Source organism: Tenebrio molitor, chromosome 1 (genome assembly GCF_963966145.1).
Source record: "Tenebrio molitor chromosome 1, icTenMoli1.1, whole genome shotgun sequence".
Taxonomy (NCBI): Eukaryota; Metazoa; Arthropoda; class Insecta; order Coleoptera; family Tenebrionidae; genus Tenebrio; species Tenebrio molitor.
The window spans coordinates 18,152,567-18,213,975 of record NC_091046.1 but is presented as its reverse complement, the minus strand read 5'-3'; the positions used below and the strand labels follow the sequence as shown (position 1 = coordinate 18,213,975).

The following is a 61,409-nucleotide window of genomic DNA, read 5'->3' as shown; positions in this document are numbered from 1 at the left end:
CAGTTACCTTTTGAAACAATTGATGATTAATTGCCAAGCAAAATTTTGTACACCCTTTAAAGTCTGTCAAAATTGGGCGCGCTTTATTAGAAACGTCAAATTGTGAAAATTTATTGAAAATATTCTAAAAATAGACTACAGCGGCAGAAATTTCAATATTGTTGAAAAAGGAAAAAAAATTTGCCTATGGAGAGTGTCGTAAGAACTTCAATGACACAGTTCGTTTTCTCGTGGAACACTATCCAAATGTAGGCTTTACAAAATTTAAGGTTAAGAGAGTCGTCAATTTATTTGAAGACACAGGAAGCGTACGTGAACTAAATTCCCTTGCTAAAATATCCCGATCGTGTTTTAGTCCTTTATGGAAGAAGCATCCAGTATAATAAATAACTGAGTTATTAGGCTCGAAAGTCTTAGCTGAGCTACGGCTTGCGGCGTTTTTTAGCAAACAGCCTGTATAAATGCTTTTTAAAGAAAAATTAAAATTAAAAAATAACGGTAAAGTGATATTATTTATCCAATTGAGAATTTTTAAGTAATATCAATTTTTTATTTGGTTTTATTATATTAATAATATATTCTAACTTTGTAATAAATAAATAAAATTATACAATATAAAATTGTATAATAAATATCATATTTCAACAAATTCATTTAATAAAAATAGACCTTTTAAATTTGTCTATCTATCGTTCAGTTTAAAGATGTATAATATAACTAAAATACTTATTTAAAGTTGACAGATCTTCCTGTGGATTTTAAAATTACCAATGAAAATAGAAAAATTTTGATAAAAATCTATGTAAACGGAAATATACAGGGTGATTCTGAAATAAGTTTGGAAAAAAATGTGGAGTATCCTTGACACAAAAGAATTCTGCGTAAATGACTTTTGGAGGTGAAATCAAAAGGATGGAAATTACCCTATATCCTTGTACCGAGCGATCATTTAAAAAATAAATCGAGTTTGCTTTGGAGCCTATGCTATAGCATGGGTTGCCATAGGTAACACGCCGACTCGATTTATTTTTTAATTGATCGCACCGTATTTTCAACGCCTATGAATAAGGAAAATTTGGCCGAATTTGTTCATTTCATTAGTAACAATGGTTCCGGCAACTCCACAATAAAGTCGTAGGTGCAAGCACACTGCTTTATAAATGTTTCTATGGAAATGATTGGGAGGAGTAAGGTTACGTTTGTGACTGACGGGCACCTTTGAGTATTATTGTTGCTAAACTACCAAGATAATCAGGTAATCACCTTTAACTCTGCAGCGTACCTACTAGGAATTTTGACCAAATTTTCAATCATTTGTATCTCGAAAACGAACAAACTTTTATAAGAAAATTTGTTTGTCTATGACTTCTTCTCATCATCACCAATTACCGTTTTTTTTTTCCAAACTTATTTTAGAATCACCCTGTATGTATGTATAAAGTGATAATTTAAGATAATAATTTGAGGAACTTAATAGCTACATTTTTTGGTATGAAGATTTTTTTGGGTATATATCTATCCCCAGTAATTAAAATACGCTAACCAAAAGTACATTTTCATTGTGTCGTGGCTCTTCCTGTATATCCAGATTCTGAAAAATGTCTACTTTCTCTAACTAGCTGATCAATATTTTTGTTAGAATTAACTGTTCCTACTAACGCCGAATGGAGTCTCGATGCCAACCAGCACATGATAAATGCAGATAAAAATAGTAAACATCCCAAAATGGCGGCAATAACTAGGAACGTGCTACAAGAACTTTCCATAGCAGCAGTTCGATGATAAAATTCACCAGGCATTAATACAGTATATTCTAAATTTTCTTTAATTTTGGTGTACTGCGTTGTATTATTATATTTTTTTAGAGAAGCTGGATGTTCTGGAGCTTCAACAATTTCAATTGCTTCCGTATTACGACGTCTTCTACCATGTCCTGATGGCTCAAATAAATCCAAACAGAAATCTGGTTGACAATCAGCTGCGTCCATACAAGCTTTAATTTGTGAATGGATCCATAGTGTTGATCTTTCCTTCATCGTACTTAAAAGAAAAGCTTCGAAATCTAGAAAGACTTCGTTGTGTCGCTCTCGATACCGTGCCGGTTGGTGTGGAATGATGGACGCAAAATCACGATTTCTGCACCTGAAATACAGTAAATAAATATCGCTTTAAAGAATGGACCATAACGGTATAGCGTAATTTTGGTTTTACAAAACTACAATTTTGAGGAAATACCCGGTGACTATAAATGAATGTGCCTTTTTTTCATAGGTTGATAATAGGTAGGTACTATTATTGGTTATTCTATCTTTTTTAATGTGATAACACTGGTAACTGACATAAACATAGGCGTACTTGTCTATTTGACACAATTTGTTAATACATAAAATGTCAAAATGACGTTTTGTACGCCAATGTGTTAAAATAGTATATAACGGTATTAGGCCGATATGGGTTATGTAACAGACGAGGTTGAGATATTGTAAAATCGAGGCAGAGCCGAGATTTTATAATCAACCTCGTCTGTTATATCCATATCGGCCGTATGTTGTTTTATAGTTTTCTTTATATCAATAATACTTAACATTTAACGATGATTTATTTGTAAGACTGACATTCCTCTTTACTTCAAAAATTAAATTTAGTTGTCATCTGTGCCGTAACCGTAGCAACGGTAGCAAAAATAACGGCCTCGGTCTGATAATTTTGAATAACGGCCTAGTCTGTTATGGGTATCATATCAATCAAGCATTGAGTACTGATAAATCCTAATAACAGTATGGTATAAAGAAAAGTATTTTTTATTAATGTAAAGTAGCGCTTTTTAAAATTTATAGGATTTGGAACGGGAAAAATGCGAAATGTATGAAAATATCTTAATTAAATAAATTTTTAAATTACAAACCCATCTTTAACCAGTGCTACACTTCCTGACATATGCGGGTCATCAGGGTCAGGACTAACAGTGACCTCCATCAATTTGACATACTTCCAAGCAGATTCAGGGCTAATGCGGGCCCTTAGTTGGAGTTTAGTGCCAATTGGTACTGCTTGATCTACTGGCAGTTCGCTGTTTGTCATATTACTAATTCTAGCAGCCGGTGCTTCTTTATATAAGGCTACTTCATATTCTAAGCGCCCTGGTGTTTCTTCAACCACTCCTGATACACGTGCTCCATGTGGACTATAAAAAACTTTGTATGTAAACTCTAAATATGAGAAATTCTGAAAGCTAACGAACAATCAAAATGATTTGAATATATCTTCAGGAAAACCTATTTCAAAGTGTTTTAAAAAATTTGTTGGTGTGAGCCTATGCGATTTGGTGTTGTCAAATAATAATAAGACAATAATTATTATTGTCGTGTTGCAGTGTTATTAAAGAAATACAAATTGTAAAAATGTGTTTACAATTGACAACAATAAAAAGAGAAAAATAATAATGTTTAACCACCACCCGGCGGCACGACAATTTTGCCGGAGTACCTACATACACTATTACGTATTACATAGTACTATTACGGATATTACTGTCAAGCAGTGACGTGGGAAATAGAATAGACGGAGCATCACCATGTAAAGCGTTGATTCATATATGCAACGTTCTAAGTAAGGGCAAGTTATGCAGCAATAATAGCAAATCTGTTCTGTATTTGCCTAACATTTATGTGTCAGTTGCGCGCGAGGTTGCGCGGGTTGCAGAGGTATCGTATCTGTTGTTTTTATATTAACAAAAAGGACCTATTTGTTTGCTTTCATATAATTATAAAACTCATACTTTTTGAAGATGACTAGCACGTGTTATGTTAAAAATTGCAAAAAAGAACAATAACCCTTCTATAGATAATGTCATTACAAGGATCTGTAATGTTGTTTTTGCTACTTTACCCTCTAACTTATTTTCTCCTATAGATATATTTTAGATTTTGAATTTTTTTCGGAAAATCATAATTTTATATTAATCAAACAAATAATTGTTAATTATACCAAAATTAGACTTCATTACTTTAACAAACAATTCAACAAAAATTTAAAAGGTAAGTCTGTAAGACAGCTTTTTTGTTCGACACTGTCAGAATTTGAGAATTCTCTCCTGCGTGAACGGATTTTGATAAATGCCACAACTTGTCGAAACGAAACGTCAAGGTAGTTTTAAAGATTTTAAGCGATGTGGATCCTTTAAGGGGCTCGTCGAACAAAAAGCGTTGTATTCAACTCGTTCGTGTGTAAATTGGGATTTTTTTGGCATGAGTGGGCCAGTTTAAAACGCGAGTGAAACGAGCATTTTAAAGGCCCCCTCATGCCAAAAAAAAATCCCAACTTACACACAAACTCGTTAAATAAACTACTATTTAACAAAGGTTGTACTTTTTAAACATCGATAAATTAATTTGGCTTTTGTCCGTTTTTATTTAATGTATCTTTTTATTGTATTTTGTTATCCCCATCATTATAAAACTTTCGCAACAGCAACCAGCAATACAATCGGTGGCCATCTTGGTAAGGGCAAAAATGTACAGGTGGGAATCAAAGCGGTGTATCTTACGCTCCGTCTATTCATTTCCCACGTCACTGTTGTCAAGTAATAGTGCAGTGCTAATCAACATAATTTCCGTCGTCTCGCTTCCACATTTTGACTTTGTTGTGTTTTTATATTATGTTCTGTGTTAATGTTAAGTAGAGTAAACTTTTTTCATTGACGTCTGAATTTTTTTTTTTTTGCTCAAGATTCATTTAATTTCTGTTTTTAGACAACTGTGAATATACTGTGGCCTAGTTTACAAGAGTTGGCTTACTCGTACAACGCTTAAATAAAAATCTCGTTTTGCTTCGCTGAATCTTAGTATTTACATTTTATTCTTATTACACTCTAGTAGACCGTAATAAGAAAAATTAAGGTACTTACAAGCTACCAGCAAAACCAGCTGCCTTGTTTTCAATAACCGTTGGTTCCGGCGGCTTACACATAATAATCAATTCTTGATCTGACTGCATCACAACACCTGGAAATTGTGGAAACCACACTCTGACATGAACAAATCCCTGTAACAATGTTATTTATAAAAGCATTGAGATAGATATTCCTTTATCCTTACGTTACGTTTCAAAACGCCACACCTGCTAAAATCGGAAATTTTGAGATTATACTTCAAACCAGTTGGATCAGAGAGATCCGGTCTAACTTGGCAGACATGATCTGTTTCCGGGTCCACTCCTCGGTCGTCTGCGAATAAAGGATTTCCTTTAAAACCATCTGGTTTTCTTAATTTTGCTAGGATAGAATCTCGACTGCCTATACTATTGCCGTTAGCAAACGTGCACTGGATTTCGGTCACTGTAACATTAGTTTTAATGAGTAGTGTTAAGTCTAAAACAAAAAAGGTTGTACGTTTATGCTAATTTAAATGTCACTTTGCGGAGTAATACGCATTTGTTTCATTTAACTGTTTTAAAAGAGAGTTGTTATTTTTTAAGTGCAAACTAGAAAATCTTAAAATATTCATATTGACAGTTTTTACTTAAAACGAATCAAAAACACTGAATTATTATATACAGAGTGGCTACGAAAATTGGAGTCACGTTTCTTCATATTACTAAGAGATGTCGCTGTTTTTACAATAAATCCAAGGCCATCTGAATCAAAAAGCTACGCTTATATAGGCCCATACACAATGGCGTTAACGTTACGTCGATGTTAAAACGTTAATGTTAACGTTAGATCTAGAAATTCAAAATTACATGTATTTCATTGTGGACCATTCACAATGACGTTATGATGAAAATTAATGTTGCATGATATTGTTAGCGTTAACGTTAGTTCTAGAAATGTTCTGGATTCTTAACGTTACATTCTAACATTAGCCAACGGAAATAATTTATAAAAAGTACTGAAATACATGTAGTTAGATCTAATGTTAACATTAACGTTTTAACATCGACGTAACGTTAACGCCATTGTGAAAGGGCTGTAAGGCCGTTTCAATTTTCGATTTTTCCATATAAACTTTGTTTCTGTGACATTTCGGGCGGCAGAACCTTTTTGCGCTCCATCTACCGATTTCGAACGCAATCGATTGAGACTTTTTACTTTGAGGTTAAGTGCTTAAAACGTCAATTAAAACATGAATGCAATAAAATATCCAAGATCCGAGCTTATTTTGGATACATTCTGGACTAGCAAAATACCAATAAATTAGAATTGCAAAAAAACATGAAATCATAACACAAGGTAGGTTAAAACAATTTATAACTTTAATATTTTTCTGCAAAGGAGTTTGTTCTGGGTAATTATTAAGGTTCGGATTTTATGTAAAAAACATCTTTTTTGTTATTAGGAATATCAAGCCTATATTTTGAATATATCCATTCTACACTGAAATAATGAGATTAACAATTAAAAAAAATTACATATTTTGCATAAAATATGGTTTTAGTACATATTTTTAGTTTTTGTGGATAAAGTGAATATTTTCTTCTTTTCCGACATAAAATGGTATATTTTTGACAAATTGTTAAGTTTATTACGGTCGCCGACAGTGTTCACTGGAATTTTTCCCACTGACAAGATAAGAAATGCAACTTATTTTAGTTTCTATGAATTCTGTTGATTTACAAGAAGAATTATATTTTACAAGCCGATGGTCCATTGTAGGTAAACGAGCTGCTCTTTAATTTTGTTAAGTTGTTATGTCAAAACCCGTAACCTTTAGCTGAACAGAATCTCCATACTGTACACGTTCAGACTGATATATATGAAATACTATTTACTTGAATTGATTTGGATGTGATAGGAATGGTTGGAATGACGAAAGACTCTACAGGATTTTGGGGTATAGGAATTTCAAGCGGAGTTTCAGTGGGAAAAATGTAAAAAACAAAAACATTAATAAGATGACAGTAATTAATAACTGGAGGTTCCTGATTATGACTGTGAAAACTACTAAGTAATTGATCGAAAAATCAGAAGAGGAAGCTCATTTTATTTTCTCATATTTCGTGGTTGACTTCGCTTCTATGTAGACATATTTCATGTATCAATAAACACCACAAGTCTGTTTTAATTATAGATACTTACAAAAATAGAAGGAACAGCATCTTTACATAAGCGTCGTCTTTTGGAGGTTGTAATTATGAAGTCTTGTTGAAAATGCCGCTCACAAATTTCTGAGTAATCCGTAATTTTTGTAGTGTCTTATATTACAAATACAAATAAAAAGGCTGTCCTTATCATTGTCTGCATAAATTTGCTTACCGCAAAACGTTTCAAAAGCTTCGAACCATTTTTGTCTTTGTTCCATATTGTTCGGAATTTCAAATAAGCGAACATCTTTTGCCCCACAAATGAAACACGCTTTTACCATTTTATGTAAAATAAACATTTTAAATTGCCGCCAATATTGTAGCTTTAATTCGTTGATCGGCCACCGAGGGCGCGCAATAAGGTTCTGTCTTCTTTTGTTTTATGGCCACTCTGCAGAAACAATTATCATGGACAATGAAACGGCCTTATAAGCGTAGCTTTTTGATTCAGACGGCCTTGAATAAATCAAGGCCATCTGAATCAAAAAGCTACGCTTATAAGGCCGTTTCAATTTTCGATTTTTCCCAATTTTTCCATATAAACTTTGTTTCTGTGACATTTCGGGCGGCAGAACCAAGGTTGGTAGAACTGACTAATTTGTATAATAGGTTGCCTCGTTTCCATTTAAAGCAATAGTCTGAATTTTTTCCCCCCGCAAAAGTTACTCGTGACGTCACAGTGTACTAAACTTTTACTACAGAGTCTGTCGATCATGCATTAGGTGTTCCTTCGCTAGAATAAATTCCAAAAAGCCACCCAATAAACTCCACGGAGCTTATAAACCTTAGGTTCTATTCGAACACCCAAAATTTCTGGGTTGATTTTACGTCACGAGTTACTTTCCCCCCCGCCCCGCAATTTTCAACGAGGCAACCTATTATACAAATTAGTCAGTTCTACCAACCTTGGGCAGAACCTTTTTGCGCTCCATCTACCGATTTCGAACGCAGTCGATTGAGACTTTCTCCACTTTTTACTTTGAGGTTAAGTGCTTAAAACATCAATTAAAACATGAATGCTATAAAATATCCAAGATCCGAGCTTATTTTGGATACATACTGGACTAACAAAATACTAATAAATTAGAATTGCAAAAAAACATGAAATCGTAACACAAGGTAGGTTAGAACAATTTATAACTTTAATATTTTTCTGCAAAGTGCTTTGTTCTGGATTGCACATTTCTTCTTTAATAAATATGTTTTTTCTTGACAAATATGTATTATCTAAAACTGGTTTCAGCGTTGCAATTATTATCAGCTCGCAGATCTGATTTTTATGTACCAGACAAAATGAAAGTATTGGATTTTCTAGCAAATGAGGGCCGATTATCTCAACCATTTGGTGGCATATACTCCGCAGAAATACTATTTACTTGAATTGATTTGGATGTGATTGGAACGGTTGGAATGACGAAAGATTCTACAGGATTTTGGGGCACAGGAATTTCAACCGGAGTTTCAGTGGGAAAAGTCTAAAAAACAAAAACATGACAGTAATTAAGAACTGGAGCCACTGGAGGTCCCTGACTATGACTGTGAAAACTAATAAGCAATTGATCGAAAAATGAGAAGAGGAAGCTCATTTTGTTTTCTCATATTTCGTGGTTGACTTCGCTTCTATGTATCAATGTATCCATAAACACCACAAGTCTGTTTTAATTATAGATACTTACAAAAATAGAAGGACAAGGAACAGCATCTTTACATAAGCGTCGTCTTTTGGGGGTTGTAATTATAAAGTCTTGTTGAAAATGCCGCTCACAAATTTCTGAGTAATCCGTAATTTTTGTAGTCTTTTATATTACAAATACAAATTAAAAGGTTGTCCTTAGTGTCTGCATAAATTTGCTTACCGCAAAACGTTTCAAAAGCTTCGAACCATTTTTGTCTTTGTTTCATAATGCTAGGAATTTCAAATAAGCGAATATCTTTTGCCCCACAAATGAAACACGCTTGTACCATTTTATGTAAAATAGAAAGGTAATATTTTAAATTGCCGCCAATATTGTAGCTTTGATTCGTTAATCAGCCACCGAGGGCGCGCAATAAGGTTCTGTCTTCTTTTGTTTTATGGCCACTCTGCAGAAACATTTATCGTGGGCATTGAAACGGCCTTATAAGAGTAGCTTTTTGATTCAGATGGCCTTGAATAAATATGAGGATCAAAAAAATATATTTAATTAAATGGCAACATAGAATTCAATATTTCGTACAATTGTCAATGTCACTGTCAGCGAATAAGTATCATAAAATGGTATTATCCTGCTAAAGAAGGTCGATCTGGTAGAACAGCAGCTGTAATAGTGCGGGATCATTATCGTGCAACATATCCTAATCGGCTACCACCAACATTTGGCTACATTTTTGAAAGCATAGTTACGTAAAAAAAAAAACAATGTTGCCAGCAATTCCTCTTAAATTTTTTTTTGTGGTTCCATCTTTTGGGCAAATGTGGAAAAGTGACTCCAATTTTCGTAGCCAGGCTGTATACATATAAAAGTAGAATTACAAAATTTAATTTCCTGATCACCCAATTTATAGAAAAAAATAAACCATTGTTATAGTAATAAAATATTGGTGCCGTGCCTTCAAATAAATTCGGAATTAGAGTTGGCTGTGATTTTATTATGAAGTTGGTAACACGCAATTTTTAAAGGCACAGCAATGACCTTGGACAGCACAGTACACGTGTTAAACGTCTATTACCAACCGTTACTAGATAAAATACAAAATACAAATAAATCACAGCCTACTGTAATTCCGAATTTATTTGAAGGCACGGTACAAAATTTAATAAAACCGTAGAATTTTCTAAACGCTCATGCAGTTTCATTTTGTTAGTTGGCGACTGGCAACTAGCACGCGTAGTTGTATAACTACAGTTTTAATGTGCGAGACGCGTGGTATTTTTTTGCTTCTTAAGTTTGTCTTATTTCTTTGTGAAAATTACGTTGTTTTTCGTATAACGGTCCAAGATAGATAATAACACAATGGTATAAACTAAATGACATTGTTTAACTTTTACTTGTCACATATTTATGCCTTTAGTTTCACTGAGTCTCAGTTAAAGTAAATGTACAATGTGTTCATAAAGTTCGGAGTAAATTCTATAAAAAAGCCTCGAAGAGGTCATCTTTGTTTTTAAATAGTGCATATTCTTCAGTACTTCACTTTTGTTGATAGCTCTTCATTTCCTAATAATGACGTCATCCACTTTTTTCTTCACTTTCTAATAGAGATTCGTACTAAAGTCGGGCCAACCAACAGATATAGTAATAAAACCGCCCCCTAGTGCCCGCTTATTTTAAAGAGCAGCTTCCAATTGGCTTATTTAAAACATGCGCAGATTTTTGAAAGCCTGATATACATCCACAAAAATTTTTCTCAGTCTATCAACTACAGTGAGCGGCAAAAGTATGGAATAAATTCATTAAAAATGAAACAAAATTTTTTTCAAAAAAATCTTTGGACAAGTAAATTTTAGTGTATAAAAATACCTATTTTAATACAAAATAAAATTCCAAGCAGTCATTTGTTTTCGAGTTATGATGTCATCGATAGTTTTTTTAAATGGAAACCCCATATTTTTTTTCTTGATTCTGATAGCCCTTTTAATTGTCTAAACGCCAGTATAAAAATTTTGTTACCTTACATAAGGAAATTTAAAAAAAAAAAAATGTTGGAAAAAATAAATTTTATAACGAACAAAAACAAGTCAAAAACTGTGTTAGTAAGTACTTAAAATTATGGAATTAAATGTTCGAATTGCCATCCCCCAGCTTGTTGACAATAAGCAAGTTTATGAAGAAATTCCTCCTGTTTTAGTTTTAACTAGTTTTTTCCCCGCACCCAATCAAAATTAAAATTTCTGTACGTTGTGTTTCTGTTAAATGAATCATTTTCGAAAACGTTTTGTAAAACAAATAACACATACGAATGAAATTGACAGTAACATTTGACTGTTTTACCTACTTGATTTTTTGACTTGTTTTTGTTCGTTATAAAATTTATTTTTTTCTTAAAAATTTTCTTATGTAAGATAATAAAATTTTTATATTTTCATTTAGACAATTAAAAGGGCTATCAGAATCAAGAAAAAAAATAGGGGGTTTCTATTTAAAAAAAAGTATCGATGACGTCATCACTCGAAAACAAATGGCTGCTTGGAATTTTCTTTGGTATTTTTATAAACTATAACTGACCTGTCCAAAGATTTTTTTTTAAATTTTGTTTAATTTTTAAGGAATTTATTCCACACTTTTGCCGCTCACTATCACATTCTTATAACAATGACAAAAATGGTAAAGAACCTGCTTCATTGTGAAACAGGCTTCGGCGTATACCGTTCTGCGCAACTAGGCCACATCCCCTTTAGCTTAACGATGAAAGAAAAACATTTGTATTCTACCTTACGACAAATTTTACTTCAAAAATTTAATTTAATTTTTAATGTAAAAATTTTAATTGACTCAAACAAAAACAAACATCTAAGGTTAATAATAAAATTTAATGCAAATGTTGAAGTTGCCTCCCGCCAACCATTTGGTATAGTGCATTCATTTTAAATGTTGGGTTTTGTAATAAAACTTGCCTGATTTGACACTTTTCCGAAACTCAGTGAATCTAAAACTGTGTTCAATATATTCGGGTCCAAAATTAAAGAATGGTGGGATCGGGATCAACTTTTAGAAGACCAAGTGAAACCATTAACATTTGTTGCCAATACTGGTGAATCATCTAGTAAATTTGATTCAGATGACGATTAATTTTTTATTTGTTTACGTATTTTATTATTTATTTTTCACTTACTTTAAAAGATACATGTAATGGATACTTTACTTATTACTCTTAATTCTTTATTAAGTAATCTTATTTGTCAAATACATTATTTAAAATCAACAATCTCTTTACATTTTTTTGGTCACTGATCACAAAATGTGTTTTAATTTTTTTTTACTTGTGGATATTTTAACGTCTCTTTCTTTTGCTCGTCGATAAGATGGTGAAAGTACGACGTGGTACCAGTTTTATATGAACAGAGGGATTCCTACTTTACGGTACCGATACAATGAAAATTTGCCGCTTTCGTAATTTATGGTGTTTTGAGTTTACAACTTTACCCAACGTTTAAAATGAATACCCTATACTCACTGACACATTGTACACTGCGCCCGATATTGTCAGTGCTTATTTTTTGTTCCATTGCAGCGCGAATTCTTGCCGCAAATCTTCTAAATTGTTTGGTCTATTAAAATAAGCCTTCGATTTTAACTAACTATTCTATTGGGAGAAAAAAAATACATCAAAAATTAAATTAAATTTTTGAAATAAAATTCATTTTCTAAAAAAAAACAATTTTTTTTCATTCATTGTTTAGCTAGTACGAAGATCTATCAGAAAGAGAAGAAAAAAGTGGGGGTGGCTTTTAAAAAAATAATTGATGACGTCATTACTAAGAGATAAAAAAACCTGTCAACATAAGTAATGTACAGTTAATTTCAAAATTATAGAGTACACCTAATTTTCTACAGTGTGAATTTCACTTACATTTTTTGTCAAAGATCAATGTCAATTTTGACAAACAAAATGCCTAATCTAACCGAAAACGCGAAAGTGCTCATTCTTTCCAAATTAGAAGAAGGGTCGTCGATCCAGATCGTAGCCCAGTATTATAACATCGCGAAGAGCACCGTGCAGAGGATAAAACAGACAATATTATGGTGTTCTAAAATATCAGCGACGTTTTATGTTGTCAAACTTACCTAACCTATATAAAAATATGACGTTCAAATTTCAAAAAGATATCTTTACATGTGGAAAAATTTGTAATAAATCGACTTCTTGATTTTTGAGGTGTACTCTATAATTTTGAAATTAACTGTACTGAATAATATGCACTTTTTAAAAACAAACTTGACCTTTTCGAGGATTTTTCTCAGAAATTAATACTTACAGTTTTATCGAATTTATTCTGAACTTTATAAAATACGAGTTGGTATCTATATCGGGTGTGTCAAAAAGGTCGGATAAACTTTTTAGCACGTACCTACTATTCATAGATACCGAAAAAAATAATAAAAAAAACCGGTACTATCTTTTTTTAATGGTATATGACCTCTTTAACAGTTACAGAAAAAAAATTCCATTGTTAGATCACTTAAGTATGGTATTAGTTGTATGGTTTACATTGTCATAAAAGTGTTTTATTGAATTTTTGTGTTCTCTCTAAAAGAATAGTTTGGTTTTAATCAAGTTAAAGTTAGTGAATAAAACAAACTATCTATTTCTGGTTTCCAAGGAAACATTTGTACTTGATACTAATTTCGACTATCGCTATTGAGGTAACATAGCGCAATGGTGCCGGTTTGGTCATTAGTTTTTAAAGAAATACTGACTACACGATGTCTGCACAAAAAAATTTCCTTCAAATTAGTGATCTCTGAAATACCCCCCAGCTATGCTTAAAAGTTTATCCGACCTTTTTGACACACCCGATATACAGGGCCTCTCAGAACTGGCGGACCAAAATAATACGGTGAAATCATCATCTTCGGGGAATAATAGGAAAAATATTTTAAAAAATCCATGCTCATTGAATTTTAAAATAAGAAAAAAGTACCTTAAAAAATTATACATATTAGTAACTATCGAAACAAATTTGATTGTTGCAAAGACATAATAATTGAATATTATGTCAAAATAAATTATTTTTGACAATTACAAAAGTCATTAAAAACGCTTAATGTTTACTTCTTCAGAATATTTTGATATGCTTGTCTTATATGGACAGTGTGATGAGAATGCCACAGTTGCTGCTAAGGAGTACGCAGTTCGTTTTCTCAACAGGGAACATCCTAGCAGAAATGCTATAACCTGAAAAATACTATAACCTAAAAACGCCCGTCATTGCACAAACAATGCAGATACCCAACAATGCATATTATGCATCATTTGAAATGCATCCATAGTTACAAATAAAGCAGGAAAACTAATTTATAGGTAACTTAACATCGACAACAGGATTCGTCAGTTTAAATTGCTTCTTTCCTAATTACTATTTAAGATAGATTTTTTTCCTATTATTTCCAGAAGAATATAGCCTAAGGGAGTCCGTTTCGGCTCAGGGACGCGAGGGTCGCGGGTTCGATTCCGACCCAGGGCGAAAAAAAAAAGGCTATATTCTATCTCGTGATTCGGAAGTCACGTTAAGCCATTGGTCCCGGTCTATTGAGTTGGTCATCACGCCCCTCATAGATTTGTAAACCAGTCCTAGACTGTGTAACAACATTTTAAGGCAGAATATAGCCTAAGGGAGTCCGTTTCGGCTCAGGGACGCGAGGGTCGCGGGTTCGATTCCGACCCAGGGCGAAATTTAAAAAAAAAAATGAAAAAAAAAAAGGCTATATTCTGTCTCGGAAGTCACGTTAAGCCATTGGTCCCGGTCTACTGAGTTGGTCAACATGCCCCTCATAGATTTGTAAAGCAGTCCTAGACTGTGTAACAATTTTTTTTTTTTTATAGCTTTTATTAACCCAAGAACAAAACTGTCCACAAAGGGTAACAAATAATAAGTAATGTATAGAAATATAATATTCATAGGCATATACATAAATAACAATAAAAGAGAAAAGAAAAGGTAAAAAAAACAACCTAGAAAATAATATAATAGAGAAAAATTAAATAAAGAAAAATTAAATAAATCCCCAACATAATCAGCAAATACACCAACCACATCTAATTCAACAAAGACAATGCTTCAGATATTCGACGACGGAATGTACCAGCATGATATTCAAATATATCAGCAAATAGCTGCAACTGGTTATACAACGTACACATAGCAATAATTGGTGAATTTTGGTGGTGATTAGTGCTTGAAAGTTGATTGCAGAATGTAGCATGTAGTGACCCAGTTTAAAATTTAAATTTAAATTTCCGGTACCGAACAGACCTTGCGAAGAGCGATCCAATATTCCAAAAATCTGTAAGTTACATCTGAACCGATTACACTACCGTTCTGAGTAGATATTTTGTGTCCCCGTGAAGAATCCGGCAGTTTCTTTTTTTATCCACACGGGTAATTATTTATCTGACGTTCGTTGTCCGTTGTTTTGTATTTGGGACCAGGACCACGTGGTAAGGGTATGTTGTAGATTTCATTTTGTTGCATGCTGTTGCTTTAAGAAGCGCCCATTTGTTAATTTTAAGCGTTATCTTTCCCCCGGGAGGTTCATTATTTTCGCAATCTGGTAATTTCGAAAATTAGGAGGCGTCGTCCGAACCGCGTGCGTCCATTTTGTTTTTTTTCCTTTCACTAAATTTTCTAACGGCACTCGACCCGCCATTTTCTTTTTTGTTTAACATTACCAGCGATTATTGTATTCGTGATTTATGTTGTTTACTGATATTTGTGCCTTTTAAGGTGGTTCTATTTTATCGTTATTTAACTTCACGTTTTGTTCTCTTTTATTTCCTCATTGTTTAATGTTGCGGTTTGTTTTTGCTTATGTTATCCTTGTTTAATGTTGCGTTTTGTTTTGTTTATTTGATCATTGTTTAATGTTGCGCTTTGTTTTGTTGAATTTTCGCATCGTTTAATGTTACGCGTTGTTCGATTGAATTAAACTCGGGTTTTCTTTATGTTGTTGTTAAGCACCGCTAGATTTCGCAAGAGTTAAAGTAAAATGTTGTAAGTGCGCCACTATGGGAGTTAGGTTTCAATCAGGAAGTCGTGGGGTTGTCTAGTAAATTTCTGGGGAGGGCCCGGTTAAGTTACGGCCGTTAGCGGAGGCGGACCTAAGCCCTGCTCGATGCGGCTCTGGGATGCTGACGTGAAACCTCCGTCGCGGTTCTAGAGATCTTAGGTTCTTGTCGGTAAACGGTTGGTTGGGGAAGGTGGAGCAAGCTCTGCTCGAAGCGGCTTGGGAAGCTCATCGTACAACCCCGAGGCGCTCTGTCACTCTTTCTTGGTCGGTGAAATAGCCCGACTTTCATTACTAACCCGAGTATCTTGAAACGTCGCTGGTCTCAAGCCGATTCAGATTATTCTTCTGAGTCCCCTCGCGGCCGAGAGTTTGTTACCTCCAGCTCTAAGCTCCCGTCGGCGTACCTTGACCGCGTAGTTCCAAATGAAACATTGTTTTGTCATTAATCGAATTGTAAAATATGAGTAATACCTGGGATACGGTTTTTGAAGAGGGTTTTTCATCCGTCCCTGTCTGTAATAACTGCACCATAATTGGTTTACTTATTTTGCAAGCTTTAACTGTCATTTTGTCTGTCATGTGCCCGTTTTTCTGTTATTTTAAATATTGTTGCATTCATCTTGTTTATCTTTGTGATGTACTCAACTAGTAATTTCTTGTACTTGGTTAAACTTAATTGCTGTCCTTTGTATTCGTTTCCATTTCTTTTTCATCCAAGTTATTACAGGCATTTTTAATAAAAGGTATTTTGCGTCCCTCACATGTGTGTTTTATTTGCGGCACTCTTCCAACTGGAACCCTCATCGTTTGCATCCCGAACCTTTTCCGCCAAAAGAAAATCACAACGTAGGGCTCCTCCGATTCGATGACGATCACGACCACATTTGTTACCGTTTTGCGCAGGTTCAAATATTTGGCGGAAAAAGTAATGTATTCAAATCATTACAAGCACTATAACGAATTCCCAATTTTGGGATTCTAAACTTTAACATTTCAACTAGTTCCGAACAATCAATCTTGCAATGCACGATTCTGTGTAAGTACAAAACAGATGCAATCTGACGCCTGACATACAAGGGTTCCAGCTGAAATTCATTGATTAAACATGTGTAGGCATAACCCCTAACTGGATAAGCACCAAATTTAACAAGGTACAAATACTTTAAAAATTTCCTTTGTATGGACTCAATGGAAGAAACATGAGTTTGATATCTAGGGTTCCATACCACACAAGCATATTCAAGGTGAGAGCGAATGAAAGTATAGAATAATAGTTTAAGGCAATCAATACTTTTAAAACTCTTAGTGTTCCTAAGATGATGAATTCACCGTATTATTTTGGTCCGCCAGTTCTGATAGACCCTGTATGTACTGTGGCGGAGTGCTTTTAACGTCGCAAGTGCTTAACAGCCCTTTCACAATGACGTTAACGTTAACGTTAGATCTAATTACATGTATTTTAGTATTTTTTTTAAATTATTTCCTTTGGCTAATGTTAGAATGTAACGTTAAGAATCCAGAATATTTCTGGGTCTAACGTTAACGCTAACAATATCATGCAACATTAACTTTCATCATAAGGCCATTGTGAACGGTCCAATTTACACACGAACTCGTTAAATAAACTACTATAAAATAAAATAAAAACACCTAAATGAAGCAGCATTTAAAATCCGCCAAAAATTAGAGAAAACCAAACCTATGGCACTAAAGAATGTCGCAATTCGATTATTTCATTACTCATCTGATTGAGAATATCAAAATTTTGTACTTGTGCTCACAATACAATGTGTATTAAAAAAAAAATGTTGTAGCACAGTCTAGGACTGGTTTACAAATCTATGAGGGGCATGATGACCAACTCAATAGACCTCATCTCGAAATCGTAGCCCTATACTAAACCAATGTAAACGCAATTTACTCCTAAAAACTTCAAATTTGAAGTTGAAAAGTTGCTCGACGGTTCTATCGATTCCTTTTGACTTAATTAAATGAGGAGAAATAATGAATTTTCGATTAAGGCAATAAATTGGTCGTTACGATTAAACAAACAGAATTTGATATTTACTCGTAGCGGTCTCATTTTTAACTTGTTTGAGTTCTAAAGTAGCTCATTGTAATCATGAATGAATAATCTAGTGAGGAGAAATCTTAGTTTTTCTTGAAATCGGTTAAATTCTGACTTACGAGGCAAAATAAAAAACGAAACTCATTGCACGAAAGTGTGATGATGGCAACCAACAATATCAGCAGCCCATGATTTACAGCACCCATTAGTTGAGCTGGGACTAGGCGCGTTTTTTTAACGTGGTTTCCCCGATAGGTATAATCCACAATGCTGTAAAAAAATGTTGAACTTTATACACGACGATAAAATTTAATTGTCAGATGATTTAGTAAGAAGAATCGTAGCAGTATGTGAACAAATACCACCAGAATTTTTATTGAACGCCGCAATGGGCGTCAGTGGAAGGTGTGGAATATGCCTTAGAGAGAATGGAGGTAATTTCGAACATTTGCTACAGTAAAGTTACATGGTTACTTGATTTTTGTAAATTCTATTTTTTTTATTAAAAACAAATTTTTGATTTTTGATTTTAATGTTTGTGTATTCAGAAGATAAACATCTATCAGAATAAAAATAAAAAAATGTACCGCGCAACTTAAAAAAACAAAGTTAGCTGCGGTCTGTCAAAGAATATAATGTCAAAAAAATCATAGCATGTCGGGCTATAGTGTTTCTAAAGCGATTTTGTTTGACGTATCATTTATTAAAATCGGATAAAAAATAAGGAAGTTATAGCACCAAAGATTTTTCATAATACACCCGGTATAAAATATAAAATACTAAAAATTACAGAGGTTTTAGGGCCAGTAACTAAACACGTGATCAGATTCAACCAATCGAAGTCTCGGTTTCATGGGTTAATTGCGAATTAAAATTTAATTCGAATTAAATATTTAATTCTTTTTCTATAAACTGGCCTTTAATTTAATTAATGCTGAATACGCGTAATTTAGTAATAGTTGCATGTTATTAATGATTGCTATTATAGGTCTTTTTTAATATGCATCTAACAGCCCTATTTTGGTACGCCTGAGATCAATTATTATTTCAGGTAACAAAGCGCCCAGATAAAATTTTTCTAATTGTTGTGTACCATATATTTGTCCAAAAGTCATCATATTTTTAGACTATCCCATTCTTCAAATCTTTTTGTGTAGACGACAAAATAACACTGTTTCCGTTTTGTAATACGTAACTGGCCTTCCACTTGATACATATAAACATGATTGTGTAGATTTCAATATACAATGTAATTCTTTTATCACTCTCGCCTGCATATTCAGTGGGATCGATTGTACAAAAGCCTATCTTTTTCGCTTTGATAGCTTCTTCAATTGTTTGATCACTTGCTGGAAACGGATATTTTACTACGATTTTTTGAACATAAAAAACTAAAAATTGGGAGCAAATTTTCCGCTAAAGACAAGCTGGTTAAAAAAGCTTTCGACCAATGCAATAATAAATACGGGGTGCCATTTGAAAAAAATGAGTTTTTGACATTTTTAGGTTGTAATGTTTAAAACTGTTGTTGAGTAAACACTCAACAGATGTGACAAACATTCAGGAATCAAATAGCGTCAATCATTTTAATTTATGTGCAATGATTTGCAAGGTACAAATTTTCAAACGGACCCCTGCAATTCGAAATTCTGGTAAAAGAAAGCGCCACAGATCAAAAACGACGGCAGATAAGTAAAAACGACCTCTATAGATGTGATTCATAATTTAGCATAGAATCCAAAAATGAAATCAAACTCGATAGGTTCCATTTAAAAAAAACATAACTTTAGTGTCTTTATAATATTCGGACACTCTGTATATATACCGCAATATTTTCCGAATGTGCAGTAGGAGCGTAGCTATCATATAGAATAAAGAAAAAGTTGAAATCTTTTATAACGAACAAGTTATGGAGCTTTTTCCCAACTCTGGTACACGCTGTATATCCAAATTGAAGTTGCAGCACTACAAATCAGATAATCAACGTTTAGAAACTCACGTATTCACATAGAAAGAAAACTTTCAAACTGCAAATAACAAGAAAACGCTTTCTTACATTCATAATGTATTTATATGTACTTGTATTAGAGACCCCCTCTGTAGCTATTCGCTCATCCCCAATAATAATCAAGAATTTTGCAGAAATGATCTTACTCATTAGTACCTATTAGGTAGGTATGAAGGATGTAAGTAAATAAAATCGGGTGATAATCCTTTTTGGTAAATAAATAATCGTTTCTGAGAAATAATCCCTAATTACAAATCAAGAAAAAGATAAAATAAATAAATAAAATTAATAAATTTTATTTTCTAACATGATATTTCAGTCAATTAATTGATTTCTAATCTATTCATTTAATATTATCTGCTTCAAATTTTTGAAATCTATTATTATTACATATTTAAATTCTTAGCCTGTGATCCGAAAATTATCATTGTCCAATAAGTTTTCATAATTTTACCTGTACCTCTACCACTAGACCGCTGTCTAGTAGAAACTATGAGATATCTCCAAAACTAAAGAAATAATATTTCCCGCAAAGAATATTTGCATTTTACAATCAAACTACCTGGAAGACCGCTCTCAGCGCACTGCACTTTGTGACCGTAAGGAACTCCCGCTGAGAAGGTTCAGCTGTCATGATAGATTCACCATGCATATGCAACCCAAATTCCTCGAAATTCGAGTTTTCACTTTGAGATGAGGATAGCCTTTTTTTTTCCGCCCTGGGTCGGAATCGAACCCGCCACCCTCGCGTCCCTGAGCCGAAACGGACTCCCTTAGGCTATATTTTGTGAGCACAAAATACTGGTATAGCATTTTCGTGTAGACACTTCCAAAACTCAATTTTGGAGTGAGTTTTGAAAGTGTCTGTAGTACTAGTACTACTTGTACTAGTATTCTTTGCACGTGATTGTACCTAGTTGGGTACAAGTTTCATATTTGAAACTTTATCATTCAATTAGGCATACAGTAATTGTTTTCTAAGTTTTGTACTCTTAAAATTTGATATCGTTTCACACACCTTGCAATAAATGCTTTTAATTAAACTAAAATGAAAAAACTAAACGAAAATTTAATAAAATGTTTCAATAATTAATATTTGAACAATAGGTGTTTGAAATTTATTAATTTTTTTTTCTAATATTCTTTCGAAGAAACTATCATTTAATTCTAATAAAAATAAGCTTTTTAAGGATGTCCCATTTAACCCATGTTCCTATTTATAAAAATTATGTATTTTGAAAACTTATGGATAAAGAACTATTTTAAAACATTTGAAAAGTAGCTTTCAACGAGTCTGTCTAAAATTTCAGGGTTCTAGCTTCAACCGTTTTAGCAGGACGGAGCCGGTTCCATACATAATCGCAACCCCGTATAATTGAAATATACATTGCGAAAACAGATTTCAGCTAAGATCATTGTTTGTTAAGTTATATTTAGCATGTCATAAAGTAAACGTAAAAGTAATACGTTAAATACACTCCGCACAACAATTATCGCATAACATTATGTTTATACGTGTAAAATTTGAACTTTAACTCAATTTTTTTTCTGTGTTATCCTTCCGAGAATGGAATAGTATAAAATCCATATTGCACATATCAACATAAGGAGTCACAGTCATTGATTAATTCGCTCTAAAGTATTGTGGTAAACGAGATGGTTCTGCAATATCTTGCATACAGTCAACAAAAATTAACACAAGCAGTGCAAAAATCAATTTTCTTAAAGATTAAATTTAGTTTATTTATACCAAATGTTTGCAAACCATTTGGCATTTGCTATGTACTTAAGAAACAAAGTGATGCGATAATTGTTGTGCGGTGTGTATAAGTAATTCCTTACCTTCATAATCCTGAGCTAACGTGTTAACCTGGAACAAAAATAAATTTAATTTAGCTTTATATTAAATTAGGTAGTACGAGTTAGTTAGCACATCAATGAATGTTCTTTTTTTTATTATAAAACAACAATAGTAATTTTGCAGTACCTCTATATAATGAGCAACTTTACTCCTTGATTGTATCGAGTAAAATGGCTCCTTTTTCCCCTTGGGCAAAAAAACATAGCCAACTCAAGCTAACTATTGTGTATCAAGGCCAAAAATGTGCATCTTTTTCGTCCGAGTCGGTTTTTTAGTCGAAAAGCACTTTTTGGGCATTGATACACAAAATATCTAGTATATGCACCTCAGGAGTGAATGATTTTCACCCTCAGTGCTTAGTAGAACCCTCGGGTTACAAACTGCACCTCGTGTAAAAATTATGCACCTCACTCCCTCGGTGCATAATCTACTATTATATTTTCAGAATGACATTGGCATTATTTTTTATATTCATAATAAGTGTTTTTTTCGTATAAATTATATGCGATTTAATCAAAACTTAATTATATAAAGTATACAGTTACCAATTAAAATGAAAAACTGAAAAATGTATAAAATGAAACATTTTCAACTAATTTTTAATCAATTTTAACGCATTCAGTTTTTACGATTTCTGTTTAAAAAAGTTTTCAGATTTATAAAATTGCCTTCAACGTGAACGGCACATCAAAATAAAGGGGAGACAAATGGCAATTCAATTTTGCAAATTCCTAGAAACTTTATTTAGAAATATTGTTGTAATTGATGAGTACTATTACCAGTTAAAATAAATGCACTTTTACTGTTACACCCTGTATTTAGAGCTTGTACGGTCACACTATACTGAATTGGTAGGTACCTTAATTTTACGGGCATAGTCTACAACTAATTAAAAATGAAACGCAATATTTCTTATTTGAACTACATAGTTACAACATTTTTTTTAACCTGTTAAAGACGTCTCTTGAGATGTGTTTACACCAACTGTAAGGTTCATTTTTATTTTTTATAAAATATGAATTTTATTATTTAGAATAGAATAAAATAGAATCAAAATAGAATTTAGAACAAATTAGTCATCTTAAATAACACGTTTATTTGAAATTTTATTTGCTTAGTCTGTTATTTGCTTTTTATTATTTAATTAGACAATTGCAGTTTACTTACACTGCAATTTTAACAGTAAAAGTTTACTGTTTCTCAACTGTAGATGATCAATAAAATGTAAGCTATTAGATTTATGCACAGCAACTAATTATACTTCTATCTAGACAGGTTGTTTGTACTTGTAAACTACTACGATCAATTAGTCAGCTAACACCATGGTATTGCTAATCTATTACCAGCTCACACATAATATATTATAAGGTAGGTACCTATTTAGTTCTATTCAGAATGCAACAATGCTTTTGTTTATGAAAAATGAAAATGGTGTGAATAAGTGAAATTAAAATCCATTCATAAAATTATGAATTGGCTATGAAAATTGGTTGCTAGTAAAATTAAAAATTTTATTTTGTTACATCACCTGTTATAACCAATAAACAGCGAAGTTATTTAATTACAGTTATAAATGGTCTTATGCTCGTACATCCTTGTCACTATATTTATGGATTTGTCACGAATTACAAGTCTTTTTACTTTATACTTACTTATTGTATATTTTTTGTATAGGTAGTCGTTTACTTTATTTACATGTGATATATTTAACGATCTATTGATATTTTTACTACCATTTAGGGCCGGTTGCACCAACGCCAAATAATACATATGGGGTCAAAAATGCTTAGTTTGCGAGATAATCCACTAAAAAGTTCTACCGTCAACAAAAGGAATTGGGTGGAATTTTTTGATGAAACGTACAAAAATAAAAAGGAGCTATGTACTGCTTGACCAGAATAGCTTGGGGGATGAGATGCGCACAGAGCGAGTCTCTATAAGACAAGGATATGGCTATGGTACGGTACACTTAATGAAGCAAATCTGCTCAAATTACAAAAATTGTCAAAATTTGCCCCCCCTGTTCAATGCACAGATAAACCCACAAAACTCCAAGGAATTCAGATCGTAATTGTACCTACGTTTTTGTTGATTGTCGCGCAAACTAAGAGTTTTTGACTCCATATTAAGAGTTTTATGCTTATTTTTGATCGTAGAATCTGCTCTGAAATTTTGTCGATCGAATTCGGATACACCCTGTAGAGCGCTGCAAACTGCATAGAACAATTTTCTTAAATTCGAAGCAACTTGCTTCCAAAATTACTATTTTGTGTGCAACCGTACGCGAAATGAGCACTTCGCGTGCCTACAACAGGCCGCGAAATTGAATTTCGCAGCCGTTGCCTTGACGACAGCCGTAAAAGTAAAAGTCATTTTTATATTTATTTATTATCACAATTACAACATATCTATCTGCATATTTCCGGTGTAATCTTACAAAATCTGGATTGGTTACAGTTAAAGTTTGATTTTGTGTCAGGAACGGTCACTATTAGTGCAGAATTTTCATCCGGTTTGAAATTTCCGCCAATTTCAAATGAGACAGCCGCATGAGAAGAAGTCGATAAGAAAGATCACCATTATCGATCTTCGATCTATCATACATACACTCATGTGAATTAGGTTGATTTTGGTTAATTTTTCACCGATCAAAAAGAGAAATATCTCGTAACATTTCTTGAATGTCATCAACAGACATTTTGGTTTATTTGTGTCTTTGCACGGCTCCTGACATTTCCAGGATTAAAACAACCTAAAAAGGAACAGATGATACAACCTAGTATAACAGAACATTTACCTTCCACAATAAATAAATTCCAATAATAGGTAAGCCAGTACTACATTAACCGACACGGTTTTCACATTCTTCTTGTTACATCAGTCTCAAAGTCACTGTAACATTTTTCATTTTGCCTTTTCGATTTTTCAGGTTTCAAATGCGAAACTGCACAATTTATAATATTTTTTTAACTCTGGATGAGTACACGGAACTGAAACATCGTAATTTTCTTCGGACATTTTTGCAATTTTTCTCAAAGAGAATTGTTTTATTTATGTCGTTTCCATAGCGACATGGGGACATGACTTTATTTTTATTGACAATGAAGGAAACTTTACTTGTTCATTTTATAATTACAAATTTTCGGGTTGCACACAAAATGTTTTGTACACCTTGGCTACGAAATTCTTTGACGATCTCGAGGTTGTCTTGCCTCGGCCGCAAATCGGCCTTGGCGACAATTTTTCTCTCGGTTCGTCAAAGTACGATTTCGCATCCTTGATATACAAATAACTATTTAACTTGTTAAGTTCAGGTACAGTTGATTGCAAAAAAATCGAGTACATACAACATACATCATAAAAATCAAGAGCACTGAATTTTCCTATTTTTAACACATGTAAATCAGCCCTTTGTGACTTTTAATGGCATGCTTTTTCAAATTATAGATTATGTCATGTCTGACACAAGAATTGCCATTATATTTGGCGTAATAAATGGAAAGTTTTGACCTCGGTAACATCGAAATTGACAAGGATGAATTAAACTATAGAAAATTTGATGAACTCGATTTTTTTGCAATCGACTCTACCTGAACTTAACAAGTTAAATAGTTATTTGTATATCAAGGATGCGAAATCGTACTGTACATAGCTTTTATGACGGTAAAAAACATATTGCAAACTTTTTTTTCTTCTGCAGATGTTTGTTTACCAAATCAGATCAAGATTAATAACGGATCAAGTAAGGTGTCAATTTTTTTCATTGATCATTTAGCTAGTACGAAGACGTACCAGAAAAATAAGAAAAAAATGGGGGTTGTCATTTAGAAAAATTATTAATGACGTCATTATTAGGAGGTGACAAGCTGTCAATATAAGCAAAGTACTGAACAATATGCACTTTTTAAAAACAAAGTTGACCTGTTCAAGGATTTTTCTCAGAAATTAATACTTACATTTTTATCGAATTTATTCCGAACTTTATGAACGCACTGTATAATACATATGTAGTATCAGCTACAGGGTTATTATAAATTATTGCAGTCCAAGTAGGCGTAAAAACTGAATGTACAATTTATGATTGCCGCTCCATATAAAAAACATTAAAATGATGTAAATAAGTGAGTGCACACCGTTCACATACAAAAGTTAAATTGGGTGCAAAACAACTCGATATTTTTGAATTCAATCGTTGATTAAAAAAAATTAATAAAATTCTCATCACCGCGTTTTTCACCTGAAAAATTGACAGTTCACATGAAAGCGGCAAAAATTTCATAACATGGGCATGGCCTGCTTCAACTACAAATACTACAATCATTTATAATAACCCTGTATAAGACCGAAACCTACAGGAATGCAGGTCAGAGCATACAATTTAAAAAAAACTGTAGAGATCAGAGCATAACGCGTGGAATAAACACTCGAGGATTGTATATCGGTACTCTTGTGCTTTATTTTAAATTTTTTATGGCTAAAACCGGCACTGTTACGTTAAGTATCTCAGTTACTGTAACTGGGCGAAGAAACGAGAAGAAACATGGTTTTGTGACCCTATTTTATTACAGTTTCCCTCACTTAAAATATGCAAACCATTTAATTACACGCACCTATCTAATAAATTTTTAATGATCTAATTCTGATTGTAGTTCTTTTTAATGACTAAAAGCATCTAATGTACGATGATCATATTTTTCAATTTGATAAAAAATAAGTGAATAATTCCATTTCATGAATGAATATAATTCTATTTCCATCCTTTCAACGTGAAACACCATAATTAGTAAATAAAAGTTATATAACTCTTTGTTGTTTGTATAATAAATTTGACAACTACATACCGGGTGTAGAATGGATTTTGGTACATAGGCACTTTACGTGTAAAAATAAAAATCCTCGGATATTGGCTCCCCTAATTATTTTAGAACAAAGCCTTAAATACAAAAGTTTTAGAGTTTTAAAAATGGTTCCCAATTCTATTTTTTTTTGTTTTTTAACATCTTCCGGAAGTACACAATAATGGAAAAAAGAATTGAAGAATTTGTCAAAATAGCAACAGCTGTGAAGTGTAACCGAGGTGCCAACACTGACAACTAAAGATGACAATGTATGATATTTGACATGTCAAACTTAATTGGTCGCTCAGGATAGAATGCAGGAAATGTTGCTTGCACGTCTCTAAAAGACAATCGGGAGTAACAGCATTTTACGAAGTTAACTTTTTCTTCTTTGTTAAAAGAGTTCATTCTTTGAGGAATCAGCAAACTCGTTACGTTTGTCAAAAAATGAACTTAATTATTGTCGGGAGTCACGGCTATTACTATTTTATCGATAGATTTTTAATATTTAATGTTTCTTCTCTAACAGAACCAGAAGGTGTTAGAAAATAATTAGTAAAGTATTTATAACAATTTTTTTTACTCTACAACTTTTGTATTTAAGGTTTTGTTGGAAAACAATTAGGGGACCCAATATCCGAGGTTTTTTACAATTATACGTAAAGTGGATATGTACCAAAATCCATTCTACACCCGGTATATCAATATAATTATATTTTTTGTTCGACACTGTCAGAATTTGAGAATTTTCTCCTATGTGAACGGATTTTGATAAATGTCACAACTTGTCAAAACGAAACGTCAAGCTAATTTTAAAGGTTTTAAGCGATTGGGAGCCTTTAAGGGGCTCGTCGAACAAAAAAAACGTTGTATTCAACTCGTTCGTGTGTAAACTGGGCCTTTTTTGGCACTCGTGGGCCTTTCACTCGCGTTTTAAAATGGCCCACTCGTGCCAAAAAAGGCCCAATTTACACACAAACTCGTCAAATAAACTACTATTATATATACTTTAATTCATTTAGGCCCGGTTTATTCACCTTCAAGTAACTTTATTTGAACGGTAATTACCATGGATCTACCAATAGCAGCAACTACTGATCAGATAAATTTACTTGAAGGTGAATAAACCGGGCCTTAATTTTCTTGAAAAGTACAGATTTTTGGTGTTTATTAAGTGTGATAATACGAATATAAGGAACGAAAATTGGATTGAAAAGCGCGAATAAAGATCCACTAATGTCAAAAGTGACAGTTAATACCTAATACATTAAAATTGGACATCTATTTCAAAGCTGGTTTGACCCGTCAATCATTTATAGATAGCGCGTACAACGTTAGTATAATTGATTTCATATAAATGTTCATCAAGTGAGCTGTGCATGTGTAAAAGCACCTTTAATTTAGTTACATTACAAAAGTCATATTTATGAAAGTCATGTACAATAAATCTTACTTGGTAAAAATACAAAGACAAAAACAAATAAGAATTACTCGTACTTTAATTTAATCAGTAAAAAGACGTAACATTGCTTTTGAAATAAGCAATGTTAAAATGGACAACAAAACTGAAAATTAGTCAAATCGGGTTCGCGCAGAGCAAGCAACTTTGAAAATCAAAGTCACTAGCTTTAGCTTTAATACCAACAGAAAATCAGATTTTCATGACTTGCTTAGATGCACATTTAAATGAAATTGAGTATATGTTTGTAATGAGGGATCAAACTAATTTGTAATTGAGTTATCCATGAATTCGAAATCGTATATCGTTGCTTGAACTCCACGCTCCAATAAACACAGCTTGAAACACAGGTTAGATCTCGACATATCAATCCCAAAAGACATACGGATTCAAATCAATGGATGACTTGATTACAAATTATGTAATTTGATCGCTCGATATTAATTACGTAATGGCACACTAAAACTAAATTTGTACATGTTAGAAATTAAATGTACCGTGAGATCATTTAAATTTATAATTAAAGTAGGCTATGATTTTTAAATGAGATTGGCAACACTGTTGACGTTTAGGGTTTTCATGTCCAATCCAAATTTGTGAAAAGGTAAAGGAAATCTGTAAATAATCTGTTTGAGATAAAACGACGAAACTTAATTCATTTCATGAAACGATTACGATGAACTTACAACAGAATCACAGTTCAATTGAAAATAAACTCAATTAATTTTTCGTCATTATGTAACCGATTGACTTGATTCACAATTTTACAATCAGTTGTCAAATAACATTTGTGCACGTAGCGAAATAAATTGAAATATAAATAAAACAAATACATTTATCTAATCCCGTGGGATAAATGATACTTATCCCACTAATTTTGAGTGGAATAAGAACCTCATTATCTCACGCATTTTCATTACCTCACTCAGTGAGGTAATGAGTTTCATTACCTCACTTAGTGGGAAAAGTAAATTCATATCCCACTGAGTGCGGTAATGAAACTCATTTATTTCACTGGCGAAAATCAATAGATAAGATTTATTTTTTTAATTTGGGGCGGTCTTAGATAAAATTTTGTATATAACACGTGGGCTAAAGCATATTACAGGAAACTCGTGTGATTACAGATGAACTCGGGCTAACGTCCTCGTCATTTGCAATCTTCATACTCGAGTCCTGTAATATTGCTTTTATCCCACTAATTATGTAAATAACAATTATTGAACAGATCGCGAAACAGCATAAAATTTAAAACAAAAAAAGAATTACGGATATCCACCGTTCGAATCCTGAGTTATGGTTTGAGTTCATACAAAAATCCCGTATTTTCCGGGCAACTTTTCCAATTTTTCTTTCCCTAAAAAATTTATTCGGACAATTTCGAACATTTAAAAAAAATTGCCAAATCGGTCCAGCCGTTCCCATAGAAAAACGCACTTTCAGTTTTTCCCTAATTTTCCAATTTTCCGGGCAACTTTTCCATTTTTTTTTCCATAAAAACCTTATTCGGACTATTACGAACATTAAAAAAAAAGAATTTGCCAAATCGGTCCAGCCGTTCTCAAGTGATGCGCTTACCAACGAACAATTTTTATTATAGGCTTATCTTAGGATAAAGTAACGCACAAAATTCATAAAACTCACAGTATAAATATTTGAAAAAAATGCAAAAACACTTCAGTTTTTTGAATTCTGTGTTTTTTAACGTATATACAGGGTGTTTCTGAAATACGTGTGTTAATTTTAACCAGTGGAAGAACGCGCCAAATCATGGAACTTTTCTCTATAACAATTTTACGAAAAAGCAATACAAATTGATTTAAAATTTGGAAAAAATTAACCATCAAAAAGTATACCCGCCTATGGGTAAGGGCGAAAATTTTCTGTTGTGATAGAACCAGAGCGTTATTAAAAAGTTCCATTGTTATAGAAAAAAATTAATAATCAAAATTTAGATTATCATGGTTACAAAAAATAGAAACTAGTTAATCACACAAAACGACTCGTTTGGTGAAAATTATGGGGCAAAAAATCTTGGAATACTTTTACGAATTTTACAAAATGTTATAGAGAAAAGTGTCATTAATTGGCGAGTTCTTTCACTGGTTAAAATTAACACACGTATTTCAGAAACATCCTGTAGAAAAAAAATTGGGGCAAATTTGTCAAAGTTATGACGTCCTTAATATTTTTTCCAAATAGGAAGCTATGATTCCGATTAGATTATTTGATAATGGTAGAGCTTATTTTACTAGATTATAAAAATCTAGTTTAAGTAGGGATTACATAAAAAAAAATAAGCAAATTAATAAAGAACGAAATAAACTTGATTTTAATAATAACTAATAAATAAATTAAACAACATGTACGACTTTAAAGCAAGAATTTACTCTAAAAACTGTTCGACGTGTTTTTGCATTTTTTTTCAAAAATTAATATCTACTGTACGTTTTCTGAATTTTGTGCGTTACTTTATCTTAACCCTGTATAGATTATTATCTCGTATACTTCAAAATTTTAAATAAACATAGATACGTACATACTTAAATTTGTTCATAAAAATTATTACATATATAAAATTGTGAATTTTTCATTTAAACTTTTGGAATGCAAAGCTCGTAAACGACTGGTTTTAAAAACATGAAACATGGCCTGAAACCCTCTCACCTATTGTACTGTAACATTATCTTATTTTATTTTTGAAATAGATTTTCGAAAGATATATTTGTACTCAACTCATTGCATTTATTAATTATATAAACTACAAATATTACATTTTCACACATGTTGCAATAAAAGTAATCATGCGAATCAACTGTTGCTTCGAGATGCGACCGTTATTTCTAACTATCACTTTACGTCAAATGACAACCAAGGAAACTTGAAGAAATATTAGAGCAAAAATTAGATTGAATTTATTTAAACTTATGAAACCGATATTAGACATAATAAAAATATTAATATTGAAAAATGCAGATACATTTATTAAATTTTAATTTTTTTTGGTTTAAACTTTTTTCGAACGTTTATTCTTATTTATGTATTTATTTTATTATTTTACAGTTCGTTGTACTGTTTCATGAAATGCATAATTACAAAATTAATGTAAAATCTAAAAATAAGTGATCAAGTCATTTTTGTGTTATTTTTTTTTATTATGTTAAAATTTTAAATAGTATCAAATGCATTTTTTACGAAAGTGTTTGATCGGTTGTTAAAAAAAAACAGTAATTAAAACACACTTACGATTTGTGTTAAAATCACAGCTAATGTAGTAATCCGTAATCGAGAATATTTTACAATTTTGAGCATTTTTTTTTTCACTAAAACACAAATAGTTTGTCGTCTTCTAAGCGAGCAGCACCCTAAGTTAAACTACAAAGCTGAAATTTCGATAGCACTATGAATGAATTCGCGATCGTGAACTTATTAAACAGCTACCTGTTCAAAGTCATGCAATAACTGAGACGAATAGTAGTTCCGCGTGTTTGCTAGAGGTCTGTTCCGCCCCGCTACGCTACAAGAACCCAGTCTTCAGTACTGTTACGTACTCCACTATACAGCTCATCCGTTTGTTTGTGAAGGTCCAGTTACGCCCTCCTCATCAAAAATAAACAAATTCTTTGTTTTTTTTGCCAAAAATGTATATCATAGGTATTATAGAAATGGTGGGCACTCTTTCGAATCTGGATACATCTAGTCAAAATAATATCACAAGTTTAAAAAAAATATACAGTGAGCGGCAAAAGTATGGAATAAATTCATTAAAAATTAAACAAAATTTTTTTCAAAAAAATCTTTGGACAGGTCAATTTTAGTTTATAAACATACATATTTTAATACAACATAAAATTCCAAGCAGTTATTTGTTTTCGAGTTATGACGTCATCGACAGTTTTTTTAAATAGAAATCCCCTATTTTTTTTCTTGATTCTGATAGCCCTTTTAATTTTCTAAATGCCAGTATAAAAATTTTGTTACCTTACATAAGAAAATTTTTGAGAAAAAAAATAATAAAGTTGGAAAAAATAAATTTTATAACGAAAAAAAACAAGTCAAAAACTGTGTTACTAAGTACTTAAAATTATGGAATTAAATGTTCCAATTGCCATCCCCCAGCTTTTTGACAATAAGCAAGTTTATGAAGAAATTTCCCCTGTTTTAGTTTTATCTAGTTTTATCCCCGCACCCAATCATAATTAAAATTTCTATACGTTGTGTTTCTGTTAAATGAGTCATTTTCGAAAACGTTTTGTAAAACAAATAACACATACGAATGAAATTGACAGTAACAGTTGATTGTTTGATTTACCTACTTGATTTTTTGACTTGTTTTTGTTCATTATAAAATTTATTTTTTCCTACTTTATTTTTTTTTTTCCCAAAAATTTCCTTATGTAAGATAATAAAATTTTTATACTGTCATTTAGACAATTAAAAGGGCTATCAGAATCAAGAAAAAAAATAGGGGGTTTCTATTTAAAAAAACTATCGATGACGTCATAACTCGAAAACAAATGACTGCTTGGAATTTTATTTTCTATTAAAATATGTATTTTTATTAACTAAAATCGACCTGTCCAAAGATTTTTTTGAAAAAAATTTTGTTTAATTTTTAAAGAATTTATTCCATACTTTTGCCGCTCACTGTATATGTATATATTTTGAACTGTTTTTTTTTTTAATTCTTAGTCATTTTACGTGGAAAGACTGAAAAATATTTCTATTTGATGTTGAGAAAATAAACCGTTTTTGTGACAAACCTATTTTAGGGATGAAGGTTTCAATTTTGAATCGCATGGAAATAAATAAATAATTAGCACCAAATAACGCAAACAAGAATACGCCACGGAGAGCACGTCTTGTTCGCTGTTTTTTAAAAAACACCTGCATCTGTACCACACATGTAACAAAATTATGTTTTTTCACTACTAGTCTCAGAAGACTTCATTATTGACTCTCGAACCGACCCCAGAAGTAGAATTTCTCTCCCAAGGTTAATATGTTGTTACACAGTCTAGGACTGTGTAACACCACTTGTCATTATTGACCTAGGTTAATAATGAACAGCCGTCACCTAGCAACGAAAGATTTATGGATGGATTATACCTGATAGGACACCCCCATATTTAGCCTTATGGTGAAGGAGCATTTGAATAAATGTATCGCCAAACTGATGGATGAGTCGTGATAGAGCTGTTCCTTGGGTTGCCCGATCATCTAATTTCAACATTCGCGATTTCTTCCAATGAGAGCATTTAAGGCTCCACAATCCCTTACGTAGCGCCTATACTAAACATATGGAGTTATTTTTTTCGCAATTTTTCTACAAAATCAACTTTGAAGCAATGTTTGACTTTCGGTTCGTTAGTAGGCACCTAAACGGAGGTCAATAACATTTTATAATAAAATAATCGAAGACGTTCCAGAAATACCTACACTCTGACTCTGAAGAGGAAGACGAGCAAATACCTGAAATTAATGAATTTCTATCCTGGCAAATGCCAGATGATCATGATGATGATGATGAGGATGAGGACCCTGAAGAACAAGAGGAATTCATAAATTCTGACGAATTCAGCTCATCTTTACCGATCGATTCAGAACAATCGGGTCAGTCTATGTTCACAAAGAGATCGAAAAGAGAAAAACAGTAAATTTCTACTACACCATGGACTATGCCTACTGGGGACACCACGTTAAAAAAAACGCGCCCTATTGCTCTTCCTCTGTGGTGATGTGGAAAAGAGTAAAAAGTTGAAAAACAATAAAAATGCTCGATTTCAACACGCTGTAACTACGAAACTATTGACCTGACAAAAAAAATATGAAGAACAAAAAATGTAGGGAATTGCATGCTCTACATTTTTTATACTAGCTTAGATAGACGTATCTCGCACGGATAATGAAATAATCGCAAAAAAGTGATTTTCCACTCCTATTCTCCAATATGGCGGCGCGAGCGTCAACCTCCCAAGGTAGCAAACTCAGCAATATTAATAATATGCCTAATAGAAGATAACTGCCAAGTATAAACTGTTCTGTACCTTTTGCAAGGTAAAACCTACCTATTGATTGGACTATATGAAAAGTAAACTTGAGTGAATTTAAACGTTTAAATACATAACGCAGAAAAAGACAATCAATATTTTTGGAAATGGACGTCAAAAATACCCAAATAAAAGACACAAATTGAGCGGATCAAGATACGCGTTGGTGGTTAATTAAAAATTCAAACAGAAAACTGTTTCAGTCTGATCACTTCTGCCATAATTAAATAAGATGCATATTACGAATATGTACATCAATTCATCAATAACATAAAAAGTACAAAGAAATGATTACTTACGCTTAAATTTTTAAATTGAATACTATTCTGTTACAGTTTGTTAATAACAGCAACACAATCAATAATTTTCTCTAAACATGACAATCTTTTTTTTATATACAAATTAGAACAACAAATGTTTATTAAAAGGTACAAATATACAATATACCTAAACCCGCATTATTTACTGTAATAGATACTTTCTACAGATAACATAAAAATGAAATTGCTTTATAATTTTTTACCTGCATTAAATAATGTAAAATACATAAAATAAGAGAATGCAAATTAATTTTTGATAATCATTTTTATAGTTGTAAACGTTTTGCTTTGTGACGAATATTAATATTCAGAATTTAAAATTGTCTTGTAACCATAAGTTATCATCTCGTAATTTATTACAAAATAAATGAATACGCTCTTGCAAGATGCGAAGCTACAGAGTTAATAGGTGCATTGTATCACAGAATATTGTTGTCAGAGTTTTATTTAATTTTATTCTAATGTACAATATTTTTAAAAGATTTGGCGTTTGGCAACGCACGTAATAGTATACTGGGTGCCTCAAAATTCGCGGAACAGCTTAGCAGTAGGTACTATGGCGGACAATAAATTTAGGCCGGCCTGTCATTGGGTTGACATCAAAATGTGAAGCTGGCATTATGTTCAACTAACCCCATTTTCGATTTTTGTCATTCTTGTCATCGTAACAGCAATAATCAAAATTAAAATTGGGAAAAGAAGCGTGCACCAGAGAGAAGTGCTACTACAAATCAATTATGCTAGTGGGTCATGATCTGTAAGTTACGAAAAGGGCGAAGGAAACGCCAAACAGCTTGAAAACCTTCAATTTAACAAACTGACACATCAGTGATAATGACAATAAATGGTCGCTTGCATTGACTTTTTTGAAATGTCAGAAATTTGCCGGCCTAAATTTATTGTCCGCCATAGTACATTGTTAAGTAGTCATTAAAATATCAGGTAAAAAAGGTTTAAAAAAATCAATCTTCTTTTTTGTAGAAGATATGGACCTATTAGTTACACTAAATGTGGCAACATTTAAAAACATTTAATGTATCCCAATAGTCTGTAAATATTTCGTTTTTATTGTATCAATGGAAATGAGAGAGAAAAATCAAAGCCGTTACTTTACTATTTGGAAATGCTGGACATAATGAAGAAAATAACTGCAAACCTGATCACAATGGTTCAGAATTATATGCCACTGGTTAGTAAAAGATAAATAGTCAAAATCTTTTTTAATATTTATCATATCTTCAAATCTAAGAGGTATAGAATTTTCTAACATGAGTTGACATTACCCCATTGAGTTGTTCCGCGAATTTTGGGGCACCCAGTATTAAATATCAAGAACGGTAAGGACAATATACTGATCGAAGACAACTGTTTATTGTCTGAGATCGGTACAATGTTGTTAACGTTCATGATGTTTATGACATTTTTTGCACGATTGAATATTTATTACAAAGCATTCATAGAATAGGCAATGCGATATGTGTTACCCTTCACATCATGTTGCCATAATGTCGATTTTTTATATTGCGTTTATTTTCTGTAGCAACTTACCGTTCTAGAACGCTAAAATACTATTCTGTCGAGTTTCTGTAGCAACTTTAGCGTTTAGAATGCTAAAATACTTTCTGTCGAGTTTATCGTTAGCAACTAGTAAACACAACGTACTGTCTTGAAAGCAGACGTGGTAGACAAACAAATACAGTTCAATCGCACAAAAAAAAATAATTTATTATTATTTTTATTATCTATTTGTTTGTTCGTTCGTTCGTTCGTTTGTCCGTCCGTCTCTCCGCCAAAAAATGAATTAATAACTATTAATATAGTTAAAGATAGGTATTGCTTATTGTATTGTTGTACTTGACTAACTTATTTTTTCCTTAACGAAAAAGAGTTTTTTTTAATATCCTACTTATCTACTACGTTTTATCACTCCATATTTATAAGTAAACTAAGTAAATTATCAGTAGTGATATTCCGAATGCATGTCAAATTCTCCATAATTTATTGAAAATCGCTTTCATGAATCTACTATCCAATGAGAAAGCTACGTTTATTGTTATTACCATGGATACATAAAATATTTCCAGTATAACAACAATTTTTTATTCAAATGACTACATTTTTATAAATAAAAGTCCAATTTGTTGAGGAGCTAAAAGTCTTGGTATGTATTTTTTAAAAACTTTAAATACATTTTTTGTCGTTCACTGATGGTTAATGTATTCATGCGATTTTCTTGCCGAATATCCCTCTGCATAGATTCATATCCTGAAAATTTTATTTTCGTGCATTGCTGACAAAGTAATCGCCCTAAAATTTTCGCATAGAATCTATGTATCGGGATATTATAATATCAGTAATAATTGCACTAGTGCATGAATTATCGGTTGTAATTCCACGAGAGCTCTGAAATGATCGATTTTTAACACGAAAGCTCTCCTAGGTAACAACGAGTGTCACTTTGACAGAATTAATTTCCCGACGCCGAAGGTGACACCTTTTGAGAGCTTGAATGTTAAAACAGATCATTTCAAGAGCTAGAGTGTAATTCGGTTGATTATTTCATGAATTAAATAGTAATATCGAATTATCACTATAATCCAAAAAATAAAGCCTTACGATTGGTCGAAAACGATGATGAATGCAATAATCGCTGAAATTTGTTTGTGATTGGCTGGAATTCAAATTTTGCAGCGATTTGATTAGATAAATTTTTTTGAAGGAAATAATCTACAATTATTTACTAATAACTAATAAGAACATTAACATCAAATTAACGAATAATCTCTGAAAGAAAAAAGACGGCGTTTTGTTTCGTGTTTCAACGAAAGTAGGTTATATATTATGTTTTATTTTTTGGTAACTGCAAGCAATTCTATAAACTAAAGATAATTTGTTACAATGAAATTCATTGGCTAGCAGCAAAATTCGCATTATTCACATTAAATAAAATGGGTCTATTGTTAACGTAGGTAATTACATCTCCTTAAAATAATAGGTTCAAAATGACAACTAAACGACGGTTCAACAGAATGATTCGCTTAAATTGTGTGAATTGTAAACCCGTTGCAAAAAAGGATAACTTTTTCGGGTTAAGGTGTCAATTACGATACAGCTTGAAACACACTGAGGTAAACGGTTTTTTTACTGATGTCTTTAAAAAATACTGAATGTTGTACAGTTTGTACGGCAAGAAATCAGCTAATCAGAAATCAAATACAATTTATTTTATCACCGTAATAAGTTAGTGTTCAACTTTTGCTGTAAAGAATGAATTCCGTTATAATTACTTGCAGCGGACACATGTTCCATTTTAGTACTTCGTTCTTGTGGCCTCATTCCACTAAAAGGTTTCAGGAAAATTTAAATTAATTTATTTTAAAATGTATACTTCAATACTAATAGAAGGCAATTTTTCTTTTATTTGATCATTATAACGTTAATAATATTTTTTGATTAAGTGAAAATATACTATCTACATACTTTAATTTCTGTTACTGTTAGACTTATACAGTATTGCACATTATAATTACACTGCATTATATCCTAAGCTGTAATAAATTTCACATTAAAATCTTGAACAAAAGTTAATTACTTATAATAGTAACTGAATTTTAACATAACAGCATACATTCTCTTGCCCTTCACTCCATCGCATTTTTTGCAATTAAATTTGAACATTTCCCTTTCTCTATATGATGACACTGATCGTTTATTCTTATTTTTCACTTCAGTAAAATAACTGAATATATTCAAAGCATAGTCCGTGCTCACGATGACGTGTAAATAGCAAAAGTAGGTAGATACCGTTGGGAAAGCTCATGTTGAGTTCATACAAAAGCAAATGACTTGCTCGCTACACTTACTGGAAATTACGGTGGATATGCATAATGCTAGCAAGCCGTCATTATAAATCGAATAACATTTTAGTTCTATATACGTATTTACCTTATCTACAAATATGATGTATCCATCCTCACAGTAGGTGAGGTAATTAGTTGTTTCTATAGTAATGTCAACAAGAATTTACTTCCTAGGATTCGAATTATTAGGAAAATTACGTTTTTTATGTTGTATGTAGGTAACTAAAATTTTCATTAGTAATCCAACGAGAGGGTATGAAATTGCCGGAAATTTTCGATCTCATTATACGAGTATTTGTTTCGACGACAATTTGAAATTGTCTAAGAAACAAATACGAGTAAAATGAGGAGAAAAATTTCCCGCAATTTCGTACCATCGAGTTGTATTCGGCATGACATTTCCACGAAGGAAAATTCCATTTTCAAATTTTACACAATTTTTTTAATTTATACGTATTCTTATGACTCTCAAAGCGTTAGTTAACGTAATTGAAAACAACAAAAATTTTACTGTGGATCAAAAATGAGTTTATCAAAATTCGAGGAAGGAGGAGAAAATTACAGCGATAATTTTAGGAAGGTGGAGATGATTACAGCGACTATATCATTCATTACTTTATAAACCAATAAGAATCTTTGATTTTCTTTAGTTACCATGTATTACAGCGGTTATTGTAGTAACCAGGGCGATTTCGAATATACGAACCTTTGTATATTCGAATATACCAACCTTTGTATTTTCGCTCGCCGCCTTAACTTACAAATTTTTTTGCGCTAGCCGTCACATTAACGTCACATTAAATCGCTCTGCTACTGAATGTGCCCAGTCGGTTTCGGGAACCTGTTTATTTATTTATTTATTTATTTATTTATTTATTTATTTATTTATTTATTTATTTATTTATTTATTTATTTATTTATTTATTTATTTATTTATTTATTTAATTCATGATATAGTCTACCCGTATACAACTAGAGGATGGAAAATTCTCGATTACTCGACGTGTTGCCGGAAACACCACTCGATCTACGATCTCGTGGTGTTTCCGGGCAACACGTCTCGTATAATCGAGAATTTTCAATCCTCTAGTTGTATAATATATGAAAATCGTACGACACTCATTAATGACCAATAGAAAAATTAGTTCACGAGCCATAACCATGGCAACAAAAAAATTTCTTGGAAATTTTTTGTAGGTAGACCAACCTAACTGTGATTAATAAGTGGAAATTTTTTGCTGTCAAAGATGTTTATTAAATTACACAATTATTATTGAAAATACAGATAAAAAAATTAAAACAAATCACTTAAAATGAAATATACAATTATTGTAATAAACATTCCCTCTGGAAAATACATCAGAACTACTTGAAGTTGTATTAGAATTAAGAACAACACGTGATTCAGATTACTTCTTTTTAGGATTTGTGTCGTTACGATTTTTTTACCGAATATGCCCTCGTGCATTGATTAATATCCGGAAATTTTATTCTCATGCATTTCCAAAACGTAATTAGCCCTCGTGTTCCACTCGGGCTAATTATTACGTTTTAAAAATGCATTCGAAAAAATTTCCGGAAATAATCACTGCACTAGGGATATTATAAGTGATAATTTTTCGATAATTTTAGGACCATGCTAAATTATCGGTGTAATTCGTTCCTAACTGGTCCAATGATTCAAAATACTACAAGCTGATTGGTTGAAATTTTCTATGTGTTATTGTCTGTAATAATATCACAAGAGAGTGAGAATAAATTGAAAATAAATCGACGGATTTTCGAAAACTTTTTACCAGGCAATAGACACGAGAGCCCGGAGGGCTTGAGTGGCTATTGCCATCTGGCAACAAGTTTGAGAAAGAATCTGGAGAATTATTTTCAATTTATTCTCACTCTCGAGGGGTATTCGTAGGATTATTTTTTCATGAGTACAAAATCAAAAATACAAAAAAAAAATAGATATATTATCGCACAGAATCGTTTTTCGTTCATATTCAACAATTGATGACACTTACTGTCAAATTAAAAAATACGTTGTCACTAAAGAAAAATTAAAACAAAATACGAACTATAATTATTCTCACTTGGATAATGTACTTAGATTATTCTCACAATTGGACAGATTTGAACATGTGATCAAAAATGCTGATGAACTATTGGAAGTTATAAACATGAAAAAATAATCAAAAGTAATTTTCAATGCCTAACGTTGGTTACTATCAATTGAGAGGTTTGTTGCGCAAATTCAACCAAATATGCCTCTAGAAACCAAAAACTGATGGTGAAACGAAAAAACATCTATCAATTAGCGAGAAATTAGCCATTTGCAACTGTTACAAGGAATTAGCTGCCTTACATTTTTGATATGATTACGATATCTTTTGTTTGCAACCAAAAACCACAGTAACGAATATCCATAAATCCTATTAGGCGTTCACGATCTTTTTGAACCAAACTGACATCTTTATTTGAAATTGTCTTTTAGCAATTATCTCCCAATTTTGCAGCAGTAACCTTTCTAAATTTTATTTCACGCCAAACAACATAGTATTTCTCCATATCTAACAATACTTTCGTGTTAATTGTTCTTATTAAAATGTTTACAGTTGTTATTTATAATGTTCCACGTCAAATGCCGAGCAGTATTTTTAATCTAAATGTCTACATCTGCACCATTTGGTGCCAGTCCTAAAATACAATAAAATGCATAGCTATCACTTTTAGATAAAATGGAATTGGGCCAATTCCAATATAGCGAGTCACGTATATCACAATTTTTAAATTGATTTTTTATGACATTACTGATGGTTTCAAACATCCGAAAAATAGAGGCGAAACGTCGATTTCAAAAACATATTTTGTTTTATTTTTTTCAAGTAGGTAGCAAAATTCCATGTTTTTGTTAATGAGTTTAAATTTTATACACCTACCAACCTACTGCTCTTAATGAGTACTTTCCGCAAGATAATATTTTTCATTAATAGGTTAATTGATCGTATTATTTTTATTGTAGTAATAAAACGACAAAACAACATCGGTTTATTTTCTGACCTTATTCAGAAGCAACTGAAGCGGAAAGGATCGATATTACAACTACATATATCTTTAATCAACTGGTTTCGTGCATCACTTTGTGTAATCGCATCCGTACTAAAGAAACCTAAAAACTGAATTCTGTGTTAAGTGGTCATTTGCATAGTATTATTTTAACATGCCTTCATTATAATGAGATGACCCAATTACCTAATGCGGAAATATCTCAGATCGACTTAAACTATTTATTACACAATTACTTGATAATCTACAATAGGATGTGTATCAAACTAAAACTTTTCAACGCATTTCACATTAAAGAAATGAAACTTTCAGCATTTTTGATGCAATGCGCACAACAAAATCCCGTTCGGTCGACATCCATAACTGTAACTTTTTATCTGATGTAAACAATTAAACATAAGTTCGATAAGACAATTGCTAAAGACAATGCAAATTCGGAAGGCTCACAGAAAATTTGCCAAGCATAAAATGACTTCCAAGCGGCCTACATGTCCACGTATTATTGAGAATACTTGAAATTAACTGTATATGTCTCTGAATTCTGTGGTTGTAGCGTTAAATTAGTGAGAAAAATACAAAAATACCTGTTCCATTAGGTAAAATATAGTGAAAATATTCTAATTTTAAATGCACTCAAGCAAAGAGCAGTGAAATATCGTTCTATATAATTGTAGTTGAGCAATGCATATGCACAGAGTTGATCAAAACATAAACAAAAAAAATCAATAAAATATTTAGCAGAGATGAACCCTGAGATGGATAGATCCCGAGATCTAGCAGAGGTGTATCTAGACATAGATAGATGTATCCTGAGATCTAATATCTAGATATTCTATTGAATCGATTATTATTGGACTCTGTACCATTTCTAAGATGACCCGATTCTATAGCAAACAAATTTTACCGTACTTAGAATTTTGTGGTTTCATTATTTATCGTTTTATTTTCTTATTCATTCAGTTCAAATAACAGATTTTTCTTCTGACGGTTTTATCATTGCGTTAAGCTAGGTTAGAGAATAACAGTAACAAGATGTTCAAACATTTGGATCTTTATTTTAAGTTAACTTAGGTAAGTCAGTTTAGCAAGTATACTGATACACTACAATGGATGTCATGAAAAAACAAAACGAAATAACAAAAACACGTTTTAAATCCTCATACTGTTCTGTAAATATTTTTACTTAACTCTTGCGTGTAGTAAAACACGCTTTTAAATTTAATTTAAATTAAAAACTTAAATTAATTAATAGATTAATTACTTCTGCAATAATACATTACCGAATTACTTTCTTAATATAACTATCAGTACATTAAAATTATATGATGCCCTCTAAATAAAGAGCGATTAAATTAATTTGTAATCGAGTTATCCATGAATCGGAAATCTTATGTCGTTACTTGAACTCCACGCTCCAATAAACATAGCTTGAAACATGGGTTAGATCTCGACATATCAATCATAAAAGACATAGTAGTAGATCCCATTATTCCCTCTTGGGACATAGGGTAGAATTGTAAAAGACATACGGATTCAAATCCATGGATAACTCAATTACAAATTAATTTGATCGCTCGATACATAAACCTTATAAATGTCATTCTCGAAAAATGTATTTTATCGGGATGTAAAGGAACTGTATAATTAGTATCTTTTTGGGTTAAATTTTTCTTTACCTTCACTGTGCAGATAGTGAGATAACCTGCGTAACTGGTCCAGTAAACGGTTCTGCCATACGTGCTTTCAGATTCATACGGCAAAATCTTCATAATGTATTCACGCAAATAATTAAGGTAATGAAAATGATTTATTTCTTAATCTTTTCTTTTATCGCTGCATTTTTTGCTGTTACAGTTAGCTAATGCACACATCTCATAAATTCTAATCTTTCCGGTCAATATTTTATAACGGCTGAATAAAAGAAAACATGTACCTACTCGTAGTTAATTTATTTGTTTCATAACAATTAATTCTAACAAAGAATATACTGCGCGGTTTTCTTGATATTTCATAATAAAACATTTAACGCGAAAGTATTTAAACGAACTATTAATCTTTAATATCACTACGGGTCAACAATAACCTAGAATCTGTAATATTACAACTTATTATAAATAGAAACAACTTTCTAGTTACAATTTTTTTCTATTCTATTCATTTTCAGAAAAATATGAAATTTTTATGAAATGAGGATTTATTCAATTTTTAAAAAAGAAACCTGAACGAATTTTACTACGCAAGAAGAATTTATAAAAATTAAAATACCTATATGTATTGTTTATAGCATTGTTCAATTTTCTTCGATTCTTCAAGTTTATTGTTTACTCAGTTTCTAGATGTTTAAACTGATTATTAAAAACTGAAAAATGAAAAAGATACGTAAAGTGATTCAAAATTGAAGCATGTCAATTTAGTTAAGCATAATACTATACTCAATTTCATATAAATGTGCATCTAAGCAAGCCATGAAAATGTGATTTTCTGTCGGTATTAAAGCTAAAGCTAGTGACTTTGACTTTCAAAGTTGTTTGCTCTGCGCGAACCCTATTTGACTAATTTTTCATTTTTTGTCCATTTTAACATTGCTGATTTCAAAAGCAATAAGGTGCAGTCGAATGCAAAAAAAAAATAGACAAGAAGTTTTCGACTGCTTGGTCCGGTCTTCCAGTTGTTCGATTTTGGTTAGCAGCTGACTACGACTGTATTCTTGGTTGCCTAGCCGAATGCAAAAAAAGTGAGAAGAAGTTTTCGATATTAGAAAAGCTACATTTAAATATACAATAACATTTTGAGGAAAAACAATTATTTATAGAGGAAACTGTTTTTGTCTAGTTTTTTTTTTGTATTCGACTGTACTCAGCTTGGCTAAGCCATAATTAAACAACAACGCGTAACATTTTCTTTGGTTTTTTTTATTGCTATACTGACCAGGTTGCCAAGGCTTCACAGTTAATTTGCCTATCTTTTTCAAATTATACCGGGTGTATTATGAAAAATCTTTGGTGCTGTAACTTCCTTATTTTTCATACGATTTTAATAAATGATGTGTCAAACAAAATCGTTTTAAATGGGCTACAGTTTGAATTGATCCAATATGTGTTCTTGAGTTGTGTTTTTGACAGATGATAGTCAACTTTTTTTTCAAATTGCACCATCAACTTTTTTTGCTCAGTTTTATTTTAAATATGAAAATGTAAACAACCATGTTCATGCATAGAAACAAAAAGAAGAAATTAAAAAATGTATTTTTTTTAATCAAGCAGTCACATTAAACAGTAATAAAAGTGCATTCTAATTTTGCAAAGTGACTAAGAGAGCTATAGGGACATTCAAGACAATGTCTATTTGACTCCGGCCGATGACAGAGATGATTTAGTAAGAAGAATCGTAGCAGTATGTGAACAAATACCACCAGAATTTTTATTAAACGCCGCAATGGGCGTTAGTGGAAGGTGTCGAATGTGCCTTAGAGAGAATGGAGGTAATTTCGAACATTTGCTATGGTAAATTATGGATACTTGATTTTTGGAAATTGGTTATATCGGGACCATTCTGTATATGAAAAAATTTTCAATAATGCTATTTTATTAATTTATTTTCGCGGTTACTGTTAAATGCATTCTAACATGTGGCATATCATTAGATTCAGAAAAATAATCTGTTTCAAAATGGGTATAAAAAAATACACCAAGCTATTTGAAAAAACAAAGTTGACTATCGTCTGACCTTGAATGACTTTTTGAAAAAAAATAGTCTTTGTTGTGCTTATAGTGTTTTTAAAGTGATTTATTCCAGTTTTTGTTTTATTTAAATCGAGCCATAAATAACGGAGATATGGCTTGCGGCGTTTTTTTAGGACGCACCCTGTATATATAGGTGGTCCCAATATACTAAAAACACTAAAGATATGTTTTTTAAATGAAACCTAGCCAGTATATTGAGACACACTGTATATATACCGCAATATTTTCCGAATGTGCAGTAGCTATCATCTAGAAAAAAGTAATAGTTGATATCTTTAATAAAAAACAAGTTATGGAGCTTTTTCGCAACTCTGGGACATGTAAAGTCCATTCAAAAATGAAAAAACCACCAAAGTCTCATTTTCCTCGATAATTACTATCGGCAACGCTGTCTAGTGTACAATTTGGTGAGAATTGTAATTTTTAGGTTAAGTGTCAAATTACTCAAATTTATGGGGGGTTCGTGTGAATTCTGTTCTGGGCATGCTTACGTAAAAATAATAGAACTAATACATAAATGAAACCTGCTGAGCAATAATAAAACAATTTGAACGAAATTGAAAGCAATTGAATTTTATTTTGAATCAAATTAATGTCATAATTTATAGTTACCAACAGAGTATGAAAAAATAACTACCAACCTAAAGCAACAAGTGGTGGTTTTTTGATTTTTGAATGGACTTTATGTACTGTCGCGAGCAATAAATTTTGGTCGTGTAAGTATGTACATATTTTTTATTGAAACAAAAAAACCGGGCTGTTATATCGGGCCTTCAAATAAATTTATATTTAGAGTAGGCGTAGGCGACATTCTAATTCTGTTAACAGTGTAAAGATAATTTTTGTAGGTAACCAATTATTCTCCGGAGTTATACAGGTTGCATAGTAAGCTTTTTCCCAATTTCATATTGTCATATTTCGTGGAGGGAGAATAGGGAAAATGCACTACAAAAATTAAAAATATTTTCTAACCTAATTTGCCGCTGAAATGGCTTGCAAACGCAAACATAGCAAATATAGTTCAATCAATTCGTCAAACTACGTGTTTAGCATTTGAAACCTTAGCCCTTGGTGCAAAGAAGCCATCGATTTCATTAATGTCATCGGAAATCGACTTATTGCGGAATCAGGCGATTCAAAATCAAAGAAAATCCTTTTCGAGAGGATTTCCCTTGCCATTCAACGTGGAAACGCTGCAAGCATTCGGGGCACTTTTCCAGATTCGGCAATATTATCGGAAATTTTTGTATTATAAAACAAAAATGTTATGTAATTATGTTATTAATATAAACCATTTTATTATTTATTTCGTTAAATGTCAGACGTTTCTTGTGTCATTTTCTACGCTGGAAAAATGTTGCAAACAATTGAATTTCCATAGGTTGCTCTAAATATAAATTTATTTGAAGGCCCGTTAGTTATTTGTACAACTAGTTATGAAAGTGTTGAGGATCTGCTAATACTGGTGGATCGGAAGGTGGCTGGAAGTCTTCATTTTTTTGTTGATGGAACACAGTTTTTTTGATGTCTGTATTTTAATCATTTTAATCATTTACTGCATGATGATTTTCTTTTAACTACTGATGATGATGATTGACTATAAGCGTTTTTTCGCGAGTTCGCGTTGATCTATCGGTAAGTCGGTTACTGTAACCACCTCGTTTTTGCGTGCAACGGTATTTGAGGGGAAATGATCATGACGTCATAAATTACGTCATACTAGTAACCTGTGTTAGGGATTTGAGTAACCTTGGTCGCAACGTGGGTAAGTGAAGTTGATTGAGGTTATGCTCTAAGTGAACTGAAGTGAACGATTGTTGTGACGAATTTTGTGGTGTCCTTTGAAAATGTCTGAGAGCATCGAGTTGGTTGAAATTTCCTTAAATAATAAAGGAGAAGATATAATACTTAATGTGGATTTAAACACAGCAAATATTCTTCTGAATGGTACTGTTGTAGGTATTTTAATGTTTGACTTTAAAAAGCATATCTTTCATAGATCCCGCTCAAGCTCAACAATATTTACAAAATATATTAAAAATTCAATCTCAAGATACAGAAGCATCAGTCTCACCTTCATGTTCTACATCTGATTCTTGTTCCACCAGCTTTAGAAACGATAATGATGTATCAGAGAAGTGCAATATATGGTGTTCAAAACGCCCAAATGCAACTGACCAGGAAGCTACACTTCTGTTTCTAAACCTTCGAGACAAATATGCAACAGATTTTGATGATAAAAAACATATAAAAAGTCAGTTGTGGAAAAAAATTGCAAAAGAAATGGCAGATAGCGGCTTCAACGTTGGGGAAGGTAAAGAGGCTGTTGAAAAATTAAGGCAAAAGTTTGCCAACCTGCAAAAACAATATTTAAAACACATTCAACATGTAAAACAAACAGGAGAAGAAAAAAGAGAACCACCTCCATTTTTCAATGAAATGCACGGCATTTTAGGCCATAAAGATAAATCCACTCCTAAAAAATCTTCAAGATACGTTAGAGGTAACAAATGACAATACTGAAGAAAGTGAAAATGAAGAAGTAAACCTTGAGATTGTTGACAAAAATGTTAGGATTAAAAATAGGTTTTCAACGCACAAGACTGTTAGACCAGCTAGTACTAATAACCTAATAAACCTGTTAAAACAACAACATGCTGAAGATAAAGAACAAAGACAGAAACAGTTTTCATCATTTGAAAATATACTACTGAAGCAAACGGAACAAAGAGAACGTTTATTAGACCAATTTGAACGTTTAATAAAACAAAAAAGAAAGAGGACCTCTTCGTCAGATTCAGAGTAAAGTTAAAAGTAAAAGTTTTGTTTGTTTTTTGTTTTTAAGATTTTTAACAGAATAACATTTTCATTTATTATTGTTGAGAGTTTATAATTTGGTTAAATATATTTTTGTCAGTAAAATATTCTATTGATTAGTTTGCCAAATTCATTGCTATATTGTTCCTTTTTTCATTTCCTAGTCGAAATTCTTCTCTGTTATTGTTGACATATTCTTCTTCATTCAACATGTCTTCATATATGTCATACTGCCACTCATCGTTATTTAAATAACAGAAATTATGGAGCACACATGCTACTGTACTGATTTCAATCGCCTTACTGACAGAATATGTATTGATATACTGCAGTCGTGCCCATCTCCCCTTCAAAATGCCAAAAGTATTTTCAATACAAACTCTGTCTCCGCTTAGACAAAAATTATGATGTTTTTCCCTTCTAATCAAATTATTTCTCCGCGAATAAGGAGTGATTAACCAGGATCTTAGTGGAAATGCGCTCTCCTATTAAGTGGTATTCTTCCATTGGGAAATATTTGTGCTTCCCAAATTGTTCTATATGTTGCACCAACGATGAATTTGAAAAAACTCTGGAGTCATGCACAGAACCTGGGTATCCAACAAAAACATAGGTGAAAATTTTATTCGCAGTACAAATACCCATACAGTTGATGGAATGACTTTGGTATCTATTTACGTAACTATCGTGCTGATTAGCAGGTACTTTTATTTTGATGTGTGTGCCATCAACGGCCCCTACAACGTTGGGGTAATTTGTAAAACCATTACAAATAACTTGGTATTCATCTTGTGTTTTGGGCCAAAATATATACTTTCCCTTTAATTGTAACAGTACGTAAAGAAAGGCATTGACTAAGTGCATTACTGTTGAAGGAACTAAATTAAAACGATCAGCAATAGATAACAGAGTATCTTGTTTGGACATGTACCAGAGAAATGCAAGTAAACCTTTTTCTGGCGGAATAACATGATTTCCTCCCCTATATCTCTTCTGTATGAGTCGTGTCTGATCGTTTAAAATTATAATATGTAATAACTTATAAAAGGTTGCTTTCTGCATTCTAAACAATTCAAAAAAATGAGTTTCATTATAAGTATTCAACCATATGTTATAATTCACATGTTGTCTTATATGCGTTTCCCTAATTCTTTTTAGTAATTTCATTTTCTTAAAAAGAGTTTCATGCATTTTCAAAACGATTATTTCAGTATCGTTCGAAAAAAACGAATCCATTAACACAAAGAATAAGTCCATATTTGTGGCGTCTGCTGTCATATCACTGCACATAGAGTTGGAAATACACAGAACTCATAGAAGTGAAAAACTGAATAACTGGAAATTGTTAAACTTTTTAATTAATATTTTATAACAAATAACTTAGGGGAATAACACTATAAAATAACCGCTGCGTTTTCGCGTAAACTGTGTTACTCAAAAAGTGAGTAAAAGTGGGGGGAAACCGTTTCTAACCGAATACTGTTACACGGTTATTCGCGAAAAAACGCTTTATGATTACTGCCTTGTATGATAAGTATGTTCCTACACAATATTCCAAATTAATTTCCAACTAAAGTTGACTCAAGTTGCAAAAAACCACTTTGCATTTACAACAGCACTTTTATGGCATTAGTCATTTGAAATTACTTTAAAACTGTACTTATATGGAAAATATTCAACCCAAACTATGATTTTCTGGTCCCTTTGTGCCTTTATTTGGTTCAGAAATATGAAAAAAATGCAGTTGCAAATGACAAGTGGTTTTTTGCAACTTGAGTCAACTATATATTGATGCGCGTGCGCCTAATTTGACAAATTTGCAACTCGTTCGGGATTTTCCGATGGAACAGCAAACTACCGAGGTAGACCGAACACAGTCGATCACGGAACGGATATTCGCGGTTCTTTTTTGGTTTTCAGTAGGTATTTCAATTTTCATTTGTAGGTTTTAGAAAACGTGTCCAAAACGTAACCTATAATCTGTTTCAAAATCAAAAATCCACCAACACTGCATTCTACCTCGAAAATACAACCGACAACGTCGCCAACTTTTGTTTTTAGTGTGTCTGCAAGTGTCAGAAAAAAGTGGGGTTATGAAAGAAAACTGTTGGACCGTCGTTTTGGTCGTAGTTCATCGTGTTTTTTATTCTAATTTTATTATTTCACTCAAAAGGTATGATATAGTAGCTACCACCTTTTTGTACATAATAATTATTTTGTGTTACGTAAACAAACTCAACAGTTCAATGTCAAATTATGGCGGGAGGTAGGCCCAACCCAAAAAAATGAAACTTATTCTAGGGATTTCTTTTTTTCTGCCAACATAATTCAACAGGTGGTGGATTTTTGATTTTGAAACAGATTATACACATTTTGTAACAATTATTGTTTTGTGTTTGGTGATAACTGATAATGAATCATCGCTTTCCAATGAAAAATCGCTCATCTTTATTCCAACAACCACAATATTCGCACAACACAACCACAAGACAGCAATCAAAATATTGAGATGATTGAGGTTATATTTTGAGTATTTTGACAAGATAAAGGCAAGGGAAAGGTTGTGGAACGTAAGTACATACGCGTATGTCTCACTCACACACAAGAATGCGCATGCGTCGGATACAAAATTTCGGGATTTGTCAGAAACTTTTTCGACTAGTTATGAACTAGGTTGAAGTTTTGTTGGAACAAGGGATTTTTAATTCATGGATTTGTGCTGGAAGCTGTTGGAACGCTCAAAACTTCACTGCGCAGAATCCTGACAGTTGCGGATAGTTTCGGATTTCTGTAGGAACAAACTTGATGATTTTCATCAGTGTGTAGGTCGATCACAGACAATTAAACTATGTTTAATTTAATTAAATTAATTTAATTTAATTAAACTATGTTTAATTTTTCTCATATCCAAATAAATAAAATAAAAATTGCGATCTGAAAAACCATATTTCGTACTTTTTCAAAAAGAAAAAGATAACTTACCAAATAAAAAGTTAACGAAAAATGATCTCAAGTTACTGGTTTGTAGTAATTTATTTTGTAGAACAATTTATAAAATTTATTGACTAAACCTTGACAGAAATTAGAAAATTCAAAATTACTGATGACATTATTAATTAATATCAACCTTCTTTTTAAACGGAAATTCCCGATCGGATTAAGGAGTAAATTCGGTAATTTAGTTTGGCCTAACGCTAGAGCAGCGCTAGTGTTGTCAGTGTCTCCCATGTTTTATACGGGTTTTGAAAGTCTTAATTCTGTTGATGGTCCGTGAGGTCGATAATGATAATGGTATCTGTTTTATCGACGCCGTCTGAGCCCGTACCATTTGAAATTAACGGGAATTTCAAACAGAAAGTCATACTTTTTTTCACGAATTTGCAGCAAATAAGTGAAAAAAAGAGACTTTCATAACGTGTTGTGCACACTATTTTTTGCATATCGAAAAAAGTTGAGAAATTTGGTCTATAATAAAAGGATTTATGAAAAATTACAAAAAAAAAGTAGATATGCTTTGACAATCACCTCCAAGGAGTGGAATAAAATGATGCAAAAAGTACAATGAGGGACATGGAATCCTGGGCAGTTTGCTATTGTCATTTCAAAAAGTGTCAATGTAAATGCACCGTTACTGTCATTATGATTGATATTTTCAAAAAAACTGTCAAATTAATTTAAGCTTGGTTATGAGTAGCTAAGGTATGGTTTAGAAATTTTGACAACTGAATGACACATCTGCCCAGCTTTCCGTGTCCCCAATAGTACTACAGGGTGAGCAACAATAACTGTTTCAGTTGGCAAAAAAAAAATTTTACATAAAATTTTCAAGACTGAATTGTACCTATTTCGGTTTGTTTTATTGACATTATTGACAGCTGGTATAAATTTAAAATTTAAACGTCTTGGTTTTTGTAATCTTTTATTAATAAAATGGTTTTCTCGTTGGAACATGACATAAAAGTCACCAAAAATCACCAGAATTTATTGCCAACTCGATCAGTACTTGTTGCTCACACGGTACTTTCACTACACTACGATTTTTCGTGTAAAAAAGTTCTACTTTCACTACGATTTTGACGCGTGTAAAAAAAGTGCCACTTTCATTACGATATGCAAAAAAAAAAATAAATGTTGTTCATTGAACTTAAAATAGTTTGAAAATGAATTTAATGATTCAAAACTTCTGTGTAGACTGTAGACGATGATTTTTGTAAAAACTCTTTCATCGTTTGCATAAATGACCTTGACCGTTATATTCGGAAATACCGGGTGTCCCAGAACTGCCGCATGATATTTTAATAGCGTATTCTGGAGTGAAAATCATGACTAAAATTGAAAGAAAAAATGTCCAGGGTCCTATAGTATCTATACTGTAAGCGATTTTCGCTGACCAATCATAAGACCTTTGTTAATTGCTTTATTAGGTAAGTTCATTACTTTGTTTCATTTCCATGGATTTTCATAATACGATAAAATTCTTTGAATTATTTGGTCCGCTGTAATTGAATAATAAATTACATTGTGACATTTCTTAACGTCATTTTGACAGTAATATTTTTTCATAAAATCAAAAAGTGAACAGTTTTGAAAATGTTTACCGCTGCAGAGTACTATGATATGCTCATAGTTTATGGAGCATGTGGTGAAAGTGCTTACGCAGCCGTAGAAGCTTACGCTGCACGTTTTCCTGCAAATGTATTTTTGCGTTTGGTGAGTCGCGCTAGGAATACGGGGGAATTTAGTACCTCAAACTAAAGGAGTTGGCGAGAGGCTCGCACTCCATAAAATGAAGAGGCTGTTCTTCAGACTTTTGAGGAAGACCGAACGTTAAGTATTAGAAGCGTCGCTAGTATGTTTGACATTTCAAAAAGCACAACACAGCGGATTCTAAAGGATAATCGACAACACGCTTATCATTATACGCGTGTACAGAATCTCTTGCCTGAAGATCTTCCTCTCAGAGTGCAGTTTTGTGAATGGTTACTGCAACAACATGAAGCAAATCCCAACTTTGTAAAAAGTATTTTATTTACGGATGAATGTTTTTTCTCCAAGATTAAATGGTGAAGTCTATGCCAATTTTCTTAATGATGAATTGCCTGATCTTCTAGACGATGTGCCATTGCAATTCTTGGCACATCCCTGGTCTCAACACGATGGTGCTCCAGTGCATTATACAACTCAAGCTCAACAAGTCCTTGATAGAAGATACCCTGGTTCTTGGATAGGACGTGGCGGGCCAATAAATTGGCCGGCTAGGTCGCCTGACCTCACACCTTTAGACTATTTTTTGTGGGGTTACATGAAAAACTATGTTTATCGTGAACCGGTGAACTCTTTAGAACAACTGGATGATAGATTGCATGAAGCTTTGGCAACAATTACACCTCAAATGATTCAAGGCGCCCAAGCAAGCTTAATAAGACGAGCACACCTTTGTATTCAAATTCGTGGAGGTCATTTTGAGCAATTATTATAAGAGTATCTACGAATTGTTAACTGTTATGGTTTTTGATTGTTTATTAAACTTTTTTTTTAATTTTAAAAATTCAAAACAATATGGCTTTTCTGTTTTACCCTACTTAAAAACCAGCTTTTTTTAAGGTATTATTCCAATCAAACATGAATCTCGATATTTTTCCCTAGTTTCAAGGAGTGTATTAACGTTTGTCAGCTCAACATTTACGCTTTCATCGCAAGGTGACGTGCCTCAACGCAGCTATTATAAAAATAATATCACATTGACACTTCATTTCTGTCAAGTACAGTTAACCAGCTAAATTTATAAGAATTTTGAAAAATGTAAATGTAAGTTGTTTCCTAGCAACTAGTGGGATTACTTAATATACCTTAAAACAGGTTGAAAAAAGCTTCACATGATTGGTTAATTTTAATAGTTTACCCTTTAAATACCCTACGGCCCTCGACATTTATTCTTTCAAATTTAGTCTTAATTTTCACTCCGGAATACGTTATTAAAATATCATGCGGCAGTTCTGGGACATCCGGTATAAAATCTCAAACCATCTAATGATCGAACTCTACTTGCTGCGACGTACAAGTACAACTGACCGTGGGTAAAAACTATTGTATATTTTTTCCTGGTAGACGGTTGCGCACGCCATTTACAAAATCCTGCAACGAAATGCTACTTCCCTATTGGTTAGTGGAATAGAGTAACCAATAACCTCCAAATAACCAAGTAACCTCCAAGGTTGGTAGAACTGACTATAGTAGGTTGCCTCGTTAGGGGGCGGAGGAGAAAAGTAACTCGTGACATAAAATCAACCCAGAAATTTTGAATTTTCGAACCCAAGGTTTATAAGTTCTGTGAGGTTTTTTGGGTTTTATTCTAGTGACACTTAATACGTGATCGACAGACTTTGTGGTAAAAGTTTAGTGTATTATGACGTCACGAGTAATTTTTGCGGGGGGGGAAAAATTCAAAGTATTGTTTTAAATGGCAACCAGGCAAATGGCCGTCATTGTCTGTCAATTCAAAGAAAAATTGTAATCCGTACTTTATTGTCATCATGAATACCGTCTTGATTATGAACGTTATTTTTTGGGTGGTAAATTTCAAAACTCAAAATTATTTTGTCATTTCTACTAGACAGAACGTTTACCTCAGGTTATCCACGAGTATGTACGATTGCGCTAATTTTGTTTATTCATGTCGGATTTTTGGAATATCTGAGCTTCACCTATAATGCATTCATTTTTGTAACGACGAACTAACTGGAACTTTTTTTTTGTTAGATTTTTTTACAAAATAAATGAAAATTCGACAGTTGGCAATGATTTAAATTGTCTTATTGTCACTGCCAAAATGAATGAATTTCCAAAACCGAGTAAAGCATCAATAAGCAAGCAGACGAAGCAGCACATTTTAAAGGCTTTCAACAAAATAATAGTATGTTATACGCCAAGGTAGAGAAGATATTTTTTTAAGCCGAGGTAGTTCATTCCCCGAGAAGCGAAGCTTCGAGGGGAATAAAGAAGCGAGGCTTAAAATTGTCTTCTCTAGCGTGGTGTATATATTATTTTTTTCACTACTAGATCCGTTAAAACCCTTTCTAATAATAATTATTAATTAAATTTGTTTGTCCGATGCGACGATCCGAGTTCTCATTTTTCAACGGTTGCTATGAAAATTGAAAATCGTCTGTCTACGTTAACCAATAAAATCAAAGAAAATCTTTCGTTGCTAGGTGACGGCTGTTCATTATTGACCTTGGTTAATAATGAAAATTATTATTAACCTTGGGAGAGAAATTCTACTTCTGGGGTCGGTTCGAGAGTCAATAATGACGCCTTCTGAGACTAGTAGTGAAAAAAAGAAATTACTCATGGAGATAATGGAAACGTAAATACGTAAAGTGAAAAATTGTAGAAGCAGTGGCGGATGTTTTTTCGATAAATGCTAATCTAAAATAAAACTCTCCCTAAGTGCTGTACAGGCTTCAGTCCCAGAAGTATGTACAAAATTTTAAATGAAGAACAAGAACAAGGCTGATGGGAAACTTTAGCATCCATGACATAGGTATCCCTAATTACTGTTAATTTGGTTGAAGATTCCGATTCGGACTTAGAAAACAGTGACCATGACGAGGATGAGTAGCAAAATGCAAAATTATTTCATTGTTACGTTCAACTGCCTTTTCGTATTTGTTTAGTGCAACTTTGCTTTTTTTTTCAAAATAATTAAACAAATTTAATTTCACTATACTTTGATTGGGACCAGTTTTGACAGAACAAATGACGTGACCCATAACCTAACTTTTTAAAAGCCCAAATTCGCGGTAAAAAGATGTGTTCACAAGATAAAAGTTACTAAATTTAGTAACTCTGGTTCGTCATTACAAAAATGAATTGATTATAGTTTAAATTGATTGTCAAACTGACAAGAATTGAAAGTGGGGTTACGATTCCTAAAGGTTTATTTACACTTTACTTGAATGTCAAGAAAGTGACGGCCAAAATTTTTTGGCCGCCATAGTACAAATTAGTCAGTTCTACCAACTTTGTATTCCCATGGCCAACTTCATCTAGCTTCCGCTGCGCTCCATACGGCCGTCCCAATACGCCAATTTTCATTGTTGAAATTGATTCTACTAACCTCAAAAAATCGTTTGGTAACTAGCTCCAACTAGCGGAGAAAACTGTTAATAACAATGATTGACGTATCTTTCCAAAAGTTTCCAGAAGTTTCAAAAAGATATGAAAATCAAACGAAAATAATAGTCTTGTAAAACTGAAAAATATATAACTATATTTAATACATTATTTACATTAAAAAATGGAAAAGGAACAAAACTCGAAAGGAACTTAATTTTAAATAACACAACTAAAGAACATAAATGGGTGGATAAGTAGGTACTTCTGGGGACAGGTAATCTCGCCACCAGTAATTACCTTAATCTTTTGCGCATCACCGTTGAGTAAAATCCCATGGGTAATTTCGCCACCAATATTTTTCAATACATTTTTATTGACGGTCATACCCAATAAGGGTGGATTTAAGTAACTACCTGACACCTGACCCAACTTTATTTGTGTTTTTAGAAAAACTGAAAGAATTTCAAATAGACACTTACACTTACACTTGTAGGTATGTGAAAATACAAAGTCTACATTTGGTAGCAAAAATTCATAATAAGCATGTCAGAGACAGACAAAAATTTATATATAATATGATAAAACGACATAATAATAAAGAATTAATCTTTCCATTGTAATCTTAAATAATAAATTGTTTTTCCATATACATTTGTTTTAATTTTCCTGTCTCAGATACAGAAATATTTATGTCGGCCGTCCGCCGGGGCCCTCCTTATGGTCGGTAGGTGTAGATTAATTCCGGCAAGTACAGTGGCGAAATTACCCGTAGGCTTAGCATGCCGTTTAACGGTGGTGGCGAATTTACCTGTATGTTAATCTCGTAATGATGCTTAGTGGCGAAATTACCAACACCGGTACTTCTTTGGTCGGTCCGTAGTATTATAATTTTAAAACCTTTCTACTTATGGGTTTATTGGCAATTGATTTTCGTTTTATGGAATCAGTTTTTTGTGAACAACAATTATTTAAAAGTGGTTTCATCAATAATTCAATAATAACTTTACAAATTTTGTCTTTATGTGTATTACAGATAAAGAGGGAATTACGAATTAAATGTGGATGTAAAATTGTTAGGAGTTGTTTGCAAATATTTTCTTGGGCCAAATATGGTAAAATTTCTGTGGCAATATCTGCCAATTCTTTTAAAAGACTTACAAACTGTTAATTTGGATAAGTCAAACCACCACGATTTTGAAGATTAATTAAACGTAAAAGAGGACCAAGGGTTGAAAAACATAATATTGGAGAGAGACAACTATCGCTGTGGAATTTTTCATTTATTTTTTTTACAATATACCCTGCTATGAAAGCAACAGAAACTGCATATATGGTATTTTTGGGATTAACAATAATTGTTTACTTAAATTTCGAATTTTCTCTAACAGTTGAAAGGGTAGTATCAAGTCCGGTTCACATAAATCAAACAGTGAATTTAGATTACTGCTTTTAAATTTTCGTGATGTCTAGTAAAGTAAACGTATAATATTAGCTGAGATCAGAATTAAGTTTTTAATAAGGGATTAAAACGAACTTAAAGATTTCATTTTTTTTAGAATTAATCCTTGTATTTTGAATCATTCAAATTAGCAGGAAAGGATTTACATTACTTTAATCCCTAATTAATGTTTTTATCGTTAAATATATGACAACATAATTACCACAAACTTTATAAATTGCTTTAATTCAGTTTTCGCGTAGTTGAATGTTACTCGGAATTTCAAAAAAAATTTCCTTTGCTCCACAAATAAAACACTTTTTGCCCATTTGTAATATTTATGTTTTAAATATTTTGCCGCCAAACTGACAAAAAACCACGGTTTCCACATCAACCCAAAAATATTTATTTTAAAATTTTTACAACAGATGGGATTAGTTACCAAACGATTTTTTTAGGTTAGCTGAATCAACTTTAGACCCGTATTGGGACGGCCGTGTGGAGCGCAGCGGAAGCTAGATGAAGTTGGCCATGGTATTCCTCATAGAAAAAATAAGTATAATCTAGAATGCAAAGTTGCTTACAAAATTTGTGTCAGGGTTGTAAGCACGGCTAGTGCACCTACCACAAGCCGTAGGGTGGCGCTCTTCATTTTAAAAAAGAGGGGGATAATGGGGGGATATGACAAAAATATTGGAATTCAAATCATGTCACGGTATGTCATACAAATAATTTGGCATAAGTCTAACATTAAAAAATCTTGATGAGATTGTGCAGTGTTCCTACATGTTATCGCCCAGTTGCAACCAGGCTTAGATTTCCCAATCCGGGAAAATATCCGGAGCGTTTTAGTGATTGGTTGAAGCGGATAGATAATACTCAATTAATAACATTAGATAGTTGGAAAGTATACAATCACCACACTGTATGCGGTCTGCATTTTGAGAAGCATTATTTTGCTGCAAATAATAAATTGAAAAATACCGCTGTACCCACCTTAAGAATTCCATACAGTGAGTTTAATGATATTTACATAAAATGTCATGTATACATTTTGCTTTTTTAGAGAAAACATCAAAAGACCAACTATTTCATCTGCAAGATGAAGTAATACCACCTTCCGTCAGCTTACAAACTCCTGAAACTCCCACCTTGTCACAAAGCAGGAAGTTCGAGCCTTGCAAATCTGAAAAAAAAGTACTGTCACCTACTGCCAACAAATTGTACCAGTCCTTGATAAAATTGAAAAAAGTGGCACGTATCAATAAAATTAGGGCAACTTCTTATCGAAAACAGTTACGGTTGGCTAAACAATTTGACATTAAATTGAAAAGCTCAGTTTTGGGGAGTGATGCTACAAATTTTTGTCTATCACAATTGAAAAAGCGAAATATCCAACCAAAAGGACGCAGATACACCACTGATGAGAAAGTTTTGGCTCTAGCACTATTTAAACAATCTGGAAGAGCGTACTCAAAATTAAGGAAAATGTTTGCACTTCCCACTTGACAAACTATGATGGCTATGCTTAATAAAGTTCCAATTAATGCCGGTTTTAATCAAGCATATTTGACAATCTAAAAGATTTTAAAATTGAATAGTCGTAACAAAATGTGTGCCCTTATTTTCGATGAGATGTCTATTATGCCGCACATCGATTACGATAAAAATTCTGATGAATTTTATGGGTTTGCAACTGATACTCCAGACATAAAAATTGCTGACCACGTCCTTGTCTTTTATATTTGTGGTATTTTTAAGAAATGGCAGCAACCGATATATTTTTCGTTTTCTTCATCTAGCACAAAATCTTTTGTTATAGTCGATGTATTAAAACAATTAATTGGTGAAATTCAAAAATGCGGACTAAAAATTATTGCCACTATTTGTGATCAAGGAGCTGCAAATCAAGCGGGTATAAATACTCTGTTCAATGAATCACGATCGATCTACAACAGTAGAAAATTACCCGTAAAGAGGAGAATTATAGTTCAGAACGAAGAAATTATTCCTCTGTTTGATACCCCTCATTTACTTAAAGGTATCAGGGACAATTTACTTACAAAAGATCTAATTTGGGAATGCAATGGAGAAATTGTTAAGGGAGAATGGAACCATATATTGCAAGCTTATTTGACTGACCAACCTTGCGGAGACCTAAGAGCGCTTCCAAAAATTAATGACCTACATGTTATTCCAGAAAAAATTCCAAAAATGAAGGTAATATGTAATAAAAATAATATTATCGTTGTCTGAACAGTTGTTATATTTAGGTATGTTACGCCACTCAGGTTTTCAGTCATAGCATGGCTGTAGCTATCTCACTGATGGTTAAAACTGGTAGGTTGCAACATATGTACTCGAGCAAACGCTCTAGTTAACTTTTTTGTAGCTGATAACAATTTAAAGGAAGACGCTTTGGGCACTGCGAAGATAGTCAAGTTCTTGGATAAAGTTTTTGACAGCGTGAACGGCGGAACACTTCGCCCATCTTGTGGAAAACCCCTACGTGGTGGTGTGTGGAAAAATTCCGACAATGTGAATTTTTGGAAAGAAGCTATAAAAGCGTTAAAAAATATGTATTTTGTTGACAAAGGCGAAAAAAAAACGATACCCCCAAGTTTAAAGAACTGGATTGTTACACTAGAAGGATTTTTGGATTTGAATGAGAAATTAATAGAAAGTGGAACATGTAAATTCTTTTTACCTAGATCTTTTAATCAAGACGCAGTTGAAAATTATTTTGCAAAAATTCGAAGCCAGCGATGTCGTGCAGTAAATTCAACAGCACTCCACTTCCGAGACAGTTTTAAATCTTTATTGATACGTGATTTTTTTGGATCGAAATCAATAGGCGCTAACTGCGAGAGTACGAACATTCCCGACTTATTTAATGTTAGAGACCTCATCAACAAAATGCAAAATATTGCTCGAGACGAGAATGAGATTTCACCAGAGACCTTTAATATATGTAAATATATTTCGAAACTGCAAAATTTTGAGCTTGAGAAAAATATTCATAAAAGTATAATTGGGTATGTTTCTGGATGGGTTGCCAAAACTTTAAAAAATATTAATTGTGATCTTTGCAAATCTCATATTTTTACAGACTTTTCACCTGCCGAAAATAGTTACAAATTAATTAATGAGAGAGAATATGACTGTCACTACAGAAAACTAAAATATTGCAACATACAATTTATAGACTATCCCACCTCCACCCGGCGGCACGGCAATTTTGCCGGAGTACATACACTATTACGGATATTACTATCAAGTAATAGTGCAGTGCTTATCAACATAATTACCGGCGTCTCGCCTCCGCATTATGACTTTGTTGTGTATTATGTTCTGTGTCAATGTTAAGGAACTTCCTCACGATGTGACATGAGTATAATAATATACCTTTTTGAATTTCAACTACCAATGTGTTATCTAAATCCAGAATTTTTAAATTTTTAAAAAGAGATTGCGGTACTATTCCCGTTGCTGAAATTACAAGTGGTAAAATCGAAATTTTTTCTAAACACCAAAGATTTCTCATAGCAACGGACAGCTCTGAATATTTATTAATTTTTGTGTTATATGTCTGTGTTATATTAAGTGAATTTGGAACAGCTATATCTAAAAGATATGCTTGCTTTTGTTGTTTATTTAAAATAATAATGTCTGGTCTGTTATGCTTAATATGAATGTCAGTTAAAATTGTTCTATCAAAATATAACTTGTAACTGTCATTTTCCAAACAACTTTCTGGTGTATAACTATAATGTGGTTGTGTATTCTTTAATAAATTGAATTTAACAGCTAAATTCATGTGTATAATTTTAGCGAATATATCGTGTCGTTTTTTATATTCGCTTTGAGCCAAAACGGTGCAAGAAGAAATAATGTGTTCAATTGTTTCCCCTTCAGTTCCGCAAATCCTACATTTATCAATTATCGATTGTAAACCGCATATGTGTTTTTTTATAATTTCTT

General features: G+C 32.5%; 1 protein-coding gene and 1 long non-coding RNA gene across 2 annotated transcripts; one reads left to right on the top strand and one right to left on the bottom strand.

The window, feature by feature from the left end:
• Window positions 1-1,531: 1,531 nt before the first annotated feature.
• On the bottom strand, window positions 1,532-31,514 carry LOC138141472 (uncharacterized). Its single transcript, XM_069062181.1, has 6 exons — window positions 31,269-31,514; window positions 21,707-21,734; window positions 5,097-5,335; window positions 4,907-5,043; window positions 2,906-3,184; window positions 1,532-2,142 (listed from the first exon to the last, which is right to left on the bottom strand). Exons 1-6 carry the CDS (start codon window positions 31,332-31,334, stop codon window positions 1,557-1,559), a joined length of 1,335 nt encoding a protein of 444 aa, XP_068918282.1. The 5' UTR covers window positions 31,335-31,514; the 3' UTR covers window positions 1,532-1,556.
• Window positions 31,515-46,658: 15,144 nt separating this feature from the next.
• On the top strand, window positions 46,659-47,977 carry LOC138141471 (uncharacterized). Its single transcript, XR_011163165.1, has 2 exons — window positions 46,659-47,002; window positions 47,055-47,977. It is a non-coding gene; the product is annotated as an uncharacterized lncRNA (long non-coding RNA).
• The last annotated feature ends 13,432 nt before the right edge of the window (window positions 47,978-61,409 follow it).

Coding starts and splice junctions, on each gene's coding strand:
- LOC138141472 (XM_069062181.1), bottom strand. CDS start 31,334: ATGCTCAAAATTGTAAAATATTCTCGATTACGGATTACTACATTAGCT. Junction 5,044..5,096: donor GTGGCGTTTTGAAACGTAAC/GTAAGGATAAAG, acceptor ACATTGTTACAG/GGATTTGTTCATGTCAGAGT. Junction 2,143..2,905: donor GTAGCACTGGTTAAAGATGG/GTTTGTAATTTA, acceptor ACTGTATTTCAG/GTGCAGAAATCGTGATTTTG.